The 72,089-nt window shown below is 34.1% G+C and overlaps 7 protein-coding genes across 9 annotated transcripts; 6 read left to right on the plus strand and 1 right to left on the minus strand.

Annotated features, from left to right (window-relative positions):
• The first annotated feature begins 16,108 nt into the window (after positions 1 to 16,108).
• On the plus strand, positions 16,109 to 17,067 carry LOC115950385 (transcription factor bHLH131-like). Its single transcript, XM_031067590.1, has 2 exons — positions 16,109 to 16,345; positions 16,648 to 17,067. The coding sequence occupies exons 1-2, from the start codon at positions 16,109 to 16,111 to the stop codon at positions 17,065 to 17,067; spliced, it is 657 nt and encodes a 218-aa protein (XP_030923450.1).
• A 1,787-nt stretch (positions 17,068 to 18,854) lies between these two features.
• Positions 18,855 to 19,148, minus strand: LOC115950387 (glycine, alanine and asparagine-rich protein-like). Its single transcript, XM_031067591.1, has one exon. The coding sequence runs from the start codon at positions 19,146 to 19,148 to the stop codon at positions 18,855 to 18,857; it is 294 nt and encodes a 97-aa protein (XP_030923451.1).
• Positions 19,149 to 22,794: 3,646 nt separating this feature from the next.
• Positions 22,795 to 23,199, plus strand: LOC115950388 (protein PELPK1-like). The gene has a single exon (XM_031067592.1). The coding sequence runs from the start codon at positions 22,795 to 22,797 to the stop codon at positions 23,197 to 23,199; it is 405 nt and encodes a 134-aa protein (XP_030923452.1).
• Positions 23,200 to 27,395: 4,196 nt separating this feature from the next.
• LOC115950389 (protein PELPK2-like) lies at positions 27,396 to 27,818 on the plus strand. The gene has a single exon (XM_031067593.1). The coding sequence runs from the start codon at positions 27,396 to 27,398 to the stop codon at positions 27,816 to 27,818; it is 423 nt and encodes a 140-aa protein (XP_030923453.1).
• A 10,864-nt stretch (positions 27,819 to 38,682) lies between these two features.
• On the plus strand, positions 38,683 to 39,132 carry LOC115950390 (protein PELPK1). The gene has a single exon (XM_031067595.1). The coding sequence runs from the start codon at positions 38,683 to 38,685 to the stop codon at positions 39,130 to 39,132; it is 450 nt and encodes a 149-aa protein (XP_030923455.1).
• Positions 39,133 to 58,359: 19,227 nt separating this feature from the next.
• On the plus strand, positions 58,360 to 58,800 carry LOC115950391 (protein PELPK1-like). Its single transcript, XM_031067596.1, has one exon. It carries the CDS (start codon positions 58,360 to 58,362, stop codon positions 58,798 to 58,800), a length of 441 nt encoding a protein of 146 aa, XP_030923456.1.
• Positions 58,801 to 63,978: 5,178 nt separating this feature from the next.
• On the plus strand, positions 63,979 to 69,288 carry LOC115950631 (protein PELPK1-like). 3 transcript variants are annotated; one of them, XM_031067853.1, is made up of 2 exons: positions 63,979 to 64,189; positions 68,786 to 69,288. In XM_031067853.1, exons 1-2 carry the CDS (start codon positions 64,027 to 64,029, stop codon positions 69,121 to 69,123), a joined length of 501 nt encoding a protein of 166 aa, XP_030923713.1. In that variant the 5' UTR covers positions 63,979 to 64,026; the 3' UTR covers positions 69,124 to 69,288. The 3 variants fall into 3 exon arrangements, with proteins under 3 accessions (XP_030923713.1, XP_030923712.1, XP_030923711.1); XM_031067852.1 differs by having other exon boundaries at positions 63,979 to 64,184; positions 68,781 to 69,253; XM_031067851.1 differs by lacking the exon at positions 68,786 to 69,288 and having other exon boundaries at positions 63,979 to 64,849.
• The last annotated feature ends 2,801 nt before the right edge of the window (positions 69,289 to 72,089 follow it).

A 72,089-nucleotide genomic window follows, 5' to 3' on the forward strand; every position in this document is an offset into this window, starting at 1 on the left:
CTCCAAATCTATGTAAAATAACATAAGAATTGTTTGGGAATTGAGAGAGAAGAGTGATAGATTGTGGCTATTGGGAGATCAAACACGTTGGCATGATTAGACTGGCTGTGGTTAAAAGGTGCGTATGAAACCAATTTGTAAACCTTCATGTTCTGAACAGTAGAATCTTCCACTTTAATGGTCTGTTTGGATTGAGGGAGAAGGAGGGGGGGTGGGGGGAGGGGATAGAATAGAGTAGATTTGACCCAAAATTAGCCTATTTTCAGTTAACTTTACTCTACTCTCCTCCATTCTCCCTACTTCCCCCTTCAATCCAAACAGACAGTAAATTGTTGTCTATGTGATGAACCTAATTCTTTCTCACCCGCCTCTTCAAGTTCTCTTGTAAAAGATCTCCACTTATGCTGAGGATGTTCCATCCCTATTTACAAATCCACCATCAAACGTTCCATCCCTTATCTTGATTGCAAAACCTTCAACTTTATTCTTTACTTCAACTACCTCATACATATGCCAATTTATCTGGAACGGACCCATGATTTCAAGTTAGAGTGAGTTAGAGTATAAGCAAAAAAAAAAAAAAAAAAAAAAAAACCTCTAAATAAGCATTCATATAGTATTATCAAATTATAAATACATAAAATCATTGTTTCTTAATATATTAAGATGCAAAAATCTCCCAAAAAAAAAAAAGACAAAAAAAAACACAAAATAATATTGTTTTTTAATTGAACTTTTATTTTTTTGGAAGTTAGAGCATTTATAGCCTGGTTTTGAAACTCAGACCGGATTGGACGGTCAGACCGGGTTAACCAGAAACCAGTCTTCACTTTGGTTTTTTAAATTAAGAAAACTGAAAAATTAAGGGTATGTTTGGTAACTGTTTTTTCTCTTTATTTTCTGTTTCCAAAAACAATTTTCTATTTTTTAGACTAAAAAACTTTTTTGGCAACCCAAAATAGAAAGAAAACAAAAACTGTTCTCGAAACTCAATTTGTAAAGAAAACTAAAAACATATAAAAGGTTTTTTTCAGTTTCTAATTTTCAAAAGTCAATGAAAATACGCATTTAATTTAATAAATCTATCTCATTTAATGAGTTAACATTAGAATTCAAATCTTAGTAACAACATATTTTAGTATTTTCTATTTTTTTCTTCAAAAAACTATCTTTTTAATTTCAACTAACCAAACATGTTTTTTATTTCAAAAATACAATAAAATTTTTTTTTCTTTAGATTCCCAAAAGCGAGTTTTTGAAAATAGAAAACAAAAACTGTTACCAAACATGACCTAAAATTTTCTATGAACTTCTTGACCTGTGGTTAAACCGCCTGGTTTCTAAATCGAGCATGGAATCACCAGTCAGACCTCAAAGACTGCCCCAAAAATCTTCTCTGAAAAAATGGCCGATAGACAACCCTTTTTGGCTAGAGCAATATCTTGTTGGTTTATGACCGAAGCCTAAGCCCCCATGAATCTCTTATATAGCTCCAATGGCTCACAATCCCTTGATCTTTACTGTTTTGGGAGGTTCAGATTTTGTTTTGGAGAGACTGGGGCAGGAAAGACAGACAGACAGACAAGGAGAAAGAGAGAAGAAGAAGAGTGAGAGCTAGTTGCATTAGGCTGTGTTTGGTTGCTGGAAAACGTTTTCCGGAAAATACATATTTTCCGGAAATGCTAATTTCCAGAAAAGGAAAATGTATTCAGGGTGTTTGGCTGTCTCGAAAATCGTTTTACGGAAAATCAATTCTGGTGCATTTCCGGAAAAGGAAAATGTATTCAGGGTGTTTGGCTGTCTCGGAAATCGTTTTACGGAAAATCAATTTCGGTGTTTGATTCGTCCAAATATTTTACGGAAATCGTTTTACGGAAAATTAATTCCGGTGTTTGGTTCGTCCAAATATTTTACGGAAAATACTTTACGGAAAATCAATTCCCATGTTTGGTTCCGTCAAACATTTTACGAAAAATAAAATTCGTTTTTTATGGAAAACCAATTCCAGTGTTTGGTTTGTGGATCATTTTACGAAAAATGATCTAGAATCTGACCCAAAAAATCGTCCATCCATGAATGAAGTTTCGGAGGAATTGGAGAATGAAGTTTTGGAGGAATTGGAGAAGATCAATGCTATTAAGGAAAAAGTAGCTGAGCCGAAGCATAATCCTAAACCCAATAAACGCAAAGAAGATAGGCACCAACATCACCATAACTATCATAAGTCTCCAATTCACCAAAACCATGGTGTTAATCGAGCTGGAGCTAGAGCTTAAATAACTAGTTTGAAGCTATATTTTGCTCTTATAGATAAAATTCAAGAACCTGCATTCCCTATACATATCTGTAACAATACAAAAATTATGGTCATTTGGTTCAACATCAAACATAATCATTCGAATATACCCATAATATTTATATAAAAACAGCCACATCAATCGTTCACCATTGACATTACACCTCAATGGCATACAAAAATGATACCTATTCGTGGTATCTGAACAGTACAAATACATAATTTGGGCAATTGTATCGTCCCAATAATACAAAAGAGTACATATATAATACATCGATAGGTCAATACTAATACTACAACAAAAGTTAATTCCTAAATCTACCATCACAGTCAACATGAAATAAGCAAATCAAATTTGTGAGAAAAAATAACCATCTAACCACAGCTTCCTCAACCTAGCATTCTTGGCTAAAAATCCACGTGCCGTCTTCTCATTCTCACAAAGATGGTCGAAGGCAGTAGCGAGCATATCTTCGCTATATCCATCCGCCATCATAGCCATTACCTCATTATACAAAGTTGTGTAATCTACTGAACCCCGATTGATTTCTTTCAGAGCGACAGCTATTTCCTTCAGCTGATCAGACAGATCAGTCAGCACACTATCATCAGCATTAGAAGCTGCACGCCCTCTTTTGCGGGACTTGGAAATTCCCGACCCAGTGGTGGATGATTCATTTGCGTTCTTCCCCTTTTCAACCACACATTCCTCCATATTATCTGCAACAAACTCTACACTATCCCCATTATCCCCATTATCTGGCTCATTTTCGATATCCACATAGGACTTAGAAAAGCCACCTGTGGCTGTGTCCTTCCCCACCATAATCGCTAATTCATCGTAAAACTCAATTTTTTTGTTCAGATACTCTACATGCTTCCGATGTGCCTGTAAGGGAGAAAGGAACGTATATAACAATGCAATAATAACTTCACTCATAAATTCAATATAAAAGACTATGTAATAACAATTAAAGCAAATACTCCATACTTTTTCCTACATTTTCTCAGTAATCAAACAAGTAATGCAAAAAAACTCTCAAATAAGGATGGAACAAGTCAATACATTATGTTACTATTATGCACACTTCACTGCTAAGAGAGCCCAATTAAAAAAAAAAAAAGAAAAAAAAATTTAGAACAGCAAGCACAAATCTTTTGGTTAAAAACTTTGTTTTCTTTCCTTCACTTTTTCCTAGCAACCAAATAGAAAGATCAAAGAAAACACTGGGTCCTTAATTTCCTATTATTCCCAAGTCATAGCTGAAAAAACCCATTAAAAAAATCACCTTAAAAAGAAAGTATCAATCTTTTCTTTACTTTCCCAACATTTTATTAGCAACCAAACCGAGAACCAAAGAAAATTGTAGCTCAGACACATATACACATATAGATAGATGAAAACACATGGGTATGTATAGATATAATACATAGGTAAGGTGACATGAAAGTTATGTTTGGAAAACCTTATAAAAGCAATGGAATCCTAAAAAGAATGACACTATAAATTTCATATAAAAGGAAAAAACATATATTATTATCTATATTAAGAAAATATAGTTGGAAGCCATACCATAACTTCTTCTTGGTATGTTTTAGTGTCACAAGTTATCATTTTCAGATTTTCGTCCCAACCGAATCCACTCTTCTTTCTAAGAGCTTGAATAGTTCCCCACATGGACCTTAGAGTTCGCATCCGGTTGTCAACATAGGACGGGTGGCACTCAACCCCGAATTGGGCCGTTATCTCCTTCGCTATAAGAGCAAAGGAGCCGGCCCTAAAAGTACTAGAGGGCTTATTGCCCTTTGCAGCCTCCTCTGTAAGTATCCTAAGCATCATCTCATGCATAGGTGGCAGCCACCTAAATTGCTTGCTGCCGCTAACTTTTTCTTTGCCCTTTAACATTACTACATATGAAAATAGTATAGTGAGAGTAGCATTTAGTAATTACGCTCGGAACATGAATAATAAATCAAACACACATACAACCATGCTTATGAATGTGCACAATAGAATGGAACATGCTAACTATGGAAATGACAATGTAATACCATCAAATAACAATGTAATGCTAAAAATACTTTTTCATTACATCACCAAAAGTCTATATTACATACATTGTCTTTACAAAAAAAAGAAAAGAAAAAACACATTACAATCATAGAAATCTAAATAAAGTACTACTCTCCACTCCTGATATAATCAGACCACATGGCTTGGCATATCTCATCTCTCTTAGCATTCCATGATCTACTATCTTCAACGGACTCCCGATGTGATTGTGTTTCTTGTTGGTGGTCACAAAACTCTACTTGGTTCATTGCATCTTCCATAATGTGGTCATTTGGTTCAACCCCCATAATGTGATTATGAACCACACAACACGCTAACACTACTTTCACTTGGGTTGGGAAAGACCAATATGGTTCTGCATCCAACACTTGAAAACGTTTTTTCACCACTCCAAACCCTCGCTCAATGGTAGTTCTCAATGAAGAGTGTCGGAGGTTGAACAATTCTTGCGCATTCTCAGGAGGACGATCACTAAACTCTTTCAAGTGATATCGTACACTCCGATATGGTGACAATATTCCATTTTTATTACCATACCCAACATCACCAAGATAATATTTACCTACATATATTAAAAAATAAAACCAAATCACTACTATGCTTAGGAAAACAATTTATTAAACTAATAAACCAAAAAGGTGAAGTAATCGTGTAATACCATCGGGAATTGAAAATCCCCCTGGCCTAGCAAATGCATCATTTAATACACGTGAATCATGTGCACTTCCTTCCCATCCAGCCAACACATAAGTGAACTTTAAGTCAAAACTAATGGCAACTAACACATTTTGCGTGGTTCCATCTTTGCGACCACGAAATCTTCCTTGTATTTCAGGTGGCACAGATGCACGAACATGTGTACCATCTATTGCTCCAACACAATCCTAATTTTTGACAAACATAATGGTTTAAAATTACATAAATCTTCATAATTTACAAAAATACACAAGTCGCAATATTTACCTTAAAATATGGGTAAAACCTTTTGCTATTCCTTATCTCTGGAGGTGTATCTTCGCTACGCAGTCTTATTAGAGCTCTATATAATTTCAAGACCCCCTAAGGACGACCTTGAAGTATCTATGAACAGTCTCAGTTGATCTATAGATCCGACTACCCATTACACGAAACCTCACATTATGACCAATAATGTGCAAGAAAATGAACAGTTGCTCCGTAACAGACATGTGAATAGTCGAACGTACGTGCTCCCCCTCAGTGAGGATGTGACATAAGTGGTGGAAAGCTATAGGCTTCATCCTAAGTTGATTCCCACAATGTCTCTCACTTCCATGCAGAACACTATTTATGTATTTCTCTCTCTCGGCGGCATGGTTAACATAAGGCGCCCTAGGCAATTGTCTACGTCTACGTCGCAATTTCCTTAACAATGTAACCCCCACAAGGAGGACAGATGCAACTGAGGCAAGAATTGCGGCTTTGGTTTTTTTCTTCATCTAACAAAATCACAAACATTGTGGTCTAAGAGGTATGTAAACAAGTATGCTATTGATTACACCATAAATAAAATCAGCCACAAACATAAAACATCCAAACCATCACATTGCATTCTATTTACACTATCACAATACCATCACATTGATAACTGCACATTGATATAGCACAATACCATCACATTGCATTCTATTTATAATCACCTATATACCCAAAGCACCTTCAATTAAGGTTTAAACACACACATATTATACTGCAAGAACATAATAACACCAAGCATGGGTGAAGCTCCAAAATTTCTACACATAACCCAACTAGCCAAATTAAACAAAAAATCACAGCAAAAGTTCTACACATAACCCAACTAGCCAAATTCTAAAAAAAATCACAGCAAAAACCAATCATGCATAACCAGTCAAGCCCTAAAATTCTAAAAAAAAAAATCAGACCATAAACCAATCGGGAATAACTTGCAATCAGAAAAGCCCCAAAATTTCATATGCATAACTCATAAATACACAGTTTCATAAACAATGGATAATTAAAAAAATTGATAAATAACCTGCAATCAGAAAAGCCCCAAAATTTCATATGCATAATCCACAAATACACAGTTTAATCAACAATGGATAATTAAAAAAATTAATAAATAACCAACAATCAGAAAAGCCCCAAAATTTCATATGCATAACCCACAAATACACAGTTTAATAAACAATGGGTCCGTTTGGATTGAGCTTATTTTTGCTGAAACTGAAAATTGAAACTGAAAACACTGTAGCAAAATAATTTTTAAATGTGTAAATAGTGCTGTGGGACCCATTTTTAATGAAAAATTTGTTAAAAAGTGTAATTTGTGGGTCCATGAACAGTGCATCTGAGCACTGTTCATGGAAAATTTGGTCAACAATTGCGGCTTGGAAAAAAAAAAAAAGGAAAACGCAGAAATCGTGAACGTGGACGCGCAAACGCGCAATCCAAACACAGTCAATGTATAATAAAAAAAATTAATAAATAAAAACATGTAAATAATTATATAAATAAATATTTATATAAATAAATATTTATATATATATATATATATATTTATATATATATATATATTTCAAAGATCGGATCGGGAGGATGGGTTGGATCGGTGAGGTGAGTGGATCGGAGGTGAGTGAGTGTGTGGATTGGACGTGTGGGTCGGTGTGAGTTTGAGCTGTCACTCATCGTGGGTCTGCGGCGTTTGGCGCGGTAATCATCTGGCTGAGCTCGGCTTGACCGGCGTGAGGTAGATTGGTGTCGGTTTGTGGATCATTGGCTCTCGTTCTTCCTCTTGCTCGTTGGCCGGATCGGAGCTCTTGGTGGCTGGATCGATCGGAGCTCTCGCACTTGATCTCACTCGTTGGCTTCGAAGATGGTCGAAGGCTTGATCTCGCTCGTTCTTTCAATAATTCCGGTGTTGGCTTCGATGTCGTTCGTTTTTTTGATCTCGCTCGTTTGTTCTTTCTCTCGCTCTCGTGTTGTGTTTTCTATTTTTTCTCTCCCTCTCTCTGCGTTTTGCGAGACCCGGAAGTGATTTGAAGTGAAAATGAGGGGAGTAAATGATTTCCGAGTCAAAGGTGAAAATAGTGGTCAACTAAAAAGTCATTTTCCGGAAAATGATATTTTCCGTGACAGCCAAACACTCCGGTTTTACGGAAAATAATTTCCGGAAACAGTTTTCACCCAATTCAAACACACCCTTAGTCTCAAGTTTGACGCATTGGGAGTGATTGTATTTTTGGGGAATAGGGATTTTTTAGAATTACATAAAGATCTCTGCCCTCTTGTCATGTCAATATTGCATTAGTGTACTTTTTCTATTCTTTTCTTAACTGTTTTTTGGTGCTGGTTTCGAACTTCACAGTTGGAGTATTCCTATATCATTTGAATATGAAGTTTTCATATATTTAAATTTAAAGTATAAGTTTTCTCAATTATATTAGTAAATTAAAGTTTTTGAAATATTGTTATAAGTATGGATTTGTCGAAATACTTAAACTAATAGTAGGATAATATTTATATAACTTTTGTAATTAATTAAGAAAATTTTATTTTTATCTTTAATCCATATAAAATTAATCAACTATAAATACTATTTTAGTCTATATTGCTAATTTTTCATATTTATTTTTATATTATTTAATTATTAAATCAATTATGACATTATCACAGTTCGACTGATTGCGATTCGATCTCAGTCGAATTTTAAAAACCTTGACCCTTTCCTTTGATTGGTTCTTTGAACGGTTAGGGTCTAAAAACCATGATTTATAGTAATGGTACTAAAAAATTTAACTTTTAGCACCTCAAAAAGGTATTTTACCACTTCATTTAAAATAATGTAAATAACTCATTAAAATAATAAAGGAAGAGAGATACTTTTTCTATTATACTAGTTTACTGTAGTTGCAAAAAAATTTAGTTTTAACTTCTCCAATAACATATGGGTTTTTGGTTAGTTGGTTGTAAAATAGCTTTTTTGTTAAAATACAAACACTATCGTAAATGCTTTTATTATTTTTATTAAGTTTTTGGGTTGAATGGTACTAGTTGGGCTAAACTAGTTAGGCTGATGGGAGAAAAGGGAGCTAAGGAATTGGAATAGGAGGGCCGAATTCCAAAAATGAAGAATATAATAAGTAAAAAAAAAAGAAAAAAAAAAGAAAAAAAAATGGGCTGGAGGGCCCGGGGCTGCCTTGGGCCCGTCCCTACATAAAGCCCATAAAGTTTCATTCAATCATGACTATTTGAAGTGCACTCCTCACTTTTCAGAGTCACGATTGATCCTTTTAAATTGCATTATAATGGCGGCTGCACCCATCACCAATCTAAGGCTAGGTAAGAATTTATGTTAATCGATTATGCTTATTTTTTATTTATTTATTTATTTTTGTTTCATGAAATTGGATTTTGCTTTTGTTTTCTTCGTTCCCTATACCCTAACCCTAATTCCTCTTTGTTGTAGTGATTTATGTAGTAATCGGTTATAGTCTCTCGCGTCCAGTGATTGCATTGTTGGATAAATGGTAAGTGCTATTGGGTTTTTGGATATATATATTTATTAAAATTTTGTTGGTTCAATAATGCTAATACATGTTGCTTCTTGATTATTCAGGTTTCCTGGACGACGAGACACAGCAACCGAGTATGTACTTACTACATTTGAACCCAGTACTAATTTATCTACTCATGGTCCCTTCTGCATTATATTCTGCATCAATTTAGCTAGTTGGTCAGTTATACTTAATTTGAAATAAGTGTAACTGACCAACTACTGCTGTACATGTAATTGTAATACAGGTTCAGTAAAGTTAGCAAACACAGTGTAGATGGCAGTATTTTTTGAATTTTTATTGATTTTTTCTTCATAAAGAAACTGACCAATCTGTGGGTCTAACCTGACCCATTATGTGGTGCCGTGCCCCATTTTACATTTAGGACCTTAAGTTAAACTAAGTTATCCTATTGTAAGAATAAGTGGAAATAAAGGTTAAGTTTTAATTGGCCTGAGTAAGTAAATGTGTGTGTGTGTGTGTGTATATGTTAATTGAAAAGCTAAGTGCTTAAATGTAAAGTTTGATTGACTAAATATCTGTTTTGGATTTTTTTTTTCCCGGCAGCTTATTTGTATGCTCTTCATCAAGAGATATATAGTTTTTGGAATTTTTTTTTATGTTAAATGTGTGACAAAAGCTAAAAGTTAGTTTATTTTTTAAAAGCTAAAAGTTAGATTATTCGCAAAGAAGCTGAGACAGAAGGCAAAAAGCTTTTAGAAACTAAGCAACTGCCAAATGCATACCATGTGGTGGTATATGCAACTAGGATATATCTGTATAAGTGTGGTAATTATGATTCTAAAATTTGTTTGAGTTGTGTTGGTAATTTAAAAATTGAGTTGAGCTTTTGTTAAAAAATTGAGATGTGAAAGGGGTACAGTCTTTTTTTGTGTGAAATTAGTATGGATATGTTAAATTTCTAAGGTGGAGCTTGCATGTATAGAATTAAAAATTTGATTTCATGCATTTAAGTGGAATTAAACAAAATTAGGGATTGTAGATGATTCTGTTACATAATAGAATTTGCTGGAAATTATTGTGATAACAATTGTGAAATGGCTTGTTTAGAAATGTTATATGACATGTCTAGTATATAAAAACTCCCACATGAAAATTTGGTCAATTTAACCCAGTTTGTGATTTTATGAGGAAAGTTGTCAAATCTGCTGCATTGATGGTCTAGGGTAGTTTGAATGAAAGTTAAAAACACATTTTTTAAAATGAAATTGGTTCTCATATCAATTGGATTAGTATGAAATTCATGGTTATAACAAGATAAAGATCAAATAAAAAGTATAGGACTAATGACCCACATGTAAACTAGGATTTGGATCTTGTCAATTTCAAAGTGAAATGGAGAATATCTATTTAATGTTGATGATTCAAAGATGAATAAATTTAGGGTCAAGATTTTGTGAACTCATTTAAAATTCATCTGTGGTAAAATTTAATTGAAGTTAAACTAAACTAGAGTTAATGAGCTGGCAAATTCTAGATCCTTGATTTATTTAACTTTGAATCATGGGCTTTAAATGGAAACTCTCCATTTCACTTTAATTGGAAAGAATCCAAATCTTGTAGACTAAGGGGAGCTAATTTGTATTTTAGTCTCTTTTATTTATGTGATGGTTTTAGTTTGTGCGCACTTGTGTGTGTGTTGACGTGGAATCTTACCAAGGCAGAGGGTCCTTTGGACCCACACTACATTAAGGTTTTGAATGCCCAATGAATTGCTAATCAATACAATCATACCCAAAGTACATTATCCTAAAATGTTGCATACTTTGTTAAGCTTATTTATGTCACAAGACGGATACATGTTTATGGAATTTACATCTTTTTATGCCTATTGGGTTGTTGATATTGTATGACTTCTATTATATATATTTTGCATTGACACACTGTTCCTTTTTGGCATTTTGGTACTTATTCAGAATCGATCGGAATAAATATTGTTGTTTCAATACTTTTTTCATTCTAATGAAAACATTTATTTATTTATTTTCTAACAGGGCAGCTGTTCGTCGCGTATATCGCATGAAAGGAGAGGCAGTAAAGTCTATGACATTGGAGGAGTTGGCTGAGGACCTTAGGTAAGTCTTACCATTTAAACAAATCCATTACACATGTATATTGAAAGACATCACAGTAACTTTAAGATTTTCTCACAAGAATCTCCATACTTGATCCTTTTAAACCTAACTTAATGTACTTGTTGGGTTGTAGAATTTTTTCCCTAAAGATAAAATCAAATACCTTTTAAATAGGGTTTGCTGGTTCAAGAAAATTTATGGATTTTTTTTTGTGAAGATGCAAACCTATGGGCTAGAAAGTGGAGTCAGTGTCATATATATTTTTTAATATAAGAAATTCTTAATGATCCTAATTTTCTTATGGCTTAGCGCTGGTGGAGGTGTATGGAGCGAATTGCCTGAATTGAAGAAAGATTGATGTGGAATCAGAAGAGTCATATTCCTCACTTCTCACCCAATTATTAACTACTAATTCGCATGACGTGCAGTGCATGTTGAAATATTTTGCTTAAATTATGTTATGTTTCATGTATAGTACTTATTGTGTGATATTTGGGGACTCAACTTTAGTTAAATTACACCCTCAAAAAAAAAAAAAAAAAAAACTTTAGTTAAATTAAATGCTATGCTATTAGAAATAAAGGATACTCAATATTATGAAATATAATAGTTTGATTTTTTTTTTTTTTTTTAACAATTTAATAGTTGGAGATAAGGGGATTTGAGCCTTGGATGACTATCGTGGAGGTGTTATTTCAATAGTTTATAGACAAAAAATTAATTTTTTGGGTTTATTACATATTTAGTCTCTACATTTACGCTCTACGTCGATTTGGTCCTTGACTTTTCAAATGTGTCAATTTGGTCCCTAACCTTTTGGTATTGTGTCAAAATGATCCTTATTGTTAAGTAATAGATGGAAAATACTAAGTAATAAATAGAAAATGCTGACATGTTTAACAGCGAAAATAAAATATTATGATTTTTGTCACATAGACTGCTATGTTAGCATCATCTTAAATAATCATTGAAAGATAAAATAAAAACAATTCCCAGATAAGTGAGGAAAAGTAACATAGAACGTGAAGCAAAATTTGGGATAAAATTTTCAAAATCCCTAATCCACAATTGTAGAACAATTGGTTTGCTTTACGTTTTGGTCCAAAGATTAGATAATGGTCAGGCGCAACGGTATAATCTCTCTCTCTCTCTCTCTCTCTCTCTCACTCTCTAAGTATAGTCTCTCTCTCGGTATTCTCTCTCTCTCTCAAGCTTTTATCTCTTTCTTTAGTTTGAGTTGGTATTTTTATTTTTGGTATAACTTTTCCATTCTTCTCGATCACATGCTTTAATTTCAACTAATTCCTTTTTCTTCCTGTTGGGTTTAGAGATTGTATAAACTTGGGCTGAACATGTCCTTGAATCGTTATAATTTCTTTTATGATCTTCTTTTTCTTGCCATAGACACAAAACGACTTAGTATATTGTAAGCTATCATTTTTCTTATTATGCGATTCTTATAAATCTTAGTGCTAAAAATGGTTGAGCAATGTATAAGATGTAATTTGTGGTATAAACAAACTTCATTAACCCTTCACTGGTAGAACTTAACACGAGTAAAGATTAATGGTTGTTTATCATTAATCTTTACTTCTTGTGTGCCGTGATTTATTCTTCATAATGCATGAAATAGGGATGACAATTTTGTCCCGCCTCACTTGACCCACCCCTCCTCGCTTCGCCCTACGTGGGTTTTCTCCGCCTTGTAAAGGCAGTGGAGCGAGAATATGGCGAGATTTTAGCCCCGCATCACGGGGCAGGGCGAAGATAGATTTAGATTTTTTAGACCTAACCTGTCCCGCCCCGCATTGATAAGGGTTATATTATAAATTTTTTATACTATAAAACCTTTCTATTTAAACAAACATATTATCAGTTTATTTTATTCTATCCAATAAGGCTTTTTTTTTTTTTTTTCCTATCAAGGTTGGAAATAAGATACTAATTTTAACATTTTCTTTTGTCTTTATTATAACCAAATTTATATACTATTGAATCGTTGATTTTGTATTATGAGATTTTTTTTTTTTTTTTTTTTGAGATATAGTTTTGTTAAACACTTTAATAAAATTATTCAATTTTTGCTAAAAATTAGTTTGATTTGATGCGATAAATTTATTTGTAATTTCAAGTATATTTTTATTAATGAAACTGGTTTTATTAAAAAAAGTTGTCATAATTGTGGGCAAATTAACAAGAAGTAGAGTTTTACGGGGTAGGGCAAGGATTCGCGGGGTCTCAAGGGGCGGGGATGGGGCAACAAAATTTTCCCCGTCATGCGATGCGGGGCAGGGATAGGGTAAGACAAAATCTTGCAGGGCAAAGGCAAAGACCCTATTCTTCGAACCTGTCCTGCCCCATTGCCATTCCTAGCGTGAAACCAATAAATCTACAAAATTAATACTATAGATTTGCCAAGAAGTTTAAAACTACACCAAAAATCAGTACTAGCTCAAACTGAGAGGGAGATATTATACTAGTAAATCGACGACATCCTCAACCCTTAGCTCCAGTCTTCGCAGTCGGTCATCGATATTAGGCATCACCTTCGGTGTCGTTGGTCACCGTTTAGCCTCATTGTTATCACTAGACCAAAATGTAAAGCAAACCAATTTTTCTATAATTGCTAGTTAGGGACTTTGAATTTTTTATCCCAAATTTTGTTTCACATTCTGTGTTACTTTTCTCACTTAACTAGGAATTGGTTTTCTCTTATCTTTCAATGATTATTTAAGGATATGCTGACATGGTAGTTTATGTGGCAAAATGATTAATATTTTATTTTGACCGTTAGACATATCAGCATTTTCCATCCATCACTTAACAGTAAGGACCATTTTGACAAAATATCAAAAGGTTAGGACCAAATTGACACATTTGAAAGGTCGGAGACCAAATCAATATAGTGTAAAGGTTAAGGACCAAATATATAGTTTATCCTAAATTTTTTAAAAGTGTAATGATGTGAAAATAATTTCATGCAAAGTTTTAGGGATGAATAAAATATTTTAGCATTAAATTTAACTAGAAAAATTAATATATTGCACCTAACTTAATGTATTGCTACACAATGGAACTGTGTTTAAGTTTTGTCTTTTATATTTGATATTTTATATTTACTTTTGTTTTAATTGTTGCCAAAGAAACACTATTTGTGAAATCTTTATTTAAATTTTTATTTAAATCTTATAAAAATAATCCATAAAAATTATTTTACATTAATAATTATTACAATACTTAAAAATAACTAATGAGATGCGTTCGAGTTGTACCTGCTACAACTCTACAAGAGTTATGAGTTGCACCTCTTTACACTTTTTAGACGGTTTATTTCTAAGAAATCTATTTGTGAAAATAATAATCCTAATAATAATTGCATGTCATCAATTCTCTCTATGCTCTGTTCTCCATACTCTCTCCCTAAACTTAGTCTAAAGAAAAATGATAACATCTTAACAGTAGTTTTAAATCAAATTCTTAGCTCTGTCTTGTGATCCATGTCCCAGTGCAATCAAAATTTGTTTTTGGTAGTCTCAAAGTTTAGCGTTTGCTATGGCTTTTTTCAACAACACACTTGAGTACGATAGAAGACGAGATAGTTTATATGTTTGAAATTCTGGATCTCATTAAAAGTTTGGTAAACTCTAGTCCAAAACGCAGAATCTATCGTGAATGTTGTATGAATAATTTGTAATTCAAACCTTGTGTTATAATATGCTTGTGTGCATAAAAAAAAAAAAAAAAAAAATACAAGAAGATTGGACACAGTGAGAAGTTGCTATAGACCTCTAAACTCAAATAAAAACTAATAATAGCTAGTAACCTCTTGCGTTGCACGGTTTTGGTCTTATTTGATCCAATTTTTTTATTTGGTTCATTTTGGTCTAATTTGGATTGTTGGCTATATTTTGATCCAATAAGAAAATATTTTTTAAAGCATTTTTTCATCTTTTTCTATTTTTTATTTTTATTAAACGAAGTAATTTTTTACTTTAAGTTATATAATGAATGCATGTTGTATAAAATTAAGTTTTTCAAAAAATAAAATCATATATGACTCTAAAATTAATTGAATTGAAGATGGTAAATAACAATATAACTAATATAAAAGGAAATTCCTAAAAATAATATAAAGGGAGTTTGCATAGTTCATAAAAAAAGAAAAGAAAAAAAAAAGGGAGTTTACATAATATATGTGCGTGTATAAACATAAACTTCAAGAAAGTTTTTGGAGAAAAGCTAAGAGTCAAGACCTTGACAATAAGTTTGTTATCCCCAATACATTTGTTACCGGTATTGATAATAAAAAATAATTTTTTTTTTTTTAAAAACAATGGGGCCCGTATAAATGAAAAGAAACTTTAATTAGTATTACTTACTATTATATGAGAGGAAGGTGCACGTATGACATTATTGTTAACCTCTTAGGCCTCCTCTCCCTAATTTTCATCTTAACAAATTTTTTCTTTAAAATTATGACACATATTAGATACTTAATTCTCAAAAAAAAAAAATTTATATCCATAATTTTTTAGCATTGCTTTTTCCAAAATTGAGCCCATTGGATTCAGATGCTTAAAAAAGAAAGAAAGAAAGAAAGAAAAAATCTCGAGAAAAATTAAAGGAACACCTTGAAATCCCCTTCCAATATCATAATTTAATGTTGTAAGATTAAAATCCGCTTTCAGATTTTCCCTAAAGGAAAAAAATCGGATCATACAAGATTACATGATCTTAAATTTAAGCATAAAATTAACTAGGGTATTAAATCCCAATTACTAGGTTTGATACTCAAAATCTACCTAAATTAATTACAAATATATACGATATTATTAGCTTGACTTTAGATGTCACCATATATATTACAATTAGCAATTTAATCTCTCATATCTCTCTATCTCAAACAACACTTCTAAAAAAGGCAAATCTCCTCCCTCAAAGTTCATTTGTAAAGGCAAATTTCTTTAGATCTCTCTTCATGGTTTTACTGCGACAGGTAACATATCCTTTTCGGGTTTATGTGTGCACCATTTTTTTTTTTTTTGGGTGATCTTATATTAGCTTGCTTCATTTCTTGATTATATACGTGTAGTTAGAACGAGACATGCAACAATTTCAGCGTTACTATAAGTCGGGAACATGTACAATACAAAATAGGTTCCCTCTAGGAGTTACCTCAACCAATACCATCAGCCATAAATATTCATTCTCTAAACCAAAATCAAAAGCTGAGGCCAAACAAGTCGCTGCAAAGAAACACAGTGAGGCAGAGAGGAGACGTAGGATGCGAATCAATGGTCAATACGCCACTCTGCGTGATATCCTCCCGAACTTAGTCAAAGTAAGTACAAAGATTCATACAAATAGTAATTTCATCAACTTTGTTTCTCCGATCTTCATTATTAGCAATATCAAAACTTGTAACAATTAAAGTGGTAAATTGTGATTAGAGTAATTAATTTTTAGGACACATTTTTTTCACAATTACTGAAGTGGTAAATTGTAATTAGAGCAATATTATTTTCATATAGGTCCATTATTGAGTCATTAACACAATATTTATTAGCACTAATGTTATCAGAAGAGTTGTAATTTTTTTTGTAATCCTTTTTTCTTATTGTTGGGTAATTTTACAAACAATAGATGGACAAGGCGACCGTGCTTGCAGAGACGGTTCGGCAAGTGAGGGAGTTGAGGAAGACTGTTTCGGATTTGGAAGGAGTTTGTGGTGGTAGCGGTAAGGATTGTGTGTTCCCTGGAGGGGCTGACAAGTTGAGTTTGGAAAACGGTGATGGTGACGATGACAAGGGGCTGGTCAAGGTCACATTTAGCTGTGACGATAGGCCAGGGTTGATATCAGCCGTGGCAAGGACACTGAGGTCTATGAAAGGGAGGGTGGTGAAGTTTGAGATGGTAACACTAGGTGGAAGGACTAAAAGTGTGTTGTGGGTTCAAGGGCTGAGTGGTGGCAATGAAGGGATTGGAATGCTAAGAAGAGCTTTGAAGGTAGTCATTGACAGGCCCAATTTGCCAGGGATTAGCAAGAGGTCACGGCTCACTTGATGATTATAAGTTTTTTTGGGTTTAATGGATAATTTATAAGATGGGATGCTGAGGTAAATTGTGTGGAATCAGGGAGGGGATTGTATCAATTGTAAGACTGAAAAAAAAAATAATAGTTGAGATTGTAGGTATAGGGGATTCAGACATGGTAGCTTGCTAGGATTTCATTAGGAGGCATTATAATATAATGTATATCTGGTTTGACATGGTTAACTTACCATACCTACTTACCTTCGGTTATAGCTAGGAAAATACCTTCAGATTATACATGAAGTCCATAGCTATAAAGATTCATTGTTTAAAAGGCTGTGATAATAGACTACTAATGAAAAATATGCTAGTTTCTTATTTTCAATAATTGAATTTCTATCTCTTGTTTCAATGCTCCTTCCTTCTTTATTTCCACGTCAAGTTGTCATACAAAACACACCCATATTTTGTTTTGGTAAAAATTAAAATTAAATGTTCCGTGCTTTGTTAATTTTAAGTTTGACAGAAATCACCTTGATAAAGAAATGAAAAATTATAATTCTTCTTGATAAAGTGCTACTTTTTTAGTGGTGGTGATGATGACGATGACAACTAAATGAACAATACTTTGTTAATTTTAAGTTTGATAGGAAGCACATTAATAAAAAAGAAAAAAAAAATTAGAGTAGTTCATGACTATAATTTATAAAGTGCTATTTTATTATTATTAATAATAATAATTAGTTGGAAAGTGTGGTGGGATATCTTTCATGTACACAAGAAAACTTGTGACATGTAAATTTCTAATATTTTTGGTATTATTTTTTTTTTGGGTAATCATCCTAAGCATGCTAAAGGATTTTAATACGATTCACTAGTTACCACAAAGAAATATTTTGCTATGTCTTTTAGGCAAAAAAGAGAGTATTTTTTTTGTTTTGTTTTGTTTTGTTTTGTTTTTTGTTTTTTTTTTTTTTTTTTTGGTTTGAGGAACCAGACAAAAAAGTATCTTATATAATAGTATATGCAATATTGTTCTTGCTAATTTATAAGACTCACATACGAATATTCTAGGTGCCTGTGAGCAATTCAACATTGAAAGCTATACAAAACTTTACTTTTTACTCAAAAAAAAAAAAAAAAAAAGTTCAGGTTCAAGAGCATCAAGAAAATCAGTTAATTTAGATGGAAATCTAGGCAATTTGGATTGGCTTCGTGCCGCTTTAGTTTTGAAAAATGATATAGCGAGGCATACGCTTGTAAGTTTGAAATCCATCACCATCGGTTTGGACTGAAAAATGAAAAGAAAAAGAAATCCATCAGATAGTCAATTCTCATTTCTCATCAGGTGACGCGTGCGGGCATGTAGATTCTATATATATATTACCTCTCAAAATTGGTTTCTATTACAACCACAACAGATTGTTTTCTTAAGCTATATTGGTAGGTTGGAATTTGCACGGGATTCAAGTCTTGTTGAGAAGGTGAGCTAACCCGAACATTTCCCGTGCATCTTCAACTACATCTCATCAAACACTTGGGAATCTCCAACATTCAATTCTATAAATACCAATTAGAATTGCATACAAACTCATAACAGAAATAGATCAAGTTCTCCACATATATTGACAAAGAAGTAGCTCTCTTTGATCCTTAAAAACAATGGCTAGTTGCAAGCATGTTTTCATTTTGGCATTAATTGTAACACTATCTTTGTCAAGCTTTAATATGAGTTTGGCAGCTCGTCAACTATTGCAAACGCCTGCAGCTCCATCTCTGCCAAAATTGCCTCCATTGCCCTCAGTGCCAACACTGCCTCAAGCCACATTGCCACCACTGCCTAGCACTCCATTGCCAACGTTGCCAACTCTGCCAAAGACCACATTGCCACCATTGCCAAGCACCCAAATCCCCTCCTTACCAAATCCAACTTTGCCAACAGTTCCTAAGGTGACTCTTCCTCCTCTGCCAGCCACTCCATTGCCCACCATCCCTACAACAATCCCATCAATCCCTACCATTCCAACCACAATTCCAACCATTCCTTTCTTCTCCCCACCCCCATCAAACTGAACCAGTAGTCCTTGAAACGCTGCGGCCCTAGAGGCCATTCACTTTCTCCTACTCCCGGCCATTTTTGGAGGGCTCGATGTTTTCATGGCTTCTTGAAGCGTTTCTCGAGCGTGTTAGAGCCTGCTTTGCCTTTATATATGTATTAATAGGAATGAGTGGGTTTATGATAGTACTTGTTTGTATGTCGTTGTAAAGTAATTCTTTACTCATTTCAGTATTACTTTGATTGTTATTGTCATGTTTGTCCATATAATATGATTTCTGATTTATTCTAACGATATATGGTCCTCTATCTTTTTCTTTTTCTTTTCCCCCTAATTAGGATAAGATTAATTAAATAAAGTTGTCGAACGTAAACATATTGCACAAGATTTGGAGTAGCTTTTCTTTTTTTTGGACTTCCCATAAATACAAAAATACAAGTATGATAGGCAAGTGTAAATGTGTAATATAACCAAAAGGGTTGACTAATAGAGGTCCACAAATTAACTAGAGCAACGATACATTTATTTGCGTAGATTAAAATCCCTTTCTAATATCAGAATTTAATGTTGTAGGATTAAAATGCACTTTCGGATTTTCCCTAAAGAAAAAATTGGATCATATTAAATTACATTATCTTAAATTTAAGCATAACCAGGGTATTAAATCCCAATTATTAGGTTTGATACTCAAAATCTACCATACTTAATTGCAAATATATACGATATTATTAGCTTGACTTTAGATGTCACCATATATATTACAATTAGCAATTTAATCCCTCATATCGCTTTATCTCCAAACAACACTTCTTAAAAAGGCAAATCTCCTTCCTCAATTAAGTTCATTTGTAAAGCAAATTTTGTAGGTCTCTCTCTAAGATAATTTTACTGCGACAGGTAGCATTTCCTTTTCCGATTTATGTGTTCCTAAAATCACATTCATTCATCATGAAATGATTGAATTATATTTTTACACATTATCAATAATTTAAAAAGATACCAAAATAAAGTTAGTCAATGTAATTTAAAAACTTTTTTTAGTAGGTAGAGGGGGATGGTGGGTTCCAAGTTTGAACCACAATACCACATGCATGGAGCACCATAACAGATGCCATTATTACTAGAATCCACTTGAATTGAACCCATTCATTAAATATGTTAGGTTTTAAGTACTTAGGAACTAATTTATTAGAACTCTAATTTATATTGTTGGCAAACCATGATCAACACATGTTTAGTTTTGTTTTAGACTTGCTCAAAGTGTATGTGTTTTATGTAAAGTTGGAATCAAGCTGCTGCAGAATTCATTATGCAATTCAATCTGGCTCAATCGATTGAGAATTAGGCTTGACCGATTGAAAGTCGGGCAGAATGTTTTTTCTGTAGAATTTCCAACTCAGCCCTAAGTCCATATGACGTGTAGGGTTTTATGTTTTGCCCTAAGTATAAAAGGGAAACCCTAGCCACGTTTTTGAGGTAGCTCTATTTGCTGTGTGTGTGAATCTCTTGTGAGATCTAAGAGGTGGTTGCCTTCACACATGCTTAGGATTATCAAGAAGGAGATTTTATTGAGAGCTTGATGATAATTCAGTTGCTGCAATAAAAGTTTAAAGATACACAAGCAGGAGTGCTTGTACTTGCTGGAAAATCCAAGAAAGAAGAAGTTCGTGGTCTCGGAGCTGTCACGTGGTCGTGTCAGTAAGTTTTCTACTGGTGGGTAGCAATAGGATGTTAGTGGTCTAAGTCGCTATTGTAAAATTTCGATTCTTTCATAGTGGATTCAAGTTTACCTTGAGGATAGCTAGGTTAAATCCTCCCCAGGTTTTTACCGGTTTGGTTTCCTAGGTCATCATATCTTTGTGTTCTTTATATTCCTCACTTTACATTGATATGATTATATGATTGTGTGTTAACCTAAATCTGAAATTTGGACTAAGTAATCACTTGGCTAATTAACTAGGTTAATCCAATTGTGTTTTAAAGGGTCTAAACGTACAAAATATTTTTGACAATGTAAAATACAATTCACTTATTTCACAAATAATCGATATATAGTATTTTAATAATTCTAAATAGAGTAATCATCCAAATAATTAACTCTAAAATATTGTAATTCTATTTGCAATTTTTTATTTTTGAGAATCCCTTTTACAAAATGATGAAACCAGTGTAATACTACTAAAACTATATAAGAAAATAATACCATAAATTTTTCCAATTTTTTATAGTACTTTTTTTGGTAATCATCCTAAAAGCATCGTAAAGGATTTTAATTTGATTCACAGCAAAGAAATATATTTCTGTGTCTTTTAGACCAAAGAGTAGGTGTATGCAACATTGTTTTTACTTATTTATGAGACCCACGTACGAAGATTCCAAGTGCATGTGAGAGTAATTTAAGATGTAAAACTATACAAAACTTTGGGAGTGCAATACTAATATACTCTCCTCCCACATTAATAGTAGATATCACTATGAATTAATTAGAGAGATTAATTATTATGTGACGAGGGAGTATGACATTATTGTACTTGTATTGTATAAATACTCAATAGTCAATACAATCTGCACCTCCTTTACCATTGAATACAAGTATATTTGGTAAAATTCATTTATTTTTTGATGTCAATATAAGATGGTTTCAAGGTAGGGATAGAGCTAGCTAGGATTTGGAGTTAGGGGGAAAAAGTATATAAATTAAAAAAAATCATTATAAAATTTCAAATAAACATCCATTTAACAATCCATCAATAAAAATAAAGACACAAAATCATTATTTGGCATGCATCAAATTTGGCGTGTGTCTATGGCTGGATAAGGGAAAAATTATTTTGTTTAAAATTTTTAAAGGACCACTTTATTAATTTGTTTTAAGTAAAATTAGTTGATTGGACTAAATTTTTTTAACTTTGCTACTAATAATTTTTGTTATTAGGCTAATTTTTTTGGGCTTATTACTTTTATTTTTTATTTATTTTAGTTCTATAAATTTTTAAGGGGAGGCCCAAGTCCAAGCATGGCTATATCCCTGTTTCAGGGTGAGACAGATTTGATTTTCTTAATATTGTGATAGCAAATCGGTAAAAGGCATTACGAGGTGGGGTTTGGTCGATTGGGAAATCTGGGCAGTTTAGATTGGCTTCATGCCGCTTTAGTTTTGAAAAATGATATAACAAAAGCATACGCTTGTACATTTCTATAGGTTTGGACACCAAAAAAAAAGAAAAAGAAAAAAGAAAAAAAGGAAGTCCACCAGATAGTTAATTAATTCTCATTTCTCATCAGGTGTTGCATGCAGGAAAAAGCTGATTACTTGATTAGCCCAAACTCTGCTGGCATGCATGTAGATTTTATTTATTTATATTTTTGCCTTACACTGGCGTGTCGAATGGTGATGAGTCATATATATTACCTTTTAAAATTGGTTTCTACAACCATAACAGATCTTTTTTGTTAAGCTATCTAGATTCTAGCTAGGTAGGTTGGAATTTGAACAAGCTTCAAGTCTTGTTGAGAAGGTGAACTAACCCGAGCTTTTCCCATGTATCCCCAACTACATCTCATCAAACACTTGGAACCCTTCAACATTCCACTCCATAAATGCCAATTAGAATTTCATGCTTTCAACTCATAACAGAAATAGAAGTTCCCCATAGATATTCAGAAAAGACTAGCTAGGTCTCTCTGATCCAATCGAACAATGGCTAGTTGCAAGCATGTTTTCATTTTGGCTTTAATTGTAACATTGTCTTTGTCAAGCATTAATATGAGTTTGGCTGCTCGTCAACTATTGCAAACGCCTGCAGCTCAGTCTCTGCCAACATTGCCTCCATTGCCCTCAGTGCCAACACTGCCTCAAGCCACATTGCCACCACTGCCAACTACCACACTGCCACCATTGCCGTCACTGCCAACTCAACCAACTCTGCCAAAGTCCACGTTGCCACCATTGCCAAGCACCCAAATCCCCTCCTTACCAAATCCAACTTTGCCAACAACTCTTCCTCCTTTGCCTGCCACTCCATTGCCCACCATCCCTACAACAATCCCGTCAATTCCTACAATTCCAACAATTCCCTTCTTCTCCCCACCCCCATCAAACTGAACTAGTAGTCCTTGAAATGCTGCGGCCCCGAGACCATTCAGGCATTCACTCTCCTTCTCCCGTTTTAGGATGGCTGTATGTTTGCATGGCTTCTTGAAGCGTTTCTCGAGTGTGTTGGAGCCTGCCTTGCTTCTATATATGTGTTAAAATAAGGAACCAGTAGGTTTATGATAGTACTTGTTTACGTATGTCATTGTAGAGTCATTCTTTAGTACTCATTTCACTGTCACTTTTTTTTTTTTTTTTTTTTTTTGAGAAACCACTTTCACTTGGATTGTTATTGTCATATTTGTTGTCTTACAATATGATTTCTTATTTATTCTAATGATGGTCCTCTATCTTCTGTTCCCTCTCTCTCCCCCCCCCCCCCCCCCACAAAAAAAAAAAAAAAAAGAGGATAAGATTAATTAAACAAAATTGTCTAACATAAACATATTACAGAAGATCATCAGGAGTAAATATTTTTGGACTTATATACCCTTACACACAAAATATAAAGCTGATGGACAAGTGCAATATAAACAAAAGGGTTGATTAATAGTCTAATAGATGTCCCCAAAACAACTAGAGCAACGATACATTTATTTGCTTCACAGTGGATTTGTTTGAATGAAACTTGCCAAGACTTGGAACGAATGAGAAATGACAGCACTAGTAAATAGTAAAATATGCCTGAATTGGGTCGGTTTCAAGAGTGAGATTATGATAACCAGACTCCCAAGCAAAGGATAATCCATCCCAAATAGGCAGCCCATAATTTTGCAAACAAACTAGATATATGAACTACTACAGGAGAATCCTACATATCAATTTCCAAAATGAACTCAATTATACCACCAGCTCTAGAGGGGCTCAAATTACCTACCATTTATAGTTTACTAGTCCATTACTAATAAGCCTTGTACTATTGACATACTTGTACAACGCACCTACCTATACCACACTCATATGTTTGACTATATAAAATTAGTGTCTTGGAAATTAAGTTTTATTCATGGAATTCCATGGAATTGATTCACAATTCTAACATTGCATCATAGTCATTGCTTTGACCTCCTAGTTTGTTCTCAAGCAGTCCTGTCTTCCTTTGCATGCATCCATCTACTGCCTAAAGATTCTACAACAGGTTTCATGCCGTATGACCTCTTCAGTATTGCTCCACCAATTCTAGAGAATGTTTCTCATTTTATGCGACAATTAGAAGCCTACACAATGCTGCAAGACCATTGCCACCGTTAGAACCACCATCTTTGTACCATTGATAAGCTTATTAAATTTTAAACCATCTCTGCAAGACCAGTGGTTAATCCGATGAATCTTCTTATAACATAATCAATCTTAAATAGTATTTCATCAATTTTAAATTTATAAACTTTTTCTTTAAATAATTTGTGACAAGATTTGTCAATAAAATTTCAATAATAATATGTGCATTTGGAAAAGTATCAAGTCTTTTTATATATTCAAGAATAGTTATATTACATGTTTGAATATCATTATGGAAAATAATATAATACTTATTTTATTGTTATTTTTCTGTTATATTTTTCATTATCTTCTAACCTTTTTTTTCTTTTATGAATTTCTTTTTCATTTGTGAGATTTGAATCTAAATTTTTTGTTATATATTTTAAATATTTCTAGTAATTAATCTATTAAGGCATTCGGGATTCAATTATTTTTTTCTACACTTCTCTCTTCCCTTCTTCTTTTTTTTCTTCATTTGTTATATCATATTTCTTTTCTAGTTGACATTTATAATGAAAAATATATAAATAAAAGAAAGTATCTAAAATATAAATTACAATACGAAAAGAATCAAATAAATTTTAAACTATAGAAACATAAAATCTAATTTACTAAAAGTACTATTGCAAAATCGCTTAACAATAGAATAACTCAACAGCCTCAAAATGTCCAAACAAAATGAATTCAACACATAACTTGATGATTTAATAGTTATTATGGTATAAATTCTATGATTTTGATCTTGTTTTGGTTGGATTTTTTTTTTTTTGGTACTAAAGTTCCACCATAAAAATATGTTACAATCATATAAGGAATTAAACATCCAGGTTTAGGGGTAAAATTTATGAAAAAGAGATGAAAAGTAATTTTTCTCTTTACGTTGGATAAAGCGTTGCATGGTGAAGGAAAGTTAAAATATAATCTTAAATTTTGACTTTGGTTTTGTGTGTGTGTGTGTGTGTGTGTGTGTGTGTGTGTGTGTGTGTGTGTGTGTGTGTGTGTGTGTGTGTGTGTGTGTGTGTGTGTGTGTGTGTGTGTGTGAGAGAGAGAGAGAGAGAGAGAGAGAGAGAGAGAGAGAGAGAGAGAGATTGATTTATGTGTGGCTGTGTGAGAGATTGGGTGGTTGATGTTAACAATTTAGTGTATGGATTTTGACATATACATGAGCAAAATGTTTAAATTGTCATAAGGGGGGAACTCTAGTTTTTTTTTTTTTTGGTTGGTACTTTGCTCTTTTATTTTCTTGCTCACATTTTCTAAAAGTAGGCTTATCGATGGTTACTTGTAACCAAATTGGCTTATCGATGTATTTTATTCATGTTTAAATTCTCTACTTAAAAGAAGAATCGAAGACCAGCTGATTGAAAGGGCTTGCTCAAGTAGAGACCGAAGCTTGGTCTACCAAGAAACAAAAGACATGCTCAAGCAAGTGATTAAAGCCCACTTGAGCGAGGGCCCTTGCTTGAAAGATTGCTAAAAATTGTTCTCTGACTCTGTTTTCGTATCCTTTTTGCGTTAGATTTTGTTCTGTCACTTATGTTTGCATCTATATAAACCCTAATTTGCATTATTTTTCAATAGAGAAAAGGAGCCCACAACTTATGCTACTCAGAGAGTGAACCTTGTGACTTTTCTTTTTGTGCTTCAAAGAAAAATCTATCTTTGTTCCGTTCGTACTTGTGATCCAAAGAGCTTATTAGCTTGAAACCATAGATTTCCCCCCCTAATGAGCGTACTATAAAAGAAATCTTCAATGAGGTTCCTTGGAGTGTGCCAGAAGTTTTGGTTTGTGTGATGGATTTCAAAGGTTCTAGAATTATTGCGGGGAAGGCAAGTGGGTTGCTTGTTGAGGTTGCATAGAGGGTCCAAGGTGCAAAGTTTTTGTGTACGTCTTGCTATATGTAATTGTGTCTTCATAGTGGACTTTCTATGGGATTGTCTTTGTCTCTGAGGTCGTTTTCCTTTTAGTCATACCAAATCGTGTATTATAACATTTATTTATTTATTTATATTTCTTTATGATTTGATGCATTCTGAACTATAGTAGAATATAATTATATTGTGGATCACATATTTGAGATGGGTTGATAATTAATTAATAATTCTGCAACATATATTTAACAAAGAATCTAAATCGGAATTTTCAAAAAAAAGAAAAAAGAAAAAAAGATTTGGCATGAAGTATTGTTCTTTAACAAGAGACTAATACAATTATTAAGTAATACTAATTTATACTTTTCCTTATTCTTGTGATGAGGTAGTCTCTTTTTTTTCTTTTTTCCCTATTATGTTTATTGATTGCCACCCCTCTCTACCATTGATAATAAGTATATTTACCATTCATATATCTTCTACACTAGAATTTCTCATTGTGTTCGATCTCAATATAAGATGGGTTTCAGGGTGGGGACAGATTTGCATTACCTAATACTGTGAAAGAAAATTGGTAAGGGTATTGCGAGGTGGGGTGTGGTCAATTGGGTTCAAGAATTAAGAAAAAAAACTTAGGATGGAAACCTAGGCAGTTTGAATTGGCTTCATGCTACTTTAGTTTTGAAAAAATTAATAGGTAGCAGGCATACTCGTGTAAGTCGGAAAGCCACAGATAGTCAATTCTCATGAGTCATTAGGTGATGCGTGCTGAATGCTAAAGACTCATATTAACACTCAAAATTGGTTTCCGCAACAGGTTGTTTTTGGTAAGCTATCCCTTGATAGGTTGGGTAGGTTGGAATTTGAAGAGTCTTCAAGTCTTGTTGAGAAGCTGAACTAACCCGAGCTCCTCACATATGCATCCCCAACTACATCTCATCAAACACTTAGAAACCTTCAACATTTCGCTCTATAAATACCTATTAGAATTTCATGCTTTCAACTCATAACAAAAATAGAAGTTCCCCATATATATTCAGAAAAGACTAGCTAGGCCTCTCTAATCCTATCAAACAATGGCTAGTTGCAAGCATGTTTTCATGTTGGCTTTAATTGTAACAATGTCTTTGTCAAGCATTAATATGAGCTTGGCAGCTCGTCAACTATTGCAAACGCCTGCATCTCCATCTCTGCCAACATTGCCTCCACTGCCCTCAGTGCCAACACTGCCTCAGGCCACATTGCCACCACTACCTAGCATGCCATTGCCAACTCTGCCGACTACCACACTGCCACCATTGCCGTCACTGCCAAAGACCACATTGCCACCATTGCCAAGCACCCAAATCCCCTCCTTACCAAATCCATCTTTGCCAACAACTCTTCCTCCTTTGCCTGCCACTCCATTGCCCACCATCCCTACAACAATCCCATCAATCCCTACCATTCCAACCACAATTCCAACTATTCCTTTCTTCTCCCCACCCCCATCAAACTGAACTAGTTGTCCTTAACGCACGGCAGTCCCGGGACCATTCAAGCATTCACTTTCTCCTTATCCCATTTTCGCATGGTTCCATGTTTGCATGGCTTCTTGAAGCTTTCTCGAGTGTGTTGGAGCCTACCTTGCTTCTATATATGTGTTAGTAGGAACGATTGGATTTATGATAGTACTTGTTTGTATTTTCTCTTTTTATTTGAAATTAGTACTTGTTTGTATTTATCATTGTAAAGTTATTCATTACCCATTTCAGTGTCATTTGGATTGTTATTGTCATGTTTGTCCTTACAATATGATTTCTTATTTTTTCTGATTTTCCCCCCTTTTTCTTTTTAATAAGAATAAGATTTATTAAATTAAACCTCCAAGATAAACATATTACATAAGTTTAGGAGTATATATTTTTTGAATTTTCCATAAATATATACAAAGAAGGATGAAAGTACAATAATAAACAAAAGAATTCAACAGTTAGAGGTTTAGAACGTTTATTTTAATTTATGGTAGATGTGTTGGATTGAAACTTGCTAACGCCTAGCAAGAATACTCATCCAAGCATAAATTAATGCATTAAAAGATGAAAGAGAAATACTGGAGGTAGTAAGAAAGTTTGATATGTACTTAAATAGTCAGTTTCAGGGATGAGATTATGATTTCCCAACTCCCACGCAAAGGATAATCCATCTTGAATGGCCCATAATTCTACGAATAAATTAGACGTTTGAATTACAAGAGAAGCCTATATTCTAATTTTCAAAATGATCTCAAATTATTCTACCATCTTAATTTAGAGGGGCTTAAATTGTTGAGTGCACACGTGTAAGGGAAGTCTCACATTAAATAATGGTGATAAGAATGAATGGTTAATATAATATAATTGAATATATACCTAGTGGGTTTAGGCCTTTTGGGTTAAAGTGTGTCTTTATATGTTATATTAATTACTCAAGAAAGCTCTCCAAGATTTTTATCTTTCCAACAAGTGGTATCAGAGCTCATGGTGGTGTAGGGCAAAGATAGCAAGGTTATCGAGGTTCCTTTCGCAGTTGGAGTGGGAACGAGGTGTGTGGACTTGAAACCCTTTCACAAATGGAGCAAAATGGGTTCCTTTGGTAGTTGGAGCAAGGACAATATATTGCACCAAACAAGTTCACAAAACCCACACAAACGATCTTGGAAAAAGCCCAACAAAGGAGTATTATTGCCAATGGTGCTAGACAATGGTGAAGTGCGAGGTTCTCATGGAGGATAAAAAACATGTAGAGTTGACACGTAGAGGCCCGTGGGTGATGCACTAGTGAATGGAAAAGCCTATTAGGCAAGGGGGAGTGAGTAGAACTTGTTCATGCATGGCCCACGAAGAGGTCTTGAAACCCACAAAGAGGCAGAGACTCACATATGAGGGGGAGATTATTAGATGTATACGAGTGAGTGAAGTTCCACATTAAATAATGATGAGAAAAATTAGTGGTTAATATAACATAATTGAGTATATACCCATTGGATTTAGGCCTTTTGGGTTAAAGTGCGTCTCTATATGTTATATTAATTACTTAAAGAAGCTCTTCAAGGTTTTTATCTTCTCAACATGAATTACCTTGGAACTACAGTATGCTTAAAAGTACCTTCAAGAGAAGGGACCAGGAAATATAATGTTGTAGCTTGATGAATAATGGAGAGGAAGAGTTGAGAAGGTCAATTGATGCCTTTTACCAAGCTTCTAATTGATTACTTATGAATTGGGATGGATTATTAGACTTTTTTTTTTTTTTTTTTTTTGCTGAGAGGATTATTTGACATTGTGTTTAAAGGGTTGTGGTTTGATATTGCCTCAATTAAAATGACTTTTAATGTTTGAAGGACGAAATGCAAGAAAAGCAACTAAATTAAACTCTAAATACCAAGTATGAGAACTGTAAGGACTGGGTTCGAGCACTTCTTCTATTGAGTGAATGGATTCAAGCTCAACTAACCCAATACAATAAATTTATAAAGAATGGGTTTAAGAATTAGATTTTTAGTGAGGATTACAACAACTAGACACGGTTATGAACGGATTGAATAACAAGGACATGGACTAAATTATGAAAGTCTGTCCTCGGGCATTTCATCCGAGGGACTTAGTGTTCTTCTTCTTTCTTCAGTGCTAGGTTACAAAAGTTTACAAGATCCTGCAAATTGCTCCCCCTCCTCTCCTAGAGGATTTCTCACATTATATATCCCCCTCCAGTCGATTCTGGCCCTCCATCTGTTGATCATGCAGGTCACTACTCGAGTGTCTGTCCCATCAGCCACCTTTCCAAACTCTCAGTGAGTTGCAACAACCAAGACCGCACTGTTCAGGGGTCATTTCCTCATTAATGCAGCCAGAACGTTAGTTGTGGGCATTTAATGCGGAGGTGACAGTTTCTCCTTGAACTGTTCCTACACCATGCTCCCGTGGCCATCCTACAGTACTTGTCCTTTTTCTTGGGAACGCTTTGGAAGGCTACCCGTTAATGGCGGGTCGTTCTTTCCTACTAGGATCTGGGTTGGCCGAGGACATAATTGTCCTCGGCGATGTTTCTGGGCCACTTGGGCTTTCTTTATTCGTCCTTGGCCATTCCTTCCTTCTTGGCGTGGGCCTTGGGCTTAGTATGAGGTGGGCCGGGGTTGTCAAATTTTTTGATCCCACAAGAACTAAACTCTAAGAAATATCAAAAGCCATTGGATCCCAAAAAACTCAGTTATTCATAATCACAACAAATTTTATTGCAAATATAATATAGAAAAGTTTAGAGCCTAATAAATCTAAATAGCGAACACATCAAAGGTAATATGTGCAAAGCAATAAACAGATGATAGCCTAAAGTAACCATCGTGGCAAACAGATCATAAATTTGTGTCAGAACATGTTAAGATATTGGTCTGTATAGACACAAGTTCATTGTACTTATAAATGCACTCCACTAATAATATTCTTATAAATAAACCTTCTTTGTACATAGTTTGTGTAAGGTCAAGTCCATTGTCTTTACTTGTCCAAATACTCATATTACCTCTCTCTCTCTCTCTCTCTCTCTCTCTCTCTCTCTTCTCTTCTCTACTCTCTCTCTCTCTCTCTCTCTCTCTCTCTCTCTATATATATATATATATATATATAAGTTGAAGTTCATCATTTATTGTTGTCACGCTTCTATTGAGTTATATCAACATAGTATATTATAAGTGAAGTTTGGATGGTTGAATAAGAGATCTGAAGTTCAATTCTTGTTTACATCAAAAACCGATTAGTATCTTAGTTTGATAATAAAGAGTTATCATTAGAAATGGACGTCATAGGTTGAAACTCTCTAAAAAAAAGAGTCTTATCTACTACTTTTATTTTTCACTTAACAAAAAAATATAGTCAAATTTTTTCTGCACATCGCATAGGTCTACGATTAATCTATATAAAATCGAAAATGTTTGACTTTTGATTCACCTAATAATATTTTGACATAAATTTTTGAGGTCCCACGATTTTATAGGTCATTATTCTAAAATGTATTTTTCTAATTGATTTTAAATTCTATTATATATTTAATCCCCTCTATTAGAATCTTGTCAAGTGATATTTTCTATAAATTTTAAAATTTATATACAAACACAATCATAATAAATATGCACTAATAATTAAAATAATGATCAAATTTCATATTTAAACTAATAAATGCCACAATCATTATAAATACCTATTAATAATAACCATAATGATCAAATTTTAATATTTATACAAAAAAAAAGAAAGAAAGAAAAATATATTTTGTTAAACATTGCATTGCACGGATTATCGACTAGTTTATACTATAATTATAATCGAAGAGGGTGCCTATAAATAGGTTTTCATTGTAGAGTTATAGTTATTCTAAGTTCTAAAAATCTGCAATTAGACTTTCTACTTCTATAAAATCTCAAAAAAGAGATTTTATAGAGATTTTTTTTTTCCTATCTTTATTGAGATTTCTTTTTCTTATCAAAAAAAAAAAAAAAAAAAAAAAAATCTCAATAAAGATACTACCATTCTCTCACATTGAGGTGGATACCATAATTGTGGGGTAAATTTCATAAGAGGAATTCGGTAAAGGTACTGTGAGATAGGATGTGGTCGTTTGGGATTTTGGTTCAATTCTCAAGAAAATCAGTTAAGATGGAAACCTAGGCAGTTTAGATTGGCTTTCATGTCACTTTAGTTTTGAAAAATGATACTAAGCAAGAGGCATAAGCTCGTAAGTCTGAAATCCATCAAAGTCCATTCTCAAAATTAGTTGATTGCTTGATAGTCCATCCCCTGCCGACATTGTTGATTTCATTTATTTATTTATATCTTTGCATTATGCTGGTGTGTCCAATGCTGATGAGTCATATATATATTCTCAAAATTGGTTTCCGAAACAGATTATTTTGTTAAGCTATAACCTGATAGGGTAGGTAGGTTGGAATTTAAGTCCAGCTGAGATGGTAAACTAACCCGAACTTCTCCCATGCATTCCCAACTACATCTCATCAAACACTTGGAACATTCCCTTCACATTCCACTTTATAAATACCAATTCATATTTCCTGTCTCAAACACTTAAAACTCAAAACAGAAATAGAAGTTCTCCATATATATTCAGAAAAAAGTAGGTCTCTCTGATCCTATCAAACAATGGCTAGCTCCAAGCATCTTTTCATGTTGGCCTTAATTGTAACATTGTCTCTGTCAAGCGTTAGTATGAGCTTGGCAGCTCGTCAACTATTGGACACGCCAGCAGCTCCACCCCCAGCATTGACGCTTCCTACAATTCCATCTCTGCCTACGGCCACATTGCCTCCATTGCCCTCTGTGTCAACACTGCCTCAAGCCACATTGCCACCACTGCCTAGCATGCCATTGCCAACTCTGCCGACACTGCCAACTACCACACTGCCACCATTGCCGTCACTGCCAACTCAACCAACTCTGCCAAAGTCCACGTTGCCACCATTGCCAAGCACCCAAATCCCCTCCTTACCAAATCCAACTTTGCCAACAGTTCCTAAGGTGACTCTTCCTCCTCTGCCAGCCATTCCATTGCCCACCACCCCTACAACAATCCCATCAATCCCTACCATTCCAACCACAATTCCGACTATTCCTTTCTTCTCCCCACCCCCATCAAACTGAACTAGTAGTCCTTGAAGTGCTAGCTGTGGCACTGAAACCATTCAGGCATTCACTTTCTCCCTCTCCCATTTTAGTACGGTTCCATGTTTACATGGCATCTTGAAGCTTTTCTCGAGTGTGTTGGAGCCTACCTTGCTTCTATATATTTGTTAATAGGAACAAGTTGATTTATGATAGTACTTGTTTGAATTTTCTCTTTTTTCTGAAATTAGTACTTGTTTGTATCTGTCAATGTAGAGTTATTCTTTACTCATTTCATTGTCTTTTGGATTGTTATTATCATCTTTGTGCTTAAAATATGATTTCTTATTTATTCTGATTTTTTTTCCCTCTTTTTCTTTCTAATAAGAATAAAATTTAATAAATAAAACCTCCAAGATGAACATATTACTCAAGTTTAGGAGTAGATATATTTTGGATTTTTCATAAATACACAAAAAGGGGGCAAGTACAATAATAAATAAAAAGATTCAACAATTAAAGTGTTCGCACATTTATTTACTTCACCGTAGTTGTGTTAGATTGAAACTTGCCAAGGCCTAGCAAGTACAATCATCCAATCATAAGTTAATGCATTAAAAGATGAATGAGAAATAGTAGCAATAGTAAGAAAGTTTGATATATACCTAATAGAGTCAGTTTCGGAATTAGATTATAATTTCCCAACTCTCACGCTGACGCAAAGGATAATCCATCCCGAATGTCCCAGGAAATCCACTTCATAACTTTTGTGGTAGACTCAACGTTGTTGCATGCATAGAAATAGAATTCCCTAGCTTGATGAATGATGGAGAGGAAGAGTTGTGAAGGTCAATTGATGCCTTTTACCACGCTTCTGATTGATTGCTTATGAATTGAGATGGATTATTTGACTTTTTGTTTAAAGGGTTGTGGTCTGATATTGCCTCAATTAAGATGACTTTTTATGTTTGAAGGACGAAATGCAAGAAAAGCAACTAAATTAAACACTAAGTTACCAAGTATGAGAACTAATCTCTAATATCAAAAGCCATTGGATCCCAAACAAATCAGTTTTTCATAATCACTACAAATTTTTTGCAAATAGAATATAGAACAGTTTGGAGCCTAATAAATTTAAATAACGAACACATCAAAGGTAACATGTGCAAAGCAATAAACAGATATAGCCTAAATAAACATTCTAAATCATAGCCTAAAGTAACCATCATGGCAAACAGATCATAAATTTGCGTCAGAGCACGTTAAGATATGGCCTGTATAGACACTAATTCATTGTACTTAAAAATACACTGGTATATATTAGTATTACTTTTGTTCCACTTTTAAATTTTAATATTCTTATAAATAAACCTTCTTTGTACATAGTCTTGTGTAAGGTCAAGTCCATTGTCTTTACTTGTCCAATACTCATATATTACCTATAATCTATATTTACATTTAGGCTAAAATGCAAAACTCACCCTTTAAGTTTCACCACTTTTTATTCTAGTCCTCTAAGTTTGCATTTTATCATTTCAGTCATTTAAGTTTTAATCTTCTTCAATTTAGTCATCCGTTAAGATTTCATCCATTTCTACCGTTAACCTGTCCAAAACGACATAGTTTTGGCCTTAATTTAATATTTATTTTATTATTTATTCCTTAATTAAAAAAAGTTAATTAAATAATAATAAAAAACCCAGAAATTATAATAGCAAACTACTCGTCCCTCCCCATCTGAAGAACACGATCAAATAGAACCCCACCCACCCCTTGCCTTAACCCATCAATAGCTGAGATTAAAATTCCGAAACTAATGTTCATGGTTCTAGTACTACTTTGAAAACTCAAAATTGCTATAACTACTATACACACTCCAGAAACGAAGCTTTCATTAATGGAAAAAGAAAAAGAAAAAGGAATCCATATCACAACCCCCTTATATCAAACATGTACAACTACAATTAAGGACCACTACTTGAGCGTTGGGAAGAAAATCGTCAATTCTGGGTAAAATCGTCAATCCATTTCCAGCTCATACGTACTACAGATATAATTGATGTGGTGAAAAGCGTCATAACCCATAAAGGTTCGCAAAACTATCATTCGTGACGACATTGATATATATGTTATTTTCAGAATTTGAAGTACATTGGTAGAGGAGGATTTTGGTTTATGATTAGCATTTGCAGTCCATCATCAATTCTTACCAGAGATGCTTTAGTACTGTATGTATGAGAAATAACCCAGATCTTTCCTTATCCTTCTTTAGTCTCAGCTATCGATGGGTTAGGCTAGGGGTGGGTGGGGTTTCCATTTGATCGTGTTATTCAGGGGAAATGGAGGGACAAGTAGTTTGCTATTATAATTTCTGGTTTTTTTTTTTATAAAAAAAAAAAAAATAAGAAATAAATATTAAATTAAGGACAAAACTACGTTGTTTTGGACAAGATGGAATGTCAAAATTGAAACTTAGAGAGTACTGAAATGATAAAATACAAACTTAAAGGACTAAAATGAAAAGTGGTGAAACTTAGAGAGTGAGTTTTGTATTTTTGCCTTACATTTATGTCCATTCCATCCAATTTGGTCAAGTTTGGTCTACTTCGGTCTATTTGGTCATTATGGTCCACTTTGGTCTATTTCTGTCCAATTCAATCTACTTTAGTCCATTCCGTCCTCTATCACTTTTGTCAAAAAAAGAAAAGTCCATTCCATTTAGTTCAGTCAATTTCATTCCAATTTGATGATGATTTGAGAGGAGAGGTTTGTGTAAAAAAATGAGCTATAATTAGTTAATTACTTCATTAGCAATTATTTCACATTCTCAGTCTAATATTAGTAGGTTCTTCATAATTTTTTTTTTCTAATATAAGTGTTGGATTTACTTATATTTACTTACTCTTTAGTTATTCAATACGGATAGAGGATGAATCATTTGTAAGAATAATTAGAAACAAATTCTACCTAGAAATTACATTATTTACAAAATATCTCACCTTATATAATAATTGAATGTAAAATGAATTGTGTTTCCTTGAAGAAAAAAAAAACTTACTAAATTTAAAATACTTTCAAATAACAAATACATATAGCTTAATTTTGAAAATCTCATATATTGTATTAACTATACTTTGTTAGAAAATAATCACATCATTTAAGAATAGTTTTGATACTAACACTTATAAGTTTCATTTACCTTTTTTTATACTTGGTCTATTTGGAATCTGCTTATTTTGCTGAAACTAAAAACTTTTTACTGAGAATACTGTAAATAAAGGTAAAAGTTGGCTGAAATAGTATAGTGGAACCCATGAATAGTACAAAAAAATACAGTGGGACCCATAAATAGTAGCAAAAATAAGCTAAATAGCAAAATAAGCTGGCAAAATTAAGCCGTGCCAAACGGACACAAAAAAAAAAATTGTTAATTCTTTTGCACATCGCACACGTCTACGACAAGTCTATATAAAATTGAAGATTTTTGACTTTTGATTGACCTAATAATATTTTAACATAAATTTTTGAGCTCTCACAATTTTATAGGTCAATTCTAAAAAATAATTTTAATTGATTTTAAATTATATTCTATATTTAAACCCCTCAATTAGTAATTTAGAATCTTGTCAAGTGATATTTTCTATAAATTTTGGAATAGATAGTTCTATATAAAAATACAATCATACAAAATAAGCACTAATAATTGCCATAATTATGAAATTTCATATTTAGACTAATAAATGTCAGAATCCTTGGTGCGATGGTCACTCCACAAGTATAAGTGCTTGTGGGATGTGGGGGACAAGGGTCAGAAAATCTATCTTGTAATATATATATATATATATATATATATATATTTAGACTAATAAATGCCACAATCATTATTAGTACCTATTAATAATTACCATAATTATCAAATTTTCATATTTATACAAAAAATAAGAAAGGAAAAAGAAGAAGAAGATAAGTTTGTTAAACATTTTTGTGTAGTGCATAGATTATTGACTAGTTTATACTACAATCATAATCATAGAGGGGGTCTATAAATAGGTTGTCATTGTAGAGTTATAGTTATTCTAAGTTCTAACAATATGCAGTTAGACTTTCTACTACTATAATATATCATAAAGATACAACACTCCTCTCACATTGGGGTGGATCTCATAATTGTGGGGGTGTGTGTCATTTTTGTATTGTATAATTATTCAATAATTCAACTCGGTCTCTCCTCCACGGTTGATAACGAGTATTTTTATTATCGTTGATTTATCTTCTACAGTTGAATTTCTCAATGTGCCTGATGTCAATATGGGTTTCAGGGTGGAGACAGATTGATTTGAATTCATAAGAGGAATTCGGTAAAGGTACTGTGAGATAGAATGTGGTCGTTTGGGATTTTGGTTCAATTCTGAAGAGATAAATCAGTTAAGATGGAAGCCTAAGCAGTTTAGATTGGCTTTCATGTCACTTTAGTTTTGAAAAATGATACTAAGAAAGGCATAAGCTTGTAAGTCTGAAATCCATCAGATAGTCCATTCTCATTATAAGTTGATCACTATTGCGTTAGGAAGGCAAGTGGATCTCTTCTCTTGTAGGGTTTGCATAGAGGATCTAACGTGCAATGGTTTTGTGTATGTCTTGCTATATCTAACTGTTTCTTTTGTAGTGGATTTTCTATGAGATTGTCTGTCCTTAAGGTGATGATTTTTCCCTTTTAACAGTTGCTTCATCGGTTTTTCTTTTCTCCAAATCATGTATTGCTTTTACATTTTCTTACTTTATGATTTGGTGCATTCTGAAATATGGTAAAATATAATTATATAACTACAGTAAAATATAATTATACTGTGCACCACATATTTGAAATAATTTGATTATATTATAATTAATAATTCCGCTGCAAATTTAACAAAGGCATCAAAACCGGAATTCATAAAGTTTTGGCATGAAGTATTGTTATGAAACTAGAGACTAAAGCAACCTCATCAACTCTTCTAAAAAGATTCCGTTTATTTTACACAAAAAACCTACTTTTTCTATTTTATACCATTATTTTTATAAAATACCCACATCAATTCATCTATTATACACTATATTTTATATAAATAATATTTTTATAAGTTGAAGAGAGAGAGAAAGTAGAAAAGAGAATGTGAAGGGAGAGAAATAATACTAAAATAATGTATGGAAGAGCTACAGTAACTGTGTATATATGCACGGTTACTGTAGCACTTGTGCATTTATGCACAATTTTACACTCTCTGATGTGGGTTTTTTTTTTTTTTTTTTGGTCAAAATATGTAAAATAAACTACTTTTTGTATTTTGCAAGACTTTCAAGAACTCTAATACAATTAAGAAGTAATACTAATTTATACTTTCCTTAGATTTGAAAATGTACCAAATTCTTCGCTATATCATTGCCTTATGCTGGCGTGTGGAATGCTAAAGAGTCATTGACACTCAAAAAATTGGTTTCCACAGCAGATTGTTTTAGTTAAGCTATCTTGGTAGGTTGGAATTTGAACAGGCTTCAAGTCTTGTTGAGAAGGTAAACTAACCCGAGGTTCTCACATATGCATCCCCAACTACATCTCATCAAACACTTGGAACCCTTCAACATTCCACTCTATAAATGCCAATTAGAATTTCATGCTTTCAACTCACAACAGAAATAGAAGTTCCCCTTATATATTCAGAAAAGTCTAGCTAGGTCTCTCTAATCCTATCAAACAATGGCTAGTTGCAAGCATGTTTTCATGTTGGCTTTAATTGTAACACTGTCTTTGTCAAGCATAAATATGAGCTTCGCAGCTCGTCAACTATTGCAAACGCCTGCAGCTCCACCCCCAGCGTTGACGCTGCCTACAGTTCCATCTCTGCCAACATTGCCTCCATTGCCCTCAGTGCCAACACTGCCTCAAGCTACATCGCCACCACTGCCTAGCACTCCATTGCCAACTTTGCCAACTCAACCAACTCTGCCAAGGACCACATTGCCACCATTGCCAAGCACCCAAATCCCCTCCTTACCTAATCCGACTTTGCCAACAGTTCCTAAGGTGACTCTTCCTCCTCTGCCAGCCACTCCATTGCCCACCATCCCTACAACAATCCCATCAATCCCTACCATTCCAACCACAATTCCATCTATTCCTTTCTTCTCCCCACCCCCATCAAACTGATCTAGTTGTCCTTGAAGCACGGCAGCCTATTGGGCCATTCACTTTCTCCTAGTTTGCTGGGCTTCTTGAAGCTTTTCTCGAGTGTGTTGGGCTTGGAGCCTGCCTTGTCTCTATATATTTTTTGCTTATAGGCTGAAGTGGGTTTGTAATAGTATTTCTTTGTATTGTCATTGTAGGGTTATTATTTACTCATTTCAGTATGACTTTGGATTATTATTGGTATTTTTTTTTTTAATAATTGTAATAGCATTTATTTGTATATCTCGTTGTAGAGTTATGTTTTCCTCATTTCAGTATGACTTGGATTATTATCGGGTTGTTTGTCTTTTTTTCTTTCTTTTTTTAATAAATATTGGGTTGTTTATCCATATATACTATATGATTTTTTTATCTATATATTATAAAACCGAAGCCTCTAACCAATAGTTGACTCTTTTTAGAGCTCTCACATTTTTACACATCAGCATTATTTATAAATTAAAAAAAAAAAAAAAACCTACTTAAACTGAGAAGACAGCTGGGTTAATTTATTATAATGATGAGCCTCTAGCTTATATCCACTACTAACATGCTTTACTTCCATTACTAAAAGAAAATATAATATATATTTTTTTTTAAGGGAAGAGAAGAATATACTACCTTATTCCTTTGAAAATTTAATAATAGAAGTGCAAAAACTTCCGTCCCAAACAATGCTACCATATAGGCTGGTCCATCTATATGAAGATGATTACAGTTACAGAGAAGATAATGTTAATACTGATTCTGATCCTCATGAAAACAACATGAAAAATATACCACATTAGTTCTCGCCCAAGGCCCAAAGCTCTGTCCGAATGTATTTTAAATTCTTGATGTAAAAGAAAATTCAAGGAACAAGTGCTCTCTAGTTTCAATTGTGCACCTGTAGTAAACATAAAAAAAAGTCTTTTATTTGTCCAATTCAAAGTGAGATAATTGAAACATAAAATTTTAAGTTGAAAGGATTTTGGTTTTTGATTACTAAACTGCAATATTTTCTATCTGGCTACAACTGTAGACAATTTGGCCAACCCGACATCCCTTCCGCAACCTCATCTACTTTTAGGCTTTTGGACTTTTATGTTGGAAGCCAATAGAAAATCCAAGTATCGGATTTCGAGTTAGGAGTTTGGAATACAAGAAGTTAAAAATAAAATTTTAAATAAACATTCATTTAATTCAACAAACACACAAAGTTCAAACAAACAAACACTATTACATATTTTGTACAGACCCTTCTCTCTCTCTCTCTCTCTCTCTTTGAATTAGGTTTGTAATTGGCTAATCAATCAATCAATCAATAGATATATAAAAGCATAGACCTTATGTGGGAGATAATGAAGATCTGTCATGTAGCGGTCCTTTTGAAGAGTTTACTTCGTCCACATTTCTCTTCTTTTCATGTCTTTTAGCATACCTAAATAGCTTCCTTAGAGTAGTTCTCCTTTCCATTTACCTTCCACTTCACCTAAATTTTTAATAAGTGCCATGCTCTCTCATTTAAAAGGGTGAATATCCTTATCTTACAAGGAATTACAATACTTTTCATTTACCCGGCCTTGTACGTATCGGATTTAGGCTTTTCATCTCCACCCTCACATGTGACTATTGCACTGCCTAACTCCTATTCTCATTCTTCTTCTATAAGTACTAGAACTAGAATACAAATGCAAAAGCATTAATGTGAAGAAGGCAAGGTTAAAAGTATATTGAACCTTGTGGGTTGTGCTCACATTGGGAACCACCATTCGTATTTCTATCCTCAACTTGCTGGTACTCTCTCTCTAGATGTTGACAAGCAATACTCATACTCATTTTGACCAAAAAAAAAAAAAAAAAAAGTTGTTTTCCTTCTTTCTATGACACTAATGAATCACAACAATCGAGGATTTGAAGCTTGCATATTAAAGAAGAAAGTGAACATCATGGATGGAATAATCTAAGATGGGTCATGGTGATATCATATGGTCATTTTTTCTATTTTGGGTTAATTGTGGAGTACATGAATTGGCAGCCTATAGTGTTATTTCCATATTCCTTGAAATTTTTGTTTGTGTTAAAATCAATTTACTACAATGTGCTCATTGTACAATAAAAAACGCACATCAAGGATTAATATAAGATTGGAGAATTGATATTAGCTAGATAAATCTAACATGACATGTATTTGCATATATTATTTCAGCAAATGATTTCATATCTACAAAAACAAATTGACCTTTGGTGCTTGGCTGCTTGCTAATGCCAATTTAAGGGAGAATATGGTGTTGGTTGCTGGTGGTGACCTAACACATGTACCTAATGGGACCCATTTGGCCTTGCGTCAATTTAGATCTCTTTCAAAGATACAATATTGAGTTACCTGGCCTTAAATATATACAACTTTATTTAAATGGAATTATGGTTATAACCATATGGTTTTAGAAATTCATATGATTTTTTTTTAATTTTTTATTTACAAATTATTTGGAATTTGTGACAATTCACTCTTCGCCCTCTGTATATCGGTGTTCTGGTGTTCATCGCCCTCTGTATATCAAATGTGCAATATATTTTAATTCATTTTGTTATCTTCTATAAAGTTCCATATCACCATATTTGGTCATTTAGTGTTCTTCCATTGTTAAGCTACTTGTAATAATGATTCTGTTGCAAAGGAAATGTGCAGCCATAAAAATAATTTCATATATATTATTTTGAAACATAAAGTCCTGTTATGTGGCACTTTATTGGAGCAATTTTGCATTTTACCTTCAATCTCATCTTTGCACGTAACTTTGAATAATTGGCCTTCAGCCCTTAAAGCACGTAACTTTGAGATATGCAATTGAGAAAGAACTTGAAAATTATTACAACCAAAATTGAATTTTGTGTTGTTTTGTTTTCTTATGAAAATGCACCCCATACTCATTGAAGTGTATTTCCAAATTAAGAGGCTTCATATCAATTTAGCACCAAAGAAAAAAAAATTAATGGATATGTGTGTGCAACTTAAAAGTCTTGCTTTTTATGACAAACTATTTGCTTCAACTAATTTCTAATTTTTATAACAATTATGCTATAGTCTAAATTCTTTATCACCTGAATTTGTAATATTTTAATTCAACCAAAACCTTTATGTTATTGCAACAATAATATGTGTTATTACTCTATTATATGTTCAACATTTTCCATAAGCTTTTTACATAGAAGCTTACAGCATTATCCGTGCATCGCAGAGGCAACTACTAGTTGATTATAATTTTAGTTAAGTGTGGGCTTAGGGATGGGCTGGGTTTAACTGGGCATGGCATATATGTACTTTTTTTTTTTTGGGGTCGGGGTCTGGGCCCCTTTAGGGCCTTCCCCAGCCCATTGTTCTTCTTGCCGGATTTTTTTTACAATGGGAGCTCACGTTGCAGTGGTTATTTTCTTTTGTATTTTTTAATTAGTACACTTGTAAGTTGTAAGGCCATATTACTGGCTAAATACACCAAATTACACAGATTACACGAGTTCTCTGCCAACCAAAAAGAGAAAAATGGTAGAAAGTCAAATGACTCAAGCACCAGACCAAATGGTAAGTGTCCAAGTATAATATTTTTGAACTAAGATGGAGCCCCCCATGAAAATTTTGTTGGTCCGGATTTAATTCAATTACCCATAGGCCTATGGATGAATCGTGAACACCATGAATTGAAGCTATTTGTCTAACTTTGTTTATACGTGAAACGGTAGGAATAATACTTAAAAAGTAATAATTTAAGGGAAACAAATATAATACATCTATCAATTAACAATTATATCATATGCATATGTAATAAAAATCAACAATAAAATGTGAGAAATTTACATACTAAATTATATTATTCAAGGACCTCATAAGTAATTAGGATGCCTTCCCTAGCTGGTCAGGATTAATAAGAGTTTTCTTTCCTCTTCTCACACCCCTTGCAAGTGTGGCCTTGACAATATTTATAATATTCAGAAAAGACATGACCAACTATAAAATCATTTCTATCGTAATAGCAATTCATGTAACAGATATGTTACATTCATTAATATACAATTTTATTAATTAGATTCATTAATGAATAAATTCGTTAATATGTCATTACTTCTGTAACTCCATACTAACACATGGATTCATCTATCGTTTATATCCAAAATCACTATAATGACAACACCTTTTATAAGAGGCCAAGTTACTGGCAATAACACGATAGATTTATTAAGGCCAACCTCAACGTGCATGAATCTCATTATGGAAGGACTTCCAAGATTATTATGCACTAACCATCGAAAGACTAGCCTTTATTGTCTCCATAGTCTGAGCAATTTTAATTTGCTCCTCCTTTCTATCATGATCCAACAATGTACCTATCAAAATAGGCTACATGCATAATGATGGATATGGTCTGGTCAAGGACTATAATGAAATGATTCATAATCTTAATCTATAATATCAAGTAGACATATTTCAATATTCCAATATTTTACATGAAAAATATTGCAAAATTTCACAAGAAATTTTGAATAATTAATTATTGATAATAAAATATCATGTTGGGCCACATTATTCTAACAAAAACTGCAACAAATCTGTGAAAGAGGCTAACTATGTGACCAATGCTTTTCATAATTGTCCCCAGCAACAACTCATCAAGTTTATGTTGGAGTCTGGCTCCAAATCCTTGATTTCTAAATATATTTTCCCTATAAAAACTCAATTGGTACATGCTGCTCTTCACAAAAACACTAACTAGCTAGAACTTGCCCCTAACTCTCAACTCTCTGCTTCTTTCAGCTATGGCTTTTTATGAGCATATCTTCGCCTTCTCTTTGGTTTTAGCATTGTCACTGTCAAGCACCGATACGAGCCTAGCAGCTCGCCACCTTTAGGACACAGGTGCAGATTCAAGTTCAACCCCAGCACTGATACAATCTACAATCCCACCTCTGATCCAACCGAAGTTTCCCAATGTTGGATTGCCTGTGTTTCAGACTCTACCAATGCCCAAGATGCCAGCAACATTGCCAAGCACCCAAATACCCTCTCCACCAACACGGCCAGTAGGCAGTAACCACAGTGTCACATACGCATACCACAGTACCACACCGTTCCCATCATTGTCAGTACTCTTATCTTGTATACTACCTAAAGGACCACTCTTACCAAGCATCCATAATATTCCCATTTGAGCCAACATTGCCACGGTTGTCAAACACCCACCACATACCAAAAACACACAGCTTCCAATAACTCAACCCAAAGTTAGCAAAGCCACTCATACCAAGCATCCCATAAGTCCCATCTAAGCCAACAGGCCCAACACTGCCAACCCAATAAACATTGCTTTCAATCGCAAGCAGCCGTGTTATCGTTATACATTTACTTCTACAATAAATAAGCCCTGGATCGATATATGATGGAGTCTTACGGCCTTACGGGTGCTTTGATCCTATTTTGTTGCTAGTTGCTACTTCCGTATCTGTATGAGTTGTCTCTAGTTAGTCAGTCTATGTATTACTTGCTAGAGATTGTGAAGAGTTTGTTTGTCTCTCCTAGCTGAAATAAATAGCAATGAAAGAAGACATTTTTCATGCATTGTTCCTCTTCTTCTTCTTTTATTTTTCATTTCCCACTCCATTTTTCTACCACTTTTCTTGGGAATTCTTTATACAACCAAACACTAAAATATTATAATTTCATTGATTTGATTGCAGGTTGCATCGATGGCACCTTTAACTTTATGATTTAACTTTGTTTCTAAAAGGGTATGAATTATTTATGCCTCCATTGAGAGGACTGTAATTCTTTACAATTGATGGTAAGTACGTCAAGTTCTTTATGTTGATTACGGAGATAAAAATCAACCAAATAACAACTAAATCGATGAAAAGAATATTCCAACTATGCTATGATGTGAATAATAAAACATGTTTATTTAAGTTACGAAATGATGAAATTTAAACTAACAATGCCATTGTCTGAACCAAAAAAGGTAAAGATAGCAACTAAAGATCAAATTTAAGAAAACCAGAACTTACAAAGCTACTTACCTGGATTAACACCTTCATAAGACAACACAGAATTATACTTGTTCACTTTGTTTTCTGTCGATTTCTCACCATTGTAAATCGTCTTCTGCGAGATTAAGTGTGCGTTTGGGATGAGCTGAATTTTTCAGTTTATTTTCACTTTCAACTTATTTTTGCTACTATTTATGAATTTCACGACACTTTTTGATACTATTCATAACACTTTCAACTTATTTTTACTACTATTCATGAGTTTTACTGTACTTTTTGATACTATTTATAGGTCTCACTGTACTATTCATCTTATTTTTTGACATTTTTTTACACTTTTAGTAAAAAATTTTCAATTTTAGTTAAATAAGATGTTTTAAATGGGCACTAAGAAATAACTTATTTAGCTGAAACTGAAAAAATTTGCTGAAAGTATTGTAAATAAAGCTAAAAGGTAGTAAATATAGTATAATAAAACTCATGAGTAGTACCAAAAAGTACAATAAAACTCATAAATAATAATAAAAATAAATTAAATAATAAAAAGTGAGGCTTTTTAAACCAATATCAACCCCCCCCCCCACTAAATGTAATCGACTTTACAACTTCCAATGGAGTAGATATTAATTAATAACTTTTTCGTGACACTGGTCAAATCCGAATGATTGATGAATCTTTCCCCGTATGGCCAAAACCACTACTTTCACCTTCTAATCACCCAACTACAAAACCAAATACTACTGCTTTCAACTAATTACTATATTGTTGTGACAAACTATATCAATATTGCACTAAGATGTTATCAATTTTTTTTTATGAATGTTTTAATTTGAAAAACATAATCTTTTAAGCTATATGTATAACAAATACATATAGCTTAATTTTGAAAATCTAATATATTATATCAACTATATTTTATTATAAAATAATCACATCATTTTAAGAAGAGTCTGATATTAACACTTTTTTTTTTTTTTTTTGAGAAAGTGATATTAACACTTATAAGTCTCATTTACTTTTTTTTATAAATACTTTTCACTTTACAAAAAAAAGAAATTGTCAATTTTTTTGTGTGCATTGTGCAGGTCTCCAACTAACCTATATAAAATCAAAGATGTTTGACTTTTAATTGACCTAATAATATTTTGACATTTTTGAGATCTGACAATTTTATAGGTCATTATTCTAAAATATATTTTTAATTGATTTTAAATTCTATTCCATATTTAAACCCCTCCATTAGAATCTTGTCAAGTGATTTTTCTCTATAAATTTAGGAATAAATAGTTTTATATACAAACACAATCATAATAAACAGGCACTAATAATTACTATAATTATCAAATTTCATATTTAGACGAATAAATACCATAATCATTATAAATGCCTATTATAATTACCATAATTGTCAAATTTTAATATTTATACAAAATATATATATATATATATATATTGTTAAAAATCTTCTTGCATTGCATGGATTATTAACTAGTTTATACTACAATCATAATCATAGAGGCTGCCTATAAATAGGTTGTCATTGTAGAATTATAGTTATTCTATATAAGTTCTAACAATGATCTGCAATTAGACTTTCTACTGTTATAATATCTCAATAAAGATACAACAATTCTCTCACATTGGGGTGGATACCATAATTGTGGGGTGTATGTCATTTTATACTTTTAAAATGTTGTGTAATTATTCAATTCCTTTCAAAAACCGAAAAAAAAATATATATATATATATATATATATATATATATATATATATATTCAATTCAACTCAGTCCCTCCACCGTTGATTTATCTTCTACAGCTGAATTTCTCATTGAGCTTGATGTCAATATGGGTTTAAGGGTGGAGACAGATTTGAATTTCATAAGAGGAATTCGGTAAAGGTATTGTGAGATAGGATGTGGTCGTTTGGGATTTAGGTTCAATTCTTAAGAGAATCAGTTAAGATGGAAACCTAGGTAGTTTAGATTGGTTTTCATGTCACTTCAGTTTTGAAAAATGATACTAAGCAAGTGGCATAAGCTTGTAAGTCTGAAATGCATCAGTAAGTTGATTACTTGATAGTCCATCCCCTGCCGACATTGTTGATTTCATTTATTTATATATATCTTTGCCTTATGCTGGTGTGTCCAATGCTGATGAGCTATAGCCGAAACAGATTATTTTTGTTAAGCTATAACCTGTGTGGTAGGTAGGTTAGAATTTAATAACAGGTTTTAAGTCTAGTTGGGATGGTGAACTAACCAGAACTTCTCTCATGCATTCCCAACTACATCTCATCAAACACTTGGAACGTAACCTTCACATTGCACTCTATAAATACCAATTTAAATTTCCTGCCTTAAACACTTACTCATAACAGAAATAGAAGTTACCCATATATATATTCAGAAAAGACTAGCTAGTTCTCTCTGATCCTATCAAACAATGGCTAGTTGCAAGCATGTTTTCATTTTGGCTTTACTTGTAACATTGTCTTTGTCAAGCATTAATATGAGCTTGGCTGCTCGTCAACTATTGCAAACGCCTGCAGCTCCATCTCTGCCAACATTGCCTCCATTGCCTTCGGTGCCAACACTGCCTCAAGCCACATTGCCACCACTGCCTAGCACGCCATTGCCAACACTGCCAACTCAACCAACTCTGCCAAAGTCCACGTTGCCACCATTGCCAAGCACCCAAATCCCCTCCTTACCAAATCCGACTTTGCCAACGACTCTTCCTCCTCTGCCAGCGACTCCATTGCCCACCATCCCTACAACAATCCCGTCAATTCCTACAATTCCAACAATTCCCTTCTTCTCCCCACCCCCATCAAACTGAACTAGTAGTCCTTGAAACGCTGCAGCCACGAGACCATTCAGGCATTCACTCTTCTTCACCCATTTTGGGATGGCTGTATGTTTGCATGGCTTCTTGAAGTGTTTCTCGAGCTTGTTGGAGCCTGCCTTGCTTCTATATATGTGTTAAAAGGAACCAGTGGGTTTATGATTGTAATCGTTTGTATTTGTCATTGTAGACTCATTCCTTACTTATTTTAGTGTCATTCAGATTGTTATTGTCATGATTTCCCTTACAATATGATTTCTTATTTATTCTAATGATGGTCCTTTCTATCTTCTTCCCCCCACCCCCCCACCCCCCAACCCAACGCAAAAAGGATAAAGTTTATTTAATAAAATCGTCTAAGAAAAACATATTACACTAGTTTAGGAGTAATTTTTTTTTGGACTTCCCCATAAATGCACAAAATACAAATATGATGGACAAGGCCAATATAGACAGAAGGGTTGACTAATAGATGACCCCGAAACAGCTAGAGTGAAGACACTTTTTTTTGCTTCACGGTAGATGTGTTGGATTGAAACTTGCCAAGGCCTGGCAAGAATGTACGTTCCAGCAATCAGTAATTAAAACATTATTTGACAAATGAGAAATAAAAGCACTAGTAGGAAAGTTAAATATACCTAAATAGAGTCAGTTTTGAATATGAGATTTTAATAACCTAACTCCCAAACAATGGATAATCCATCCCGAATAGTTCTCAACTTTGCGAATAAGCTAGATGTACGATTTGCATGAGAATCCTACGTTCCAATTTCCAAAATGATCTCGAGCCCCTCTGGAGTCAGTGGCATAATTCGAGATCATTTTGGGGAATGGAATGTGGGATTCTCATAAGATGGTTGTGGGGCCAGAGAACTTGTGACCCCAGCCCACTTTGCGTTAAGGCCCAAGGCCCGAGCCGAGGAGGGACATTGTCGAGGACATACAGTGAAAGTCCAAATGGCCTAGAGATATAGCCGAGGATGATTCTGTCCTCGGCATCCTAAAACCCTCCTGAAAGAAATGGCAAGTACAGTATAGGAACAGTTTAAGGAAAAGCTGAACACCTCCACATTGATGGAGAAAGGACCCCTGGACAATATGACGACAAAGGACAAAGGAAAGGCTGCCGTTACTGCAATTAAATACTCTGCGCCTAACAGAACAATGTTTTTCAACTTTTACAATCACCCCCAACCACTTTGGGTATGAGCTGATGAGACAAATATCAGCCCTGGAAAGTTGAACCTACACGTGGACGTTGGAGGAAGGGTAAAGGCTAGTACAAAAAGGAAAGAGAAGCAATTCAAGAGGGGGGGGGGACATATCGTCTCCCAAGCCATTGAATCCTAAAAAAGGGAGACTAATAAGAACATAAAGCTCCTCGAACAAGGTCTAAGGACCGGAGCCACTCAGGCCGTGCCGGGGGAAAAGTCTTATTAGATACGCTAAGTTCACCTCTGTGCGTCCATCATGAATACCTTGACTAACCACTGTCCGGTGACAAAAGCCTAGCCTTGCAGCCCACGCTCTACAAATTTTATTATTTGGGCCTTTAACGTACGAACCCAATACCAGTTTGAGATCGTTACAAATTGAGTCCTTACAATTGGCGCCGTTTGTGGGGAAGGCTTGTGCGTTGGCACAGGCGGTGGTAGGATCGAGCTCTTGTCAAACAAGGGACTGAGAAAGCCCCTCCCTTATCTCTAGCAGTACGTTATTGTTGCCCTAATATAAAGTTCCACTAAAGGCTACGCTTCAAAGCACCAGTGGCACGGGCAATTCTAGGGGCTTCCAACATCAAGTCAACGCCCCACACCTTGGCCGAGGGGCTAGTCCTCGAAACTTAAAGAGAATTTAAGTTTTGGACAGAACCAAGGTATTGCATGGTCCTCAGACTCAAACCTATGGGGAAATCAACTACTTAAAGAGAATCTAAGTTTTGGACAGAATCAAGGTATTGCATGGTCCTCAAACTCAAACCTATAAGGAAACCAACTACTTAAAGAGAATCTAAGTTTTGGACAGAACCAAGGTATTGCATGGTTCTCGGACTCAAACCTATGGGGAAACCAACTACTTAAAGAGAATCTAAATTTTGGACAAAACCAAGGTATTGCATGGTCCTCGGACTCAAACCTATAGGGAAACCAACTACTTAAAGAGAATCTAAGTTTTGGACAAAATCAAGGTATTGCATGGTCCTCGGACTCAAACCTATGGGGAAACCAACTACTTAAAGAGAATCTAAGTTTTGGACAGAATCAAGGTATTGCATGGTCCTCGGACTCAAACCTATGGGGAAACCAACTACTTAAAGAGAATCTAAGTTTTGGACAAAATCAAGGTATTGCATGGTCCTCAGACTCAAACCTATGGGAAAACCAACTACTTAAAGAAAATCTAAGTTTTGGACAGAACCAAAATATTGCATAGTTCTCGGATTCAAACCCATGGGGAAACCAACTACTTAAAGAAAATCTAAATTTTGGACAGAACCAAGTTATTGCATGGTTCTCGGACTCAAACCTATGGGAAAACCAATTACTTAAAGAAAATCTAAATTTTGAACAGAACCAAGGTATTGCATGGTCCTCGGACTCAAACCTATGGGGAAACCAACTACTTAAAGAAAATCTAAGTTTTGGACTGAACCAAGATATTGCATGGTCCTCGGACTCAAACCTATGGAGAAACCAACTGCTTAAAGAAAATCTAAGTTTTTGACTGAACCAAGGTATTGTATGGTCCTCGAACTCAGACCTATGGGGAGATTAATCATTAGAAAATGGATTAAGTCCTAGACAGAATGGAAATCCTGCCCTATCCTCGGATCCTCAGCTCTAAGGAAACTAATGCAAACGAATGTTTAGGCCCGGTATAGTCATACCTCGGTCCTCGGACCGGATGCCAAAAATGGTTAAGGCTATGAATGTTGTCAGGAACGTGGCAAAGCACCCTAGTACTCGGCGACCCTCTCAGATAGTTCATTTTGGGTTACCCCTCCTCGGATGATCACCTCATACGCAACACAAAGCATTTAGCTGTTATTTCGGTTAGTCTTATATGTTTAACCTACTTCAGGTCGGCATTATTGTGCCTGTTAGTTTCAATAAGTTCAAAATAAATAGCTTTTTGTTAACAAAGGTTTCGACCCTAAGTATCGTTAAAAAAAAAAAAAAAAAAACAGCACATCCATTCACAAAATAACTATTGCAGAAAAGAAAGAATACATAAAATAAAATAAAGTCATCTTTTATTAAGGCAGAGAAATAGTACAGCGTACAATGAGGGGCTTAAGCAAGCCTATATCAGAAGCCAACTACAGAAGCAAAAAGAAAAGCGAAAAGGAAAAAGATACAAGGGAACGATAAATCCTTCAAAATTATGCTCTAGTAGCGACTAAGCATGTCAGGATGGCCCCATTGATGGAATGGGAGAAGAAGCAGAAGAAGAAGCAGAAGCACTAGGATGTCCCCAGTGATGGAAGAGAAGAAGAAGCGGAGGCAAAAGGGGGCACCAGCGAAGGAAGAAGGGAGGAAGCGGGGATGCCTAGTCCCCGTACCAGCTCTGACTCCCATTAGGCAAGTGCCATATTAGCAGTGCTCGAGAGAGAGCGGATGGTACCGACGATGAGAAACCCTAGTGCTGTCGCACCAAAAATCTGATGCGACCAACACCTGATTTAGATTTTGGCTGAAGGAGGAAGAGGCTTCTTTTCCGACTTATCAAAGGGGAGAAATGTCTTGAGTCTCTGTCTCCCTTGCCCGGATCGAGCCACCTTGAGTTTCGGGGAAACCCAATGCTCCTGGAGAGTGTGTGGTCTCTTTGCCCTCATCCCAGACTTGACCATATCACTCCCTAAGGCTCAGTCATGCTGGTAATAGGGGTTATAGGCACAACTGGAAAGTTAGGAATTTGGAGGGCTTAAAGGGTCTGCGAATAAAGAAAATGACCTCTTACTGCACTTTTTATATGGGGAGCAAGCCTGGTGGCATTTACTCTGTACAAATCTCTAAGAAAAGCTACAAACGAGATAAGTCCCACTCAACTCCTAATGCCATCTTCAACCGTTGGATTTGCGTCGCCTCGTAAAGGAAACTTATTAAAGATGCGCCTCGTGCACCGAAACGGCAAGAACGCGGGGTGAGTAAAGCTAAGGGAATGTCTCATAACCAGGAATATGTCCCAAGCAAATGAAGAGGCACCGGCATTAATGAAGGACGAGGCTTGGCAAGCCGTGACATCAGCCCGACGTCACCAATACCCTCCTCTCCGACCGAAGGGCCGAACAGCAGGATTTTGAGGGGCTATTGCGGGGCCAGAGAACTTATAACCCCGGCCCACTTTGCGTTAGGGCTCAAGGCCCGAGCCAAGGAGGGACATTGCTGAGAACATACAGTGAAAGTCCAAATGGCCTAGAGATATAGCCGAGGATGATTCTGTCCTTGGCATCCCAAAGCGCTCTTGAAAGAAAAGGGCAAGTACGGTACAGGAACAGTTTAAGGAGAAGCTAAACACCTCTACAGTGATGGAGAAAGGACCCCTGGAAAATATGGCGATAAAGAGCAAAGGAAAGGCTGTCATTACTGCAATTAAATACTCTGCACCTGACAGAGCAATACTTTTCAACTTTTACAACCACCCCCAACCACTTTGGGTATGGGCTGATGGGACAAGTATCAGCCCTAAAAAGCTAAACCTACACGTGGACGTTGGAGAAAGGGCAAAGGCTAGTATAAAAAGGAAAGAGAAGCAATTCAGGAGAGGGAGGGACATATCGTCTCCCAAGCCATTGAATCCTAAAAAAGGGAGACTAATAAGAACATGAAGCTCGTCGGACGAGGTCTAAGAACTGGAGCCGCTCAGGCCGTGCCGGGGGAAAAGTCTTATTAGATACGCTAAGTTCACCTCTGTGCGTCCACCATGAATACCTTGACTAACCACTGTTCGATGACCAAGGACTAGCCTTTCAGCCCACGCTCTACAAATTTTATTGTTTGGGCCTTTAACGTACGAACCCAATACCAGTTTGGGATTGTTACAAATTGAGTCCTTACAATGGTCAAATGTGAGTTTTAAATTTTTTTTTAAAAAAAAAAGAATTGTGAATCATTTTGGAAATTGGAATGTAATTATGTAACTCATATTTGGCCACCCCCAAATTTAAAACTCATATTTTTTAACTTATGAGATGCAAAATTAATTAATTAAGTTTTTGTATTTAACTTTTACTAAATTCTCATGTTTAATATGATAATAAGGTTAACCAATTTAATCTTTAGAAGACATAAGTGATCTTAAATGGGATTTTGTCAATTTTAAATTTGATAAATATTTTCCTTAAAAAATTTTTAACAAGAATTTTCAATAAAATTATGTAAAACATGCATTTGGAAAAAAAAAAAAATCAATCTTTTTAAACAATTAAGAATTGTTATATTACATGTTTGAATATCATTATTGAAAACTCGGATTTGTGTAAAAACACAAAAGTTTGTTCAGACCCCCAAATAAAAATAACGGCTAAATAGTTTTTACTCTAACTTATGCTAAATGCGGAACAAGAGTAAAAGAGCGCAAATAACCGATAACACTACCCTAAGCCATATTCATCCATTATCAACAATAAAAGAAAAGCTTAAAAAGTAAGGAAGAGAGATATAAATACAAGATAACACCGAGACGTGTTATACAAGAGGAAATCGAAGTACTCAGCAAAAAACCTCTCCGCAACCCTCCAAGTCGAAATCGATCCACTAGAAAATAAAGTTGGAGTACACAAATAACAAAAGACCCTCCAAGCCTAATCTACCCCATGTATCCAAGCTCCTGCTACCAACTGGCTTTTCGGAACCTTGTCTTCTGTAGCTTTTTGGATCCCACAATTCAGCCCGATTGCATTCGCCAATGAATGGCTCCTTCCAATGCTTCCCAACAACACCAAATTCTCACTTTACACTCAAGATGGGGGTGGTAAGTGTTTGGGCTATCAACCTCTCAAGGATATGGAGATGGAGAAGTAGGAGTTGAGGAAAACCACAAGAAATGTGTAGATGATTATGGGTATAACAATCTCCAATTCTCAAGTGTATTTTCTTGGGTTTTTTCTCTGAAAAACACTCCTCACAATTTATGGGTAATGAGGGTATATATATAGTGTGAGTAAAGACTTAGTAAAGTAAAACATAACTTTTTGCCGAATAGAAAGTTTTGCGAGTACTTCGCAGGATGGCCTTTCCTATGAGACACTCGCGAAAACCTCCAGGCTGGCATGACTCTTCATCTTTCAGTCATGTGCTCTACACGTGGCTCTTTCACGGGTAGGCTTCTCACGAGACACTCGCGAAATCCACTTATTCATCATTCTAAGCTTGAGTCTTCACACTCATCTCTTACAATTAAAAACCCACATACATACAGGGAAAATATGATTGAAAAATTACAATCAAATTTGGCACAGAACTAAATCCAACACAAAATAGTTGTAAATTACAACTTTACAATTATGATTAATTTTATCATTATCTTTCTATTGTATTATTTCCTTATCTTTTAACTTTTATTTTATTTTTATTTTTATAAATTTCTTGTATATTTGTGTGATTTTCATCTAAATGTATGTTATACTTATTACATTGCTAGTAAAAACTGATTAAGAGATCCTATTTAAGACTTAATTATTCTTTCTACGCTTCTCTTTCACTTTTTCTATTTTCATTTTTTAAGATCAAGATTGATATTTCTATTTGAGATTTACAATGAAAATAACATTTTTTAAAAAAATTTACAATATGAAAAGAATAAAATAAATTTTAAAGTGTAGAAAAAAAAATATATATATATATATATATATATTAAAAGCACTATTGTAACTTCACTTATCAATAGAATAACTCAATAGCTTCAAAATGTCCAAGCAAAATGAATTCAACACATAATTTGATGATGAAATAGTCATTATGCTATGTTTTTTGTGGGGGTCAAAAACAACCAACACAAGAATAGTGAAGCTAATATTTGATCTACACAACTAATTTCTAAAAGATGGGAAAACGTAATCCACAATAGGAGTTCAAAGCAACAAGATGAAGATGTAAAGGATCATAATAATCAAGCTCTTATATATGCTGGGACAATCTTCCTGAGGTACATGAGAAGGGATCTAAGACTAAAAATACTTGAAACAAACTTTCTAGCTTTTCTTTCTCTTTCTTGTTCTTGCCTAAACTTTCTCTTTCCAATTTTTCTAAACCCTCTTTCTAGTTCCCCTCCTCCCCCTTCTACAGTTGTCTTCCTCTTCTTCTTTCTCCTCAGCTGGCCTACCCCTAACTAGATTTGGGAATACTTTGTCCTATCACTCCCTACTATGTCATCTTTTAATCATGAAGTAAGACTTTGGAGGGGGGGGGGGGGGGCTTTCACTGTTCAGGCTAGTCATTCAGCATTAAATGTGGTTGACATTAGGTAGGGGATTTCATTAATGCAGAAGTGACTGTTTCGTTGGGTTATGTATCCTTTTCAGCATGTCTCTCGGGAGAGAGGTGAAAGGAGAATAGCCACCGTTGGGGGAATAAGTCACTATCCGAGGTGTCATGGTGACCTTGAGAAGGAGCCCACAAGGGACTACCTCGAATATGATCCCTGAGAGGGTTGCCACCTCGGTTTTCCAAATTAGGGACCCCGGCTAGTCTATCTTCGTCAACAATCCCTTTCCTCTCTACTTGTATCCTTGGCTGGGTTGATTTCTTGGATATGTTTCTCGGGCTTTAGTCTTTGGGATATGTCAGAGTTCAAGCTCTCTCTACACCCCCCCCCTCGCCCCAGCGTTTTAATCTTGGTTTGGTTGGGAAAAAAAAAAATTTATACTCAAGTTCCACCAAAATTTCTAAGCAAAAAAATTACACTATAAAATATATTACAATACAGAGAATTAAAGATCATGGTTTATGTGAAATTTTTAAGAAAAACAGATGAAAATTAATTGTTCATTTTTTAAGGGAAAAAAAAAAAAAGAGTTTTACTTTAACTAAGGTAAGGCAATGCATGGTGAAGAAAATTAAATCAAATTTTAAAATTTGATTTTAGTGTTGAGAGAGAGAGAGACTATTTGATGCATGGCTTTGTTGTGAAATTAGGTGGTTAATGTTAACAAATTACTATATGGTTTTTAATATATACATGACCAAAATGTTTAGATTGTCATATGGGACAAACTCTAGATTTTTTTTATTGGACTTTCCCTTATTTTATTGCTCACATTTCTAAATGTGGGATTTTTAACAAAATAATAGAAAAATGCATGTGGATTAGGAGGGAAAATAATGATTTAAAAAAGGAAAGTGCTAGCTTTTTAGTACTGATCAATTTGATGATTTTTACTTGTAATCAAATTGGGGTATTGATGTATTTTATTCATGGTCAAATTCTCTACTTAAAAGAAGAATCAAAGGCTAGCTGGTTGAAGAGGCTCATTCAAGCATGCTTAGGCAAGGACTACAATTGAGAGATCATGGAAAATTGTTCTCTAACTTTGTTTCTATATGCTTTTTGCATTAGTTTTTGTTTTTCCTCCATCACTTAAGCCCTATGTGTGCCTCTATTAACTCCACTTTGTATGATTTTTTAGTAGAGAAAATGAGGACACAATCTATGTATTCACGAGTAAACCTTGTACCTTTAGAGAAATATCTTTGTTCGTTGTCTAGACTTGTGATCCAAAGAGCCCCCCAGTCTCCCCTAGCGAGTGTACTCTAAAAAGAAATCTTCAAGGAGGTGTCTTGGAGTATGGCAAAGGTTATAGTTTGTGTGAAGGAAACCACTATTGAAAGGTTTCAGAGGTTCTAAGCAGGGACAGAGGCATTAATTGACCGAGGGGCAATGGCCCCACCTAAATTTTTTTTTTTTAAATGTATTAGTATATATATGTGTGTGTGTGCGCATTAAATTTAGCAATTTTGTTCTACAAAATTACATTTTGCCCCTTTAACAATATTTTTGATTCTTTTTAAAGTAATGTTACAGTTACAAACTTATCTACTATATTTTTATATACTATTGAGGTACAAATTCTTATTGGTTCGCATCTGAGCTTATCATTTATATCACTTTTTTACTTACCAATAATCACTCACTTTATATCAACAATATACCTCTAGCACTTTCCTCATTTTAAAGGACATAAAAAAATTTATAGATCTAAAATTTAAAACAACATATACTAGCCCAAAAACATTTGTACAACAACAAAAATCACCAATAGCAAAGCTAAAAAAAATTAAGTCCAATTAACCAATTTTACTCAAACAAACAACTAGCCTTTTAAAAAGTTTTAGATAGAATAATTTTTCCTTTACCTAGCAGGCGCACACATCAAAAACTCAACCAAAAATTAAAAAAAAAAAAAAAAAAAAAAAAAAAAAAAACCTCAACAGCTAAGAAGCCGCCGAGCTAGAAGTCAGAGTCATCCCCCTTAACTCAAAGTCTTGACTCCGTCCCTAATTCTAAGACTATTGTTTTAGGAAGTCAAGTGGTTCTCTTGTAGGGGTTTAATAGAGGATCTAAGGTGCAATGGTTTTGTGTACGTCCTGCTATATCTAACTGTTTCTTCAAAGTAGATTTTCTATGGGATTGTCTCTATCCCCAAGGTGGTTTTTCCCTTAAAACAATTACTTCATCAGTTTTTCTTTTCGACTCCAAATCATATATTGCTTTTACATTTTTTTTACTTTATGATTTGGTGCATTTTGAAATACGGTAAAGTATAATTATTCCGCTGCAAATTTAACAAACGCATCTAAACTGGAATTCATAAAGTTTTGGCATTAGTATTGTTATGAAACTAGAGACTAATACAGATAATAAGTGATACTAATTTATACACCACTGCCACTTCTAGACGAGTTGGTACCCGATTATGTAAGTGACCTATTGCTCGGGGGTTCAAGCCCCCGCATTTACCTAGCCAAAAAAAAAAAAAGTGATACTAATTTATACTTTCCTTAGATTCTAAAGTGTACCAAATTCTTAGTTATATCATTGCCTTTTGCTGGCGTGTGGAATGCTAGAGTCATATTACATCTCAAAATTGGTTTCCACAGCAGATTGTTTTAGTTAAGCTATCTTGGTAGGTTGGAATTTGAACAAGCATCGAGTCTTGTTGAGAAGGTGAACTAACTCAAGCTTCTCACATATGCATCCCCAACAACATCTCATCAAACACTTGGAACACTTCAACATTCCACTCTATAAATGCCAATTAGAATTTTATGCTTTCAACTCATAACAGAAACAGAAGTTCCCTATATATATTCAGAAAAGTCTAGCTAGGTCTCTCTAATCCTATCAAACAATGGCTAGTTGCAAGCATGTTTTCATGTTGGCTTTAATTGTAACACTGTCTTTGTCTAACATTAATATGAGCTTGGCAGCTCGTCAACTTTTGCAAACGCCTGCAGCTCCACCCCCAGCATTGACGCTGCCTAAAATTCCATCTCTGCCAACATTGCCTCCATTGCCCTCAGTGCCAACACTGCCTCAAGCCACATTGCCACCACTACCTAGCACTCCATTGCCAACTCAACCAACTCTGCCAAGGACCACATTGCCACCATTGCCAAGCACCCAAATCCCCTCCTTACCAAATCCAACTTTGCCAACATTTCCTAAGGTGACTCTTCCTCCTCTGCCAGCCACTCCATTGCCCACCATCCCTACAACAATCCCATCAATCCCTACCATTCCAACCACAATTCCAACTATTCCTTTCTTCTCCCCACCCCCATCAAACTGATCTAGTTGTCCTTAACGCACTGCAGTCCATTGGGCCGTTCACTTTCTCCTAGTTTGCTGGGCTTCTTGAAGCTTTTCTCGAGTGTGTTGGAGGCTTAGAGCCTGCCTTGTCTCTATATCCTATTAATAAGTGACACTAATAGTATTTGTTTGTATTGTCATTGTAGAGTTATTCTTTACTCATTTCAGTATGACTTTGGGTTATTATTGCGATGTTTGTCTTTTTTTTTCTTTTCTTTTTTTAATAATTGTAATAGTATTTGTTTGTATTTAATGTATAGTTAATTTTTACCCATTTGAGTATGACTTGCATTATTATTGGGATTTTTTTTTTTTAAAATGAACATTGGGATGTTTGTCCATACGATATGATTTCTTATTTATTACTGTAAAGCATATAAGCTAGTCTATCTATATGAAGATGATTACGGTGACAGAGAAGATAATGATAATACTGATTCTGATTCTCATGAAATCAACATGACAAATATACCACATTAGTTCTCTAGTTCAATTGTACACCTGCAGTAAACATAGAAAATTCTTTTATTTGTCCAATTTAAAGTGAGATAATTGAAACATAAACTTTTTAGACGAAAGGATTTTGGTTTTTGATTACTAAACTGCAATCTTTCCTATCTGGCTACCATTAATAGAACTGTAGACAATTTCCAATTTGGCCAACCCAACATCCCTTCAACAACCTCATCTGCTTTTTAGCTTTTGGACTTTTATGTTGGAAGCCAATAGTAAATCCAAGTATCATTGTTAAGGACTGGAATCAGGATTTCGAGTTAGGAGACAGGAATATAAGAAATTAAAAATAAATTTTCAAATAAGCATCCATTTAATATTAACAAACTATCAATAAAAACAAAGACACAAAATTATTGTTTCATAATACATTACAATCCAATCACCTACCAATAAAGACAAATACAAAGACAAAAACACCCTTATTTCTTAATATATTACAATAAAATCATTTATAAAAAAACAAACTCAACGTTCTTTTAAATCTTAAAAATCATTTATGATTGAATTCAACAAACATTCAAGATATCAAACAAACAAACAGTATTATATATTCTATACAGACCCTACTTATATATTTTGTACAAACCCTACTCTCTCTCTCTCTCTCTCTCTAAGTGTGGACTTAGGACTGGGCTGGGTTTAGCTGGGCATGGCATTTAAATTTTTTTTTTTTTTTTTGGGTCGGGACCTGGGCCCCTTTAGGACCCCCCCCCCCCCACACACACACACACACACTGTTCTTCTTGCAGGATTTTTTGACAATGGGAGCTCACATTGTAGCGGTTATTTTCTCTTGAATTTTTTCTTTAGTACGCTTGTAAGTTGTGAGGCCATATTACCGGCCAAATACACCATATGACACAGGTTACACGAGTTCTCTGCCAACCAAAAAGAAAAAAAAAATGGTAGAAAGTCAAATGGCTCAAGCTCCAGACCAAATGGTAAGTGTCCAAGTATAATATTATTGAACTAAAATGGAGCCCCCCCATGAAAAATTTGTTGGTCTGGATTTCATTCAATAACCCATAGTCCTATAGATGAATCGTGACCACCATGAATTGAAGCTATTTTTCTAACTTAGTTTATATGTGAAACTGCAACAAATCAGTGAGAGAGGCTAAATATGTGACCAATGCTTTTCATAGTTGTCCCCAGCAACAACTCATCAAGTTTATGTTGGACTCTGGCTCCAAATCCTTGATTTCTAAATATATTTTCCCTATAAAAACTCAATTGGTATACATGCTGCTCTTCACAATAACACTAACTAGCTAGCACTTGCCCTTAACTCTCAACTCTCTGCTTCTATCAGCTATGGCTTTTTATGAACATTTATTCGCCTTGTCTTTGGTTTTAGCATTGTCACTGTCAAGCACCGATACAAGCCTAGCAGCTCGCCAACTTTTGGACATAGGTGCGGATTCAAGTTCAACCCCAGCACTGATACAATCGACAATCCCACCTCTGATCCAACCGTAGTTTCCTAATGTTGGATTGCCTGTGTTTCAGACTCTACCAAAGCCCAAGATGCCAGCAACATTGCCAAGCACCCAAATACCTCTCCACCAACACGGCCAGTAACCACAGTGTCACATACGCATACCACAGTACCACACCATTCCCATCATTGTCAGTACACTTATCTTGTATACTACCTAAAGGGCCACTCTTACCAAGCATCCATAATATTCCCATTTGAGCCAGCATTGCCACGGTTGCCAAACACCCACCACATACCAAAAACACACAGCTTCCAATAACTCAACCCAAAGCTAGCAAAGCCACTCATACCAAGCATCCCATAAATCCAGTCTAAGCCAACAGGCCCAACACTGCCAACCCAATAAGCACTGCTTTCACTCATAAGCAGCCATGTTATGGTTATGCATTTACTTCTACAATGAATAAATGATCCTTGGATATATGATGGAGTCTTACGGGTGCTTTGATCCTGGTTTGTTGCTAGTTGCTACTAATGTATTTGTATGTGTTGTCTCTAGTTATAAGTCAGTCTATGTATTACTTGCTAGAGATTTTGAAGAGTTTGTTTTTCTCTTCCTCTGCGCTGAAAAGAATATTCTAACTATGCTATGATGCGAATAATAAAACAAGTTTATTTAATTTGCGAAATGATGAAATTTAAACCAACAATGCCATTGTCTGAACCAAAAAGGTAAAGATAGCAACTAAAGATCAAATTAATAAAACCAGAACTTACAAGTTACAAAGCTACGAACTTGCATTATAACCCCTTCATAAGACAACACAGAACCCTAAAGGGCCTAAACTAGAAAATTATACATGTCCACATTGTTTTCTCCCCATTTCTCACCATTGTAAATTGGCTTCTGTGAGATCAAATGTCCAACAAACTTTACAACTTTCCAATGGAGTTGACATTAATTGATAACTTCTTCGTGACACGGGATCAAGTCCGTATGTAGGGAATTAAGCCGAATTCCCAACTTGTGAGAAACAAAAAAATAGAGAAAACACACGCCAAAGAAAAAAAAAACAATCACACGCATAAGACAATATTTACGTAGTTTGGCAATTTGCCTACGTCCACAGAGTTGCAGGAATTTCACTATTTTTAGGGAAGAATACAATACAATATTGCAGCTACAATTTTCTCTCTATATATAAAACACGGCCACCAACTCTATATAAAACCCTAATTACAAAACGCGGTCTATATATATGAAATGGGCCCAAAAAATTTTTCTCGAGGATTAAGCCTCAATAAATCTCCCATTAAAAACCACGCAATATTATTCGGGTCGGGTCAGGTCGTCGAACCGAATCAAACAAAACTAGGCTCCACAAAACCCAACATATGATTGATGAATCTTTCCCCTTATGGCTAAAACCACTACTTTCCCCTTCTAATTACCCAACTACAAAACCAAATACTACTACTTTCAACTAATTACTATATTGGTATGACAAACTATATCAATATTGCACTAAGATGTTATCAATTTTTTATAAATTTATGAATATTTTAATTAATTTGGAAAACATAATATTGATTATATAATTATTTTTAAATTGTATTTAAGGAAATTTGATTAATATATGATGTGATTCCACTACCTTCTCATAATGGATCACCAAATGAATGAATAACAATAATTATTTCATTCTACCTTCTTGTATTTTTTGTAATATTAATTTATATTACCTTGTAATAACCATTGTAGTGTACAAAATATGTCCTTACAGTATATATTACACATTGTAAACTATATTTTGTTACGTGGTTTATAATTATTAAAATCTGTGATTTTTGATGAATTTAAATACTAATTATTAGAATAGTTTACTCTAACTAGAAATCTATTACCAAAATTTTAAAAAATTAAAAATACTATCAAAAATTAAAAATCTCTTCTTCAAACTTTCAATAGATTTAAAAGAAAATCAATATTTATTTAAATCACCTACTACAATTTTTAGTTTTAATCAAATCTTAATCCTAAGAAACATAATATTTATCTAAAATTCTAAATCATCTACAACAATATTTGGTTTTAATAAAAACTTTGTCTTAAAGGGTATAGTTCAATCATGTAATTTAGATATTTTTTTTTTTTTTTTTGCTATCAATTTTATTAATACATTGTGATTATATTAGTAAACTATTTTCATAAAATTACGTAATTTTTAATTTTTATGTATATCTATTAACATATTGTCAGTTATTTATAAATTTAGGTAAAGTGTATTTTTAGTCCCATAGATATAGGTCCCATAGATATAGGTTTTGTGCAATTTTGGTCCCTTAATTTTAAAAAATTGTAATTCAATCCCTCAAATTGTAAGAAGTGATGAATAATTTTGTCACTTCATCTATTTTCCATCCATTTCTTACTTGCATTTTTTTCCCCTTAAAACATGGGGTTAATTTCATTTTAAACCATAAATATAGGGTTGGTTCAAATTTGGTCAATGACATATAGGGTGTTTAAACATTTCGTTAGTATATATGAAAGAGAAATAGATGGAGGGACTAAATAGTAAAATTAAAAAATTTGAGGAAACTAAATTCAAACTTTTTAAAATTAAAACCAAAATCAAATAGATCTCACGATGTGAGGGATCAAAAATACAATTTACCTTACAAATTTCATCATATAGCATAAAATTCCTAAGTCCCCATTTCAAACCTTCTACAAATATAAATTATCATTATCTACATGTGCGGCAAGAAAATTTGGTCAAATATAAGTTATTCTTTATCTAAAACAACACGATAAGCCAATTGAACTTCCCAGCATTATCCAAAAGTGAATTCAATGGTGTCCTATGATATCTCTTGCTTCTATTTTTGTTCAATTATTCTTTTGAACATTCCTAACGGCCCTAAAACAAAAGGTGTGATGAATCACAGCACATAATCAAGTAGATTTGTTTTCCTATAAGCTCCCACAAGTCAATTGTATCATTTTAGATTGGCTAATGATTTTTGAACAAACAACTAGTCTAGTTTGCTAGGTGAACTAACTAAGGTTTATTCGTAGTTCCTTCAACCACATTCCATCAAACTCATATTGATGCTTTAGTCCTCAGAATCCTTCAACATTTTCCCACTATAAATACCCATGCAGTATATGGTTTTTTCAATCAAGAACATCTAGCCAATACTAAAAGTGAAACAGCTTTTCAAATCTTCTCCTCAGACCAAACCATGGCATTTTCCAACTATTGTTTCGTTCTGTCCTTGGTCGTAGCATTTTCACTCACAACCACCAATGTAAGCCTTGCAGCACGCCAGCTTTTGGACACAACAGCCGCTCCACCTCCGGCATTGACACTGCCTACGATCCCAAGTTTGCCCAAGTCCACATTGCCTCCATTGCCCTCAGTGCCAACACTGCCTCAAGCCACATTGCCACCACTGCCTAGCACGCCATTGCCAACTTTGCCAACTCCACCACCTCAGCCAAAGCCCACATTGCCACCATTGCCAAGCACCCAGATCCCATCACAGCCAACACTGCCAACTACCACATTGCCACCATTGCCAACTCTACCAAAGTCCACTTTGCCACCATTGCCAAGCACCCAGATTCCATCTTTGCCAAATCCAACTTCCCCAACCACCCCTACAATTCCCAAGGTGACACTACCTCCTCTACCTGCTGCTACTCCATTGCCCACCATCCCAACCACAATCCCTTCAATCCCCACCATTCCAACGACAATTCCAACAATTCCTTTCTTCTCCCCACCACCATCAAATTGAATCACTAGTCCCTGATATGCCAAATTTCCTTTCATCTTCCTTCTAGCTTCATCATTGGATGGTTCTCTGTACCACTATTTGAAGGGTTTTTTAAATGTGTGGTGGGAACCTGTTTGCCTTGGATTATAGATCTAAGTGTTTTTACAGGTGCGACTAGGTTTATGTGTATTTGTTTGTCTCAGGGAGGATTCTCATGTTTTATTTTCCATTATTCTATATTCATTCTTCGATCATATAATACTTTTCAGTGTCACTTGGAGTGTTATTCTTATGATTGCCTGCATCATTATATACATGATTTCTTTAAAATTAAAGTCTGGAGCTTCTCTTATAGTATACTATATGATAATCTGAGATATGGAGTAATTGCATGAATCACTTAATATAAATCATTAATTAATTAAACTTTCGAGCCAAAAAAAAAAAAAAAAAAAAAAGGAGTTTCACTTATAATCTGAGATCAGCTTTCCATCTTACATACATGGCACTGGTCGATTTTTTTTCTTTTATTTTTTCATTAGCACCCTTGTAAGGCCATATTACTGGCCACAGTAATAAATGACACAGGTTAGACGAGATCTCTGCTAGTTTTAAAAATAAAAATAAAAAAATAAAAAATAAATAAAAAAATAAAAAAACAAACAAACAAACAAGATAAATAAATAAACAAAAAGCAAAAATTATGGGTAGAGTCAGATGGCTCAAGCACCATACCAAATGGTTTGTTTGGTATAGAAATTGAACTATAATGTAGTCCCTTGACCTTCAAGAATTGAAGCCATTCGTCTAACTAGTTTATAAGTGGAACTCCAACTAATTAAGTGAGTGAGATTAACTATGCAGCCAATGCTATAAAGATTTTCCCGTGACAACTCATTAATTTAATTTCTCCGGGTCCTTAAATTTTTCAACGTATTTTCTCAATAAAAGTCCAATGGGTACATGCTGCCCTTCAAATTAAACATGCATGCTAATATTTGCCAATACTTGAAAGGGACAATTATTTAATACTCCGGGAGTCTTGAATGGGAAAATTATTGAATAAGGAGTATCATAAATGCATACTCCCTCTTCTCACATGAATTGTGAGTCCTACCATAAATTTAATTAGTGGAACTCATAGTTATATGAGATGAGAGAGTACGCATTTATGGTACTCTAGAAGTATTCAATATTTTTTGGAAGAGAGTTATGTGTTTTGAAAAGTGTACATTGCGCGTGCAACTATGGATATGTGTACGACTTTGAGAAGAATTATTGTAAACAAATATGTAATGAGAATAATTATGGATTGTAAACTAGCATATCATATAACTTCTAATTAATCCTTATATTACATTGTGTTTTTTTTTTTTAGAATACTTAGTATTTTAACACACACGAGGAAATGGGAGAAAGTGTTAAAGAAACTGACAGTGGTGTATATTGCATTATTAGAATAAAGAATCAATTCTCTTATACGTTGATCCATAAAATTATACAAAATGATGTTGCTTGTACATAAGCAACATATGTAATATGTGTGCAATACATATAAAATATAGTATAAATATAGTACAATGGGCCTAGAGTCCATTGGACATATATATTAACATGCATGAACATGATTTTTTTTTTTTTTTTTTTTTCCGTTAAACTCACACGTCATTATCAAAATTGCATGCAACGGTTGGTAACACGGAGCAAGTTATAAACCCTAACACACACACACACCCCACCAATGTGGGACAAGCCCATGATTTTTTTTCATTAAACTCACACGTCATTACCAAAACTACATGTAACAATTGGTAACACAAAGCAAGTTATAAACCCAAACACACACACCCCACCAATGTAGGACACACGAACATGCTAGGAGAGTAATTTATAAATTTAATAACAAAGCACAAACTTCTAAGTATAAAGGTTAGGTACAATTCTTCAGTTATTGTACATTAAATTTCCTTATTAAATTCAACACATAAATAAAGAATTTAATTGTAGTTAAAAGTGTTAATATTTCATTACCGTCAATACAACTAGATGTTTAAATTTAACTAAATAATCTAATATACTACACCTATGCAATTATAAATAACTTTTGCCCAACTTTATAAAAAAAAATTAAATAAATTCAATGGTTACAATTGGAAAGAGATTTGAACCCTAGAAGTCTCCATCGAAAACACCAATAATGTCATACTATCGGTTGAATTGTGTATAAAAGATCTTATTTGAAACCTCTTCAAAATATAAATTACCAGCATCTACTAAGCGTCACATGTGAAAAATTACTCAAATATGAAAACATCCTGATATCAAACTGTTAGCTAAACTACACCGCTCTTGATATATATAAGATCTTATTTGAAACCTCTTCAAATTATAAATTACCATCATCTACAAAGCGTCACTTGAAAAATTGGTCAAATATACAAGTCAGATTATTCCTTTGATAATTCATAAAGAAAAAAAGTGTCTTTTTATAAATTTTATTATTATTATTATTGTAAGGACGTAGTTTGGGTACTAAGCCCAAAAAGTAAGCGGATCCAGGCTCAATGAGCCCAATACAATGAATTTGTAGAGAGTGGACTGGAAAACTAGGTTCTAATGAGTTGAATAGCAATTATAATGGATCTAGATAACAATAAAGTAAAAGTAGACTGGTTTTATCTAAAGCAAATTGCCCTCGGCACAGTCCGAGGAGGCCAGTTCTTGTATATATTACTTGAAGTTTGTTACAAATACAGTTCTAATTGCTACAATGTTTCTTTTTCAATTTTTTGATCCCTTTCTCTCAGGGCTTCCCCTCTATTATATACTATCTCCCTCTTTTCATCTCTACCCTCCACGTGGACATTAGATTGCTTGTGTTGACCCTTATCCCATCATCACCCTCCTAAAGTTTTTGGGGGTAGTTGTAAGACTGAAAAGAATTGTTCAGATATCATTTCCTCATTAATGCGGCTAGAGAGTTAGTTACAGAACATTCAATGCAGTGGTAGCAGCTTTCTCTTAGATATTTCCTAGCTCTCATCTATCCTATACGTTTATAATGCATATCCTTATCAATAGAATTTCCTAGAACGTCACTCTGGACGATAGAACACACGCTTTGATCTTTACTTCGTTTAACTGAGGAGATACTCTTCCTCGGCCAACCTTCCCCAATCTTCTCATTTGTAGCTTACTTATGGGGCTCTGAATCTTACATCTTCACTATTGTTTGTTTGTTCTCGAACCACTCAACATCCTCAGCCAAGGCCCAAGGCCTAATATATACTCTTGGGCCCCTTATCCCTACAATTATTATTATTATTAGTAAAATAAATAAATAAATAAAAGAGTCTCATGATAGACTCATATAAGCATTAGGTTCGTTTTCCTATTACATCCTCTTTTTCTTCTTCTCTTTATTTTTTTTGGAACATTTGCATCCTTTTAGCTTGATCGGTATTTTTGAACAAACAATTAGTTTGGGAGGTGAACTAATTAACCAAGGTTTCCTCATACTTCCTCCAACCATATTCCATCAAACATTCAACCTCATATATCATTTATTCAATCTGCAAACATCTTCTCAAAGTTTCTACTGTTAAACCCGACACCATTTTCAAACCACCACAGCAATACGGTGTCATCTTACTAAAAAGGGGTTACACTTACACATACGCATTGTTTCTGTATTGCTTTATGAAGTGTGACTTCAAAAGTCTGTTAATGCTGTTAACTTTGTTACCACTGTTAGCATAAAATTCCTAAAACCTCATTTCAAACCTTCTACAAATATAAATTATCATTATCTACATGTGTGGCAAGAAAATTTGGTCAAATACAAGTTATTCTTTATCTAAAGCGACACGTTAAGCCAATTGAACTTCCAAGCATTATCCACAAGTGAATTCAATGGTGTCCCATGATATCTTTTGCTTCTATTTTTGTTCAATATTTATTCTTTTGAACATTCCTAACGGCCCTAAAACAAAAGGTGTGATGAGTCACAGCATATAATCAGGTAGATTTGCTTTCCTATAAGCTCCCACAAGTCAATTGCATCATTTTAGGTTGGCTAATAATTTTTGAACAAACAACTGGTCTAGTTATTGCTAGGTGAACTAACTAAGGTTTATTCGTACTTCCTTCAACCACATTCCATCAAACTCATATTGATGCTTTAATCCTCAGAATCCTTCAAGTTTGCCGAAGTCCACATTGCCTCCATTGCCCTCAGTGCCAACACTGCCTCAAGCCACATTGCCACCACTGCCTAGCACGCCATTGCCAACTTTGCCAACTCCACCAACTTTGCCAAAGCCCACATTGCCACCATTGCCAACTCTACCAAAGTCCACTTTGCCACCATTGCCAAGCACCCAGATTCCATCTTTGCCAAATCCAACTTCTCCAACCATCCCTACAGTTCCCAAGGTGACACTACCTCCTCTACCTGCTGCTACTCCATTGCCCACCATCCCAACCAGAATCCCTTCAGTCCCCACCATTCCAACGACAATTCCAACAATTCCTTTCTTCTCCCCACCAACATCAAATTGAATCACTAGTCCCTGATATGCCAAATTCCCTTTCATCTTCCTTCTAGCTTCATCATTGGATGGTTCTCTGTACCACTATTTGAAGCGTTTTTTAAATGTGTGGTGGGAACCTATTCGCCTTGGTTTTATATATGTAAGTTCTTTTACAAGCGCGACTAGGTTTATGTGTATTTGTTTGTCACAGTGAGGATTCTCATGTATTATTTTCCAGTATTCTAGATTCATTCGTCGATCATTTAATACTTTTCAGTGTCACTTGGAGTGTTATTCTTATGATTACCCATATGAAATATGATTATATATGTACATGATTTCTTTAAAAAGTCTGGAGCTTCTCTTACATACAGTATACTTTATGATAATCATTGATATGGAATAATTGCATAAATCACTTAATTAATTAATCTTTCGAAAAAAAAAAAGGTGGAGTTTCACTTATAATCTGAGATCAGTCTTCTATCTTATACATGACACTGGTCGATTTTTTTTTCTTTTTTTTTTTTTTCATTAGCATCCTTGTAAGGCCATATTACTGGCCACGGTAATAAATGACACAGGTTAGACGAGATATCTGCTAATAATAAAATAAAATAAAAACAAAAAACAAAAAGGAAAAATTATGGGTAAAGCCAGATGGCTCAAGCACCATATATACCAAATGGTTTGGTATAAAAATTGAACCATAATGTAGCCCCTGACCTTCGAGAATTGAAGCCATTCGTCTAACTAGTATATTAAAAAAAAAAAAAAAAAAAAAAAAAACCTAATCAAGTGAGAGATGTTAACTATTAAAGAGTTTCCCGTGACAACTCATTAATTTAATTTCTCTGGATCCTTAAATATTTAATGTATTTTCTCTATAAAAACCCAATGGGTAAATGCTGCCCTTCAAATTAAACACGCATGCTACAATTTGCTCGTACTTGAAAAGATCTAAACTCAACAACCCAAGATTCTCTTAACAAAACCTTCTCTGCATCGGTTGCGCGTGCAACTATGCAAGCATGCTAATGAAATTATGACAATTCGAATGGAATTGTCATACATTTTGGTAGAGGATTATGCAAATGAAAAGTGTACGAGTGTGAAAAAAATGATTGTAAACAAATATGTAATGAAATTAATTATGGGTTACTTATGGATTGTAAACTATCATATTGTATAACTTATAATTAATTTGTATATTGCATTGTTAGAATAAAGAATCAATTCTCTTATATGTTGATCCATAAAATTATACAAAATGATGTTGCCTATACATATGTAGCATAAGTAATATGTGTGCAATAAATATAAAATATAGTATAAGTATGGTACAATGGGCCTAGCTAGAGTCCAATTGACATGTATACTAACATGCATGAACATGCTAATATATACTAGTAATTTATAAATTTCATAATAGAACATAAACTTCTAAGTATAAAACTTAAGTACAATTCTTTATTATAGTACGTTAAATTTCCCTATTAAATTCAAAACATAAATAAAGAATTTAATTGTCTTTGAAACAGTGAAAAGTGTTAATATTTCACTAATTAATACAATCAATTGTTTGAATTTAATTGAATAATTTAATATCCAACACCTAAGCAATTATATATAAGTTTTGCCCAACTTAATAAGATTTTTTTATATATAAATTCAATGGTTACAATTGAAGAAAAATTTAAATCTTAGAAGTCTTCATTGAAAACACCAAGTGATGTCAAACTATTAGCTGATGAATTGCGTGCTCTTGGCATATATAAGATCTTATTTGAAACCTCTTCAAAATATAAATTATCATCATCTACTAAGTGTCACATGAAAAATTGGTCAAATATCCTTTTATAAGTCTCCATTAAAAACACCAAGTGATATCAGACTGTTAGCTAAACTACTTCTCTTGGCATATATAAGATCTTATTTAAAACCTCTTCAAAATATAAATCACCATCATCTACTAAGCTTCACATGAAAAATTGATAAAATATTCAAGTCGTGTATTCATTTGATAATTCATAGAGAAAATGTGTCTTTTTATAAATTTTATTATTATTATTAGATAAAAAAGAGAGAGTCTCATAATAGACTCATATAAGCAGTAGGTTTGTTGTCCTATTACATCTTCTTTTTCTTCTTCCCTTTATGTTTTTTGGAACAATTGCGTCCTTTTAGGTTGACTGGTATTTTTGAACAAACAATTAGTCTAGTTTGGGAGGTGAACTAACCAAGGTTTCCTCATACTTCCTCCAACCATAATATTCCATCAGACATTCAAACTCATATATCGTTTATTCAGTCCTCAAAATCCTTTAACGTTTTCCCACTAAAAATACCCATCACTGATGGCCATCAGCCACCTAGTTTTTTCAATCTACAACATCTTCTGAAAGTAAAACAGCTTCTCAAAGTTTCTACTGTTAGACACGACACCGTTTTCAAACAACCATAGCAACACGGCATCGTTTCTGGCTCTCAGCACACTTTAGCCTTTTAACAATACGGTGTCGTCTTACTAAAGGTGGTTAAACTTCACACCGTTTCTGTATTGCTTTATGAAGTGTGACTTCAAATTCAAAATTCTGTTAGTGATATTAACTTTGCTACCACTGTTACTAGCCAGTTTTTTACAGGAATTAGTCTCCTAACCCATCCCAATTTGTTATTGGGTTGGGTTAACTAGCACCACAAAGTACCTGTTAACAATATTTTTTTTTGGCAGCTTTTGGTAATAACAACAGTTTTTTTGGCAGTTTTTAATAGTTTTTTTTTATCTTTTTTGGCAGTTTTTTTGATAACTTTTTTTCCTTTTTTCTAAGTGAGACCCATATTGAGAAATCTTAATAAACACCACACGGTGCTTGTTAACATTTTCTTTTGTTATTTATTGAACTAACAATACGTTAGATTCAAAGCTATAAATACCATTGTATAATGAAAATATAGAAATCTCATTTTCCTATCTCTCACTCTCTTTCACTA

The sequence above is a fragment of the Quercus lobata genome, chromosome 6 (assembly GCF_001633185.2).
Source record: "Quercus lobata isolate SW786 chromosome 6, ValleyOak3.0 Primary Assembly, whole genome shotgun sequence".
NCBI lineage: Eukaryota > Viridiplantae > Streptophyta > Magnoliopsida > Fagales > Fagaceae > Quercus > Quercus lobata.

Bases quoted from the DNA above. Each gene is read 5' to 3' on its own strand.
- LOC115950385 (XM_031067590.1), top strand. From the start codon at position 16,109: ATGCAACAATTTCAGCGTTACTATAAGTCGGGAACATGTACAATACAA. The intron at 16,346-16,647 runs GTAAGTACAAAG...TACAAACAATAG, and splicing joins TCCTCCCGAACTTAGTCAAA to ATGGACAAGGCGACCGTGCT.
- LOC115950387 (XM_031067591.1), bottom strand. From the start codon at position 19,148: ATGGCCTCTAGGGCCGCAGCGTTTCAAGGACTACTGGTTCAGTTTGAT.
- LOC115950388 (XM_031067592.1), top strand. From the start codon at position 22,795: ATGGCTAGTTGCAAGCATGTTTTCATTTTGGCTTTAATTGTAACATTG.
- LOC115950389 (XM_031067593.1), top strand. From the start codon at position 27,396: ATGGCTAGTTGCAAGCATGTTTTCATGTTGGCTTTAATTGTAACAATG.
- LOC115950390 (XM_031067595.1), top strand. From the start codon at position 38,683: ATGGCTAGTTGCAAGCATGTTTTCATGTTGGCTTTAATTGTAACACTG.
- LOC115950391 (XM_031067596.1), top strand. From the start codon at position 58,360: ATGGCTAGTTGCAAGCATGTTTTCATGTTGGCTTTAATTGTAACACTG.
- LOC115950631 (XM_031067851.1), top strand. From the start codon at position 64,027: ATGGCATTTTCCAACTATTGTTTCGTTCTGTCCTTGGTCGTAGCATTT.